This window comes from Triticum aestivum, chromosome 1B (assembly GCF_018294505.1).
Source record: "Triticum aestivum cultivar Chinese Spring chromosome 1B, IWGSC CS RefSeq v2.1, whole genome shotgun sequence".
In the NCBI taxonomy this organism is placed as follows: Eukaryota; Viridiplantae; Streptophyta; class Magnoliopsida; order Poales; family Poaceae; genus Triticum; species Triticum aestivum.
In genome coordinates, this window is record NC_057795.1 from 172,203,227 (window position 1) to 172,275,315 (window position 72,089).

Below are 72,089 nucleotides of genomic sequence, written 5' to 3' on the forward strand. Positions count from 1 at the left end.
CCACCGGCGCCACCTGCATCGGAGCCCGGGCGTAAGGGTGCCGAATCGCGTTCAGAAGTATCTCCCGTGTCGCATCAGGATGGATGAGGAGGTGCGCAGCAGCAAAGTAAGAAGACCAGACACTCACCTGCGGCGCCGGGTTCGACTCGCTGTACGGCGCCTTACTGAACCGCCAGTCCTCTCCAAGGTTGGCCCTGGAGATGCCATTCACGCCGCGCGACCCCATGCGGTTGGGGTCTTGAAGGCCGACCATTTCGCCGATGAGGCAGGAGCGCCCCTGAAGCGGAAGGACCCGGTGCATGATGAACGCGGCAAGGAGGTCGGTGCCGGTGAGCCCCTCCTGCATCCTCATCACCGTCACCCGCTCGCAGAGATTGACGATCTCCTACGACGGGTGCCTGGGCAAGTAGCCCCAGTTCGTCTTTGCCCACGGCGGCGCGATGGCGAAGTCCGGAAGGCTGATGTGATCCGCACCGAGGTTGGAAGTAGAAGAAGGAGTTCTACCACTTCTTGGCAGAATCCTCCAGCAGGATCTTGGGGAAATCCGCCCCCGACCGCTTCGAGATGACAGCGGCACCGCAATCAGTGAATTCCCCGACCGACGGGCCCTGCTGCTTCAAGGAGAAGAAGTGCGCCCAGAGGTCGATCAAGGGCTCGACCCCCAGGTACCCCTCGAAGAGCGTGACGAAGCCAGAGAGCTGAACGATGGCGCCGACGCCAAGACGATGCGGCTGGAGCCCGAAGAACTCCAGGAACGCGCGGAAGAAGGCGCTCGCCAGCAGCCCGAACCCGCGCTCGAAGTGCATGAGGAAGACCACGTGCTCTTGCCCCTCGGGCCGAGGCCTCTGCTTGCCGCGCAGTAGGCGGACGCCAACGTCCGTCTCCCGCGGCAGGCGCCGCGACGCCCGGAGTTGGGTGATGTCTCGGTGGTGACATTCGAACCCATCCAGGAGCCCGATGGCAGCGCCATGATCAGAAGAAGAAGGAAGATGGATGACGAAGGAGTTCCGCTCGGATCAGTGGGCGCTCCAGTGCGTCAGTTGCAAAGATCGAAGCGAGAGCAAAGGGACAGGAGGGCGCAAGCGAGAATAATGTCCGCCGCCCCCCTGCCCCCCGATTTATAACCCTTAGTTTGAAAGTGGGAAAGTGGGGAAGTGGGATCGTCTGCATGCGCCCGTTCCACTACCCCGCAATAAGTGCGCACGTACACGCGCAGTAACTGCGCGGGGAAGAGCAACCGGCCCTCGGACGCCGCTATAAATCCGCGCGCGTGGGCCAAGGGCGCGCGTCAGCGGGCCCCAGCCCGTCGCCCAGTCCCGTCACGTGCGTGGCCTGTCAGGCCCCTCCGACTTCCGGGCACCATGTGGCGCCCGCGCGAAGCCCGAGGGATTGCCCCAAGATCTAAGAAAACCGAAACATGGTGGGTGTTGCCGGACCCGGCACTCGCAGAATCCGCCTTGCCTAAGGGGGAAACTGCGAAGGCACACTCATCCGAAGACGGCGGACCTTCACAGCTTTGGGGAGTACTGTCGGGGGGATGAACCCCGGGCACGCAACGGAACCCGGATCCTCTTCAAAAACAATGGGGCTGGCACCGCCCCTCAATACCGGCACGCACTTGGCCGGGTCGCTCGACCCAGCCGAGCCCCGCAAGCCGGCCAGACTCGTCAACCCGGCAAGACACGGCGACTCGGCCCCAACAACCAGCGCAAGACAGCAGAACCCGGCACGACCAAGGCTTCCTCAACAAGCTAGCTCCACCCATGGCATGCTATGCAATCCGGCCACGGGTCAGCTCCCGTCCCATCCAGGCCGTACAATGGGACGAGTCTTCAATCAGCGATGACCAAGGCAACAGTGCCCCACCCATGCCTCTGGTCAGCCGGAGCATGGCAACAGTGCCCCTCACCTACCCGCTGACCAGCGCCGGCGTGGCTACAGTGCTCCCGCCCTCACTGCTGACGCCAGCAAGTGGCAGCCTGCGGAGAGCACTATACACGACCCGACTCGGCCACGCCCTGACGATCGACAAGACGGCGCATAGTCCCCCTAGGCACGCGGGGCCCACACCTAGGGGAACTTGGCGAACCACAAGCCCTCGGCGGGACCCAGCCCGGATTCCCGGACACCGACAATACGGACCCACCGACCTGTAACATTACCATTGTACCCCTGGGGGTTGGTCTATTAAACCCCCCAGGAGCCCACGATCATACAGCAAGCAAGAAAGTGAGAACGCATATGAGAGGAAAGCGAATAAGCATAGGACTAGCCACCAAACAGCAACACCGGAGAGAAGGAGCAGCCCAAGCCTTGGCCAGCTTCCTTCCTCCTCCATACAGCTCCAAGAGCGACATTATACTATCGATCATCCAACTAGACTAGGGGTATTATCTCTCCGGAGAGCCCCGAACCTGGGTATGTCTGGTGTCCCGCGCCCGCTCATGCCAACCTCGCCTCTGGAGTCCACCAGCGCCCTCGAGCCTCCTCCTCTCTTTAGCCATCCCTTGGCATCTGCCGTGCGCCCACCATGACAGAGGGGGTGGTAGTGGAGTTGCTTCTAACAAATGGTGGGATAGGCTTGCTAGACAAACGGAGGGCACGCCCGCAATATCAATAAGAGAGGAGATGGCTGCTTGTTGTCTGTGCACGTGCGTGTGAGATACGGGTCAGGAGCCATGCACGGACGATGAGAGGGGACGATGTGGCTGTGCAAAGCAGATGTAACTACATAGGAAGATCAATGGCCCTTTGTTAGAGAAAGGAGAGACATAACTTGTGAGGTACGTCGATCGATGGGGGGGTAGTTAAAGTCGATCTAGGTATATGATGGGAGATCGATCGGTATACATGCATGTGTGTGTTATAAGAAAATGAGGCACAAGGAGAAGGATAGAGAGAGAGGGATGCATCTAGGAGGTGGTACAAGAGGCATACTATATCGAGGGGGGGAAGAAGTGTGTGAGTACGAGAATGATGAAAAGAGTGGTGGGAGTGAGGCATGGACGGTGACAAGAGAAGAGGGGAAGTTTTTGTTTGTGCTAGGAATACCTGGCTAGAGAGGCATATCGATCGATGTGTGCCGTAAATAAGGAGCTGGGGGGCCTACACACACCGTGGGTGATGACCTAATGTGAAAAGATGAATTTGCGCGATGGAGCTAGAGAATGCTGAGGGAGGGTGAGAGGGATGCGTGCGTGTGCATGCACGAGAGGAAGTTAGCGCTAGCTACAAAGATAAGAAGGTTGTGTGGGTGTAAAAGACGAGTAGAGATCATATATACTTCATTATAAAAAGTGAATTCGGATATTTGAAGAATTTATCATAGTATTTTAAACCGACGCATGTGTGAATATATATAATGGTGATACACATGGTGTGGTTATGAACATGTTATACTACATATAATATATTTTATCTCTACTCTTATAAAAAACGGAATTGTTGATGATGGTGTGCCTGCCATCCTGCAATATAGGCCGTCTGATTTATATCTGCCGGATAGCAAGGAAACTATGATGGTTGAAGTTGGCCACAATCATGATTGTAGATTCTTATTGAAATAGAGAAACGAATTCAAATTTAGTTTGAATTGCAGCGGTAGTATAGACATTTGGAATGCACTAAAATGTTGGTATGAGTAGGTTACATGCATTATACAACAAGCGAAAAAATTTAATCGAACATAACATGGATTCATACTCCCTCCTTCCATCTATATAGGGCGTAATGAGATTTTTAAGACCGCCTTTGACTATTGACAAGATTAATAGTACATGACATGCACAATGTGAAAATTATATCATCGGAAGAACCTTTCACAGACGAATTTAACGGTGTGTGAGGGAGTCCTGGATTAGGGGGTGTCCGGATAGCCGAACTATCACCTTTGGCCGGACTCCTGGACTATGAAGATACAAGATTGAAGACTTTGTCCCGTGTCCGGCTGGGACTTTCCTTGGCGTGGAAGGCAAGCTTGGTGATACGGATATGTAGATATCCTACCATTGTAACCGACTCTGTGTAACCCTAACCCTCTTCGGTGCCTATATAAACCGGAGGGTTTTAGTCCGTAGGACGAACAACAATCATACCATGGGCTAGCTTCTAGGGTTTAGCCTCTCTGATCTCGTGGTAAATCTACTCTTGTACTACCCATATCATCAATATTAATCAAGCAGGAGTAGGGTTTTACCTCCATCGAGAGGGCCCGAACCTGGGTAAAAACATCATGTCCCTTGTCTCCTGTTACCATCCGCCTAGACGCACAGTTTGGGACCCCCTACCCGAGATCCACCGGTTTTGACACCGACATTGGTGATTTCATTGAGAGTTCCTCTGTGTCGTCATCTTTAGGCCCGATGGCTCCTCCGATCATCAACAGCGATGCGTTCTAGGGTGAGACTTTTCTCCCCGGACAGATCTTCGTATTCGGTGGCTTTGCACTGCGGGCCAATTCGCTTGGCCATCTGGAGCAGATTGAAAGCTACACCCTGGCCATCAGGGCAGATTTGGAAGTTTAAACTACACGACTGACGACCGCGAAGACTTGATCTTCGACGAGTTCGAGCCACAGCCAAGCGCGCTGCACTGTCACGATGGGCATGATCTAGCTCTGCCACCGAACAGTGCCCTAGGGGCCGCACCAGTGCCCGCTGCGACCCTTAGTCCGGAGCCGATTGCACTGATCGTGGACGGGTGGCTGGACTCTGCCTCGGGGGCTGCGATCTCTATGGCGATTGAGCCGAACACCAACCCTGTCCCTTGCGAAGCTCGTGACTCCAAGGTGCCGGTCTCCTCTCCGGACTCCGAACCTTCCGTGCCCCTGCCAATCGAATCCGATTGGGCGCCGATCATGGAGTTCACCACCGCGGACATCTTTCAGCACTCGCCCTTTGGCGACATCCTGAATTCACTAAAGTCTCTCTCTTTATCAGGAGAGCCTTGGCCGGACTATGGTCAGCAAGGTTGGCATGCGGACAACAAAGAAATTCGACTCCCACCCACCACCCACTTCGTAGCCACTGTCGAAAGTTTAAACGACGTCCTCGACTTCGACTCCGAAGACATCGACGGTATGGACGACGATGTAAGAGACAAACATGAACTAGCACCTATAGGGCACTGGACAGCCACCTCATCTCACGATGTATACATGGTGGACACACCTAAAGGAAGCGATGACAAGGAACAATGGGACGCCACGAGGGATCATTCCCTCGAAAAGCAGTCAAAACGCCTCAACAAAGACAGCAGCCATACAGACCCAGCCATAGAGCAGGGCGAACCGGTGGACGACGAACATGCTGTCGAGCGGACATCCGAACAGGACAACCTAGATAAACAATCCGTCCCCAGCAAAGATAACAGTCCGGACGATCTCACGCCGGACAAGTTGCTGGAGCAGAAGAACCTCCACAAAAGGCTCGTCGCCACTGTGCGAGCCTAAAAAAGCAGAAGCAGAAGCTCCAAACAGCGGAAGATGCGCTCAGAATCAGATGGAGCAAATTACTCAACACCGTAGACAAATACGGTGATAGTCGCCGAACAATGAGCTACCCGAAGCGAAAACTACTGCCCGAATTTGATGAGGAGGCCGTAGTGCCCCCGCAATCAAAGAACAAGGAGACCACCCGGTCGGATAGACGACCCCATGGCAAACATAGAGCGCAAACGGCGCCGCACACAAGCCGGCACGCGACCCACACACGGATTCGCATCAAAAAGATGGCCCAGTTAGATCTATCTATGGGCCAAGAAAGCAAGCTCTAGTAAGCAATGCAACACATCAAGTATCCGAATATTACAGTACACCTAAATATAGGGGTGTCGCACACCCCCTATGTTTCACCGATGAGGTTCTGGATTATGAATTTCCAGCGGGATTCAAGCCCGTAAACATAGAGGCATACGACGGAACAACAGACCCTGGAGTCTGGATTGAGGATTACATCCTCCACATACACATGGCTAGAGGAGATGACCTCCATGCCACAAAATACTTACCCCTCAAGCTCAAAGGGCCAGCACGGCATTGGCTCAAAAGCCTCCCCGAAAACACCATTGGAAGTTGGGAAGAGCTCGAGGATGCTTTTCGGGCAAATTTTCAAGGGACCTATGTCCGACTTCCGGATGTAGACGATTTAAGTCACATAACTCAACAACCCGGAGAGTCAGCCCGAAAATTCTGGAACAGATTCCCTACTAAAAAGAACCAAATAGTCGACCGTCCGGACGCCGAAGCCTTAGCAGCTTTCAAACACAATGTCCGAGACGAATGGCTCGCCAGACACCTCGGCCAAGAAAAGCCAAGAACAATGGCCGCATTAACAAGCCTCATGACCCGCTTTTGCACGGGAGAGGATAGCTGGCTGGCAAGATGCAGTACCAGTGACCCAAGTACATCCGAAGTCAGGGATGGAAACGGGAAACCGCGACGCAGCAAGGACCAGCGCCGGACCAAGGGAAACAGCCCAAAGAGCACGACAGTCAACGCTGGATTCAAAAGCTCTCGGCAGAATCATAAAAAACTGCCCCTTAAGGATAACAGGGACGAGCTATCTAACTTAAACAAAATCTTGGACAAGATATGCCAAATCCACAGTACTCCCGGGAAGCCTGCAAACCATACCCACAGAGATTGTTGGGTCTTCAAGCAGTCCGGCAAACTCAACACCGAACACAAGGGGCTCGACACACCAAGCAAGGACAATGACGAACCCCACAAGTAGAGCACCGGAAAACAAAAGAATTTCCCACAAGAAGTCAAAACAGTAAACTCACTTTACGTGACAAAAGGGAAAACAGAATGGCGCCCATAGAGATACGCGCCATACGGCCTATCCCAGAGGAGTCCCGCCACTGGTTGTTAAAACCAATCACCTTCGACCATCAGGATTACTCTAGAAGTATTCGATAATCGACGGACTCCAATTTACACAAGTCCTAATGGACAACGGCAGTGATCTAAACCTGCTATATCAGGACACAATCCGCAAAACGGGGATAGACCCAACCAAAATTCGCCATAGCAACACTTACTTTCAAGGGGTAATGCCAGGCCCATATGCCCATTGTACGGGCTCTCTACTGCTAAAACTTGTGTTCGGCTCACCCGACAACTTCCGCCGTGAAAAGTTAACCTTCCACCTCGCCCCATTCACAAGTAGCTACCAAGCACTACTGAGACATGAAGCTTTCGCCCGCTTTAACGCAATAGCGCATTATGCATCCCTTACAATTAAAATGCTCGATCCGTGAGGCATCATCTCCTTAAAGGGAAATATCGAGTGTTCCTCGAGCACGGAAGATTGTGTGACTGCCTTGACAGCCACACACTAAACCAGCTTCACCAATCAAAGCACCTAAATAGGCCGTTCAGACCCCAGACACGGCTAGACGAGTCCGGCGTAAACATACAAGGGCTTACTAGCCGCATACCCCTGTACAAGGGGCTCCGTGCGTGTACAACAAGAGACAATAACGATCAATTTTATTCATTTTTTGAATTGTACTTTGTTTCTTTAGTATAACGTACATTTTCACACGATCTTTTTCAACTAAGTTCCCCTCTTCTACAGATGAACACCGTGCTACACCCGTCCAGGATACGGCACAACGGAGACACAGGCGCAGATGTGTAGTAGGGACCCGTGACAAGGATTCTTTTTAGATTAAGACCCTGCGTAAACCTTTTTTACTGTCTCTTGTTGATACACATCCCCTGGTTTCTTGCCATAACCGAGGAGGAGGCTGGCGTTTTGGCATGGGCCACGTCAGAATTTTGCGACGTACCTGGACACCAGGGGCTTATTACCAAGGGCGTTGTTCGACCCGTTTTCATAAAGACCGAATATCTTAGGGAGTGTTCGGCGTCTCGAGTTAGGCCTTATATGCATCAGCTTCGAATCATGTCTTTGGTCAAATGTTGGGTTTGCCCGGCTCCTGTGTTTTGCTGCCTTATGTTCCGCTCTATCAGCTAAGGTGGCACCAGGAGAACTACTGTGATTGTGCCCCGGTTCGGCCAGGCGAGCACCTTAGTAGACAAAGCCGAAAACTGACTGTCATGATATAGCGTGAGACTGGTCAACCACTCGATGACCCGCCGGAATCTATAGGATTCCTCCGCATTGACGAAGGGCCGTTTCCCGGTCAGGCACATACGCGCCCCGAATTCGAGTAAGCACGGTGCCCCTAGGGGCTATATAGTAGCCCCACTGTCAAACTCCTATGGCTAAGTGAAAGTGATAAAGCATTATAGTATGGTTGCCTCGTTTGCTGCGCTACCACCTCCTTTATAGGACCAAGACATTGGATCAAGTGTGAAAATGCGCCTTTTGCAAACACCCCCACATTATATGCATGGGGGCTGAAGCCGAAGACTGCCATCTTTCAGGTTATATATACATATACACTAGCGGCCGCACAGGAGGTATTTTAATTCTTGAAAGGCACAAGTATAAAAAGCTTTAATATTCCATCGATACATTGTTTCACAATAATACATGTTATTCGAACATAATATCCTTCGAGCACTGTGTCTCTATTAAACGAGCGCCCTGCAAAACTTCTTGAAAATAGTGCTCGACAGGTACTTGGCTTCCGTCTGAATCTTGGGATGCAACTTCGGTGGCCTTCATCTCCTCCCAGTATGTCTTAACACGGGCAAGAGCCATCCGCGCACCCTCTATGCATGCCGACCTCCTCATCGCATTGATATGAGGCACCGCACCAAGGAACTGCTGCACCAAGCCAAAATAACTCTTTGGCTCGGGCCTTTTCGGCCACAAAAGACTCACGACATCCTTCATGGCAAGTCCGGATAACCTATTCAGCTCCGCCCATTCGGCCAAGCGATCGGTTAATGGAAGTGGGCGCTCTGGATTATGGAACTGCGACCAAAAAACCTTTTCCATTTCGTGATCCTTTTGATCTCGGAAGTGTTCGGCCGTGTCCGCGGCACTTGCCGCCAAGTCCAGATAAGCATCCTCCGCACTCCACAGCCGGTCCAACTGAGCATATTTGGGATCCACAAATTTCCTCCGCAACAGAAAGGGCTTTCCAGCCGCGATATCTCCGGCCTGACGCAGCTCCTCCTTCATAGCTCTCATCGCAGAGCGAGCATCCTTGGCCTTGGTAGTGGCCTTCTTCAGGTCCTCTTGCACCACCCAATCTTCTTTTTCAAGAAGCTTGCAGTGGTCGGCGGCATTCTTCAAGTTCACAGCCATCTCGGCCATTTCCTTCTTGTTTCGGCAGTGAGCAGCCTGTTCGGCTTTTAGCTCTTCCGCCGCCTTTAAGGCAGCCGCATCACTCTTTCTGGCCCGCTCCTTGGCTTGGGCGAGCTCTGCCCGAAGGTTCTCCATGGCAGCGACACCATCTGCATCAAGCATACATGTTGTAAGGCACGGTCATCCAGCTCCCTTACTAGGTGTCCGCGGAGAAATTGCATACCTTGTGACTCATCAAGTCGCTTATTGACAAGCGCGATGTCGGCATCCGACACGTCAAGTTGCCGCTTTAGTTCAGCAAATTCATCAGTCCGGCTAGCCACCGGACCCTTCGCCACCTACATAGGAAGGGCGACACATTATACTTAGGATTATGATCCTCGGCGCGCTGTCATTTTTGACAACACACCGAGCCTCAGGGGCTACTATCTACACAGGGCGCATTTTATATGCGGAACTGTCAGAAGGTACATCATTTTGCGTACCTCAAAACCTGTCAGTAAACTTCTGACGGCTTCGTGCAATCCGCTCTCAGCGGATGAAATCCTTTCAATCACCGTACCCATTAACGCACGGTGATCTTCTGAGATAGACCCTCGCGCGAGGAGACCCTTCAGCTCCTCCGACCGTACACCAGGTGGTGCCGGACTCGTCCGATGGCCTTTTTCGAAGGCCGGACGCGGAGGGCTTTGAGGGGACATACGACTGCCTTTCGGCCCCGCCGGACTCGGAGAAACCCTCCGCGACGACACCTCAGGGTCGCCCGCCTCGCAAGACGGTACGGCAGGGGGAGGCGTTTCGCTCTCATCTCCGGACGAAGATCCCCCAAAGATGACCTCTGGTGAGAAGGGCTGAGATCCGAACTACAAGGTAAAATTTCGGTTATCTTCATCAGAAATAGGGCGGGGATATCCTTATTTTAAAAAGAACTCCCCTTTTTACTTACGGCTCGGTGGAGGGCTGATCCCCTTGGGGGCACAATGCGGCCGAGGCATCTCTTGGCGCAGGACCCTCTAACGAAGATTTCTTCCCCTGCTTTGAGATCATGGTGTCCGGGTCTTCAGAGGCGGTCCTCTTCTTCCCTTGGATGGAGGGATTCTCGATCCCTCCTTTCCTGACAGCCTCCTTCGCAGAGGCAGTAGCTTCCTTGTTCCCCCCTTCACCTTCTTCCGAAGGCGCAACCTCCAGCATCCTGGTTAACACGGGATCTGGCGTGGTCTCAGGGAGGGGGGCCGGACACCTGATTAACTTTGCTTTCGCTATCCACTCCTGTTCAAGGGACAGCTCTTTTAAAGGGCAAGTTCGTGATAAATATGGGATGGCGTTTCCGGGTACAGGGCTACTTACTTGAGTATCCGGGCGATTGCAGCTCAGACCTACATCCTCGGTCAAGTCCGGACACATTTCTTGTGATCCAAAGAAAAGCTTGTACATCTCCATGGGCGTCGCGCCCATAAAATGTTGGAGAGCTCTTGGTCGCTTCGGGTTAAATTCCCACAGGCGGAGGGGGCGACGTCTGCAGGGCAGGGTGTAACGAATTGGCATGACCTGCGCTACTATGACTAGAGTGATCTCTCTCTCTAGGAGGTCTCGAATGCGGCCCTGCAACAAGGGCACGTCCTTGGACGGCCCCCAGTCAAGTCCTTTATTGACCCATGACGCCAGCCGCGGTGGAGGACCCAAGCGGAAGGCAGGTGGCGCCACCCATTTGGTGCCCCTGGGAGCTGTGATATAAAACCACTCTTGTTGCCATAGGCTGAGCTCCTCTTGAAAAGAGCCCTCGGGCCATGGAGCATCAGCATTCTTGCTTATAACAGCCCCTCTGCACTCTGCCTGCTGCCCCTTGATCATCTTCGGCTCCACTTTGAAGGTCTTGAGCCACAATCCGAAGTGAAGGGTAATGCGGAGGAAGGCTTCGCATACGACAATGAACGATGAGATGTGGAGGATGGACTCCGGATCCAAGTCATGAAATTCCAACCCATAGTAAAACATGAGCCCCCTCACGAAGGGGTCGGTCGGGAAGCCTAGCCCCCGAAGAAAGTGAGACGCAAACACCATGCTTTCGCCAGGCTTGGGAGTGGGAATAACCTGCCCCTGGGCAGGCAGCCTATGCGAAATTTCGCCAGTTAGATACCTGTCATCTCTTAGCTTTAGCATGTCTTCTTTCGTAACGGAGGAAGGCATCCACCGGCCTTGCAGGTCAGAGCCGGACATCATCGAAGGTCCAAAGCGCCTGAATCTGGAGCTTTGGGTGTTGGAACTCGAGGCGAGGGGCGGATTCGATTGAGATTGAAAGAAAGGAGTGGAGCCTTGGTCTCTTTATAAAGAGGTTGAATACCAAGAGCCTTCCCCGTGACCGTTCGGGACTCGCCTTCGATAGAGGAGACGTGCCAACGGGCACGACTGGGTTACCCGCGCCCGTATTAATGAGAATCCCGGAATAAGGGGACACGATCTCTGCTTTGACAAGACGTGCCAAGGAAACCGCCTTGCTAAACGCGCTGAGGTGGGATAGTAAAACGATTCGAATAAAGGCTTGTCCATGGTGTGATGTCATGCCACGGAATACGTCAGCAGATTGAATTTGTGTAAATATTATTCTCTCTACGGTGGTATGTGGAACTTATTTTGCAGAGCCGGACACTATCCTTGTGTTCAAAATCTTCTATGAAGTATTCGGAGGAGGAACCCGCCTCGCAATGCCGAAGACATATGCGCGCCGGACTCGTCGCCATTGAAGCCTGGTTCAAGGGCTACTGAGGGAGTCCTGGATTAGGGGGTGTCCGGATAGCCGAACTATCACCTTTGGCCGGACTCCTGGACTATGAAGATACAAGATTGAAGACTTTGTCCCGTGTCCGGATGGGACTTTCCTTGGCGTGGAAGGCAAGCTTGGAGATACGGATATGTGTATCTCCTACCATTGTAACCGACTCTGTGTAACCCTAACCCTCTTCGGTGCCTATATAAACCGGAGGGTTTTAGTCCGTAGGACGAACAACAATCATACCATAGGCTAGCTTCTAGGGTTTAGCCTCTCTGATCTCGTGGTAGATCTACTCTTGTACTACCCATATCATCAATATTAATCAAGTAGGAGTAGGGTTTTACCTCCATCGAGAGGGCCCGAACCTGGGTAAAAACATCGTGTCCCTTGTCTCCTGTTACCATCCGCCTAGACGCACAGTTCGGGACCCCCTACCCGAGATCCGCCGGTTTTGACACCGACAGTGTGCTTTGTGTAAGTTGCATGTCATATATTATTGCTCTAATATTTGGTCAAAGTTAGCATTGAAAAACGCATTAGGCCCTATATAGATGGTAGGAGGGAGTAGCTTTGAATAGCATTTGTAGAGTAAAACGGGGCAAGACTCTCTCTTTATGTGGTGTGAATAGTTTTATTTTTTTGGTTTTCTTGGTTGAGGGAAGTGAGAATTGATTTGGTACGTACAAGTACAATATTACTACACATTAGGCGTGTCCCAAAATTCAACCCGCGTCTTGTTATATCCCGAAAATTTAGATATCGTGCTCCCAAAACTGGCGCCTTCACAACCTGCGCCTTGCTATCTCGAAATTACAACGCGCGCGAAAACTCCCTCCAGCTGCCAAATCCCGACATGCGAAATCCCCCTTCTAACCCCGAGCCGAAAGGGCCGCTAGTTCAAATCGGTGGGGGGGGGGGGTACTTTTGTAACACACCCTACATTTTGGACAAGCGCGTCCCTAAGTCATGCTTCACCCCCTCCCATCGCCCCCTTTTCGTCATTTGAAATCCCAGGCCGCCATAACCTCTCCGCTCCAGCCGCGAAACCCCACCCTCCTCTCTTCGCCACGTCACCACTGCCCAGCCGGAGCCTCTTCCCCGATGATGTCGTCCACCGCAACAGCTCGACGTCCCTCGTCCACCTCCCCAGATGAGGATCCGTCGTCCATCTCGTCGTCCCGCCGGATCAGCCGCCCCGTCCTCCACCTCCAAGGAGCTGCTCCGATGATCGCCTCGTCTATCGCGGCTGCTCCATCCCCACAGCGCCGCCTTAACCTGCTCCACCAAAACCGCAACATCCTCATCGACTCCTCGGACGAAGCCGAGGCCTACTCGGCGCCACCAAAGAGGTTGTACACTCATCGCATCGCACCTTCTCCTTAATTCGACCTCCCGGCACCGACGGTACTCCATCCCGCACCCCCATGGAGTGGCTACCTTGAAGCCGGCGCCGCGGGCGACATCTCCATGGCGGCTCTCCCCCAGTGTGAGGCCCCTTCGGCAGCGGCGTCCATATCAGCCGGATCTGCTGCTGCTGCTCCGGCTCTCGCTCGCTCGCTCGCGCCGCTGCTGCTGCTCCTGCTCTCGCTCGATCGCTCACTCGCCCAGCTGCTGCTGCTGCTCTCCCCCTCGCTCGTGCTGCTGCTCTGCTCCGATTAAGCCACACTTCAAGTCGACTGAATCGACTTTTGGGTAAGTTAATTTTTAGGGGTTGGGGGGGCTCGCCGGAGTTAAGGAAGAACCACCCGCAGCAGGGACGGGGGCTCACCGGAGAGGTACCCCACTATCTATCTTAGGGTTAAGGGTGGGGGCAGGGGGGCTAGAGGGCTGGCCGGGGCGGCGATGGGGAGTTGTTTCGGGGCGGCGAGGCGGCGCTGGGGCCGGCGGTTCGACCAGTGGTGGCTGGCGGCTCAGTGGGGTGCAGGTTGAAGATGAACTGCAGGCCCTCCCTAAACTACATGCCAGGTGCCTCTCTGCTACCATTGCATTCAGTTTCGACAGTAGCATTCAGATTCCATAGTAAATTTCAGTTTTGACAGTTAAGTTCAGAGTCAACAGTTTTTACCTCATCTGTTGTAGTCAGGTGGTTTTTGGTGATGTAAATTTTACATCCATTTTACATCATCTATTGGAGATGCTATTAGAATCCCACTTGAGATTGACGATGTCTGTCTTGTGCTGCTTCAACCTTGACGTCTTACGGCTCACCAGAGCTGCTCCAACAACAGAACCATCCATCACAATAGAGCAGTGCCCTGGATGCCGTCTACAGATTCCTCAGATCTTCCTCCACACCTCTGACAGCCACCTCTGCCTCAACTGCTTCAGCGACCAACCCAATGATGCTGAGGTCGACACGGCTATGGCAAAGAGGTTGTACACTTGTTGCATCACTTATTACTATACATTCACGTCAATCCATTAGGGCTATTTTGGTTCAACGGAAAAACATAGCAATAGGGAATTTTCCAATGGCACTCTACTATTAAATTATTCGTGCATTTGTTGAAAGGAATGAAGCAAAACATCCACCTGGACCTACTTTTCAAAATCCTATGCATGAAAACAAGACCAAGTGCATTAGTGCCAGAATAACATTCTAACTGTACATGCTTTCATATGGTTTCACTTTATTTTGGCCATGTTTCTTTGCATTCCTCTGCTCTTCCAATTCCTGTAAACCAAACACCCAAGTTGACAGAAATCCTGTGTTTACAAATGCTCTGTTTACCATGTGCATTTTCCTATCCTATTCCGGTGTTTTTCCTATCCCTGCATTTTAAGAATCATGCAAGCCAAATGAGCCCTTATAGAATTACTTCAGTTACAGGTACGTGCCGAAGGGAACTTTGTGTGGTTTGTCCTGCTCCTGCCGCGATGTCGTCCACCTCACCTGAGCTGCTCCATCGACAGAAGCATCCACCAAACCAGACATCACGACTCCTGACCGTCTTTCGCCGCCTCAGATCTCCTTCCCAGCCACCGGCACCAACCGCAACGGCATCGCCATCATCGACTCAGCAGATGAACCTGAGCAGTACACGGGTCCACAAGAGAGGTCGCACTCTTTTGTTTCTGCTTATGTTATGTATTGCTTAAACTTACCTGCTACTTTATCGTCCTGTTCGGCTCTGGGACTCCCAAGTCAGGTCCAAATTAATGTTCAAACTTGAGTTCTAAATTAGTTGTGGGGCACATATCGAGGCAGCAATGAATAGTATGTCTGTCTAATATCTGGTTCACCTAGGGTATGCCTATGTTGTTCATCTTGCGTGGGAAACAAATAGTAAAGCAATCATCATCTGTGTTTTTATTAATTTAAAGCAATCATTAGCCTGCTATCATTATTTTTGGATCCATCCGCTGGTTGTTACCATCACTCTAAACTTTTGCATGCTCTCCTTACATAATCTCACCATATTTTTTCATATGCATGTCAGATATTGTACACAGTTATGTTGAACATGTAGAGAAAAAGAGAAGAGTTTTGCGCAGCAATACAATGTCATGCAGACATCGCTCCATGGTGGGTTCAATGGCAAACCCTCCCCACCCCTCTCCAGATTGTAATCAAGAGGAAGATATCTGTTCTGAGGCGGATTCAGACGCCGCTGACCACTCCTATTTACCCCCCAAGGTGTTTGCTCTACCTTGGCATGATGATGTTAGTCATATCATGCATATGTTGCCTTGCAGTGCCTACTTTTGACATCATATATGTCATCAACTTAGTTTAGACATGTTCTGTAATGCCACCTATTTAGTTTCTATATCATATATGGGAATTATGCAGTCTCATGTCTTTTAGCCAGCCATAATATATGTGAAATGTGCAATGCCATCCTGTTTAACCAGGCATCATATATTTGAATGATATCTTGCCCATCCTTTTCTTCATTACATTTCCATTTGTCGACAATGTTTGTACATTAAACTACTCTTCCTGTGAATCAGCCATTTAGGTGGGAGATGGAAAAATCTGGAGTGACAACAAGACCTTCAGAGCAGGCAGTGCTACCTGTCGAAGCAAATCTCTTGTTGGGTCCCGATAGCTCCTCGGAGATGGATTCAGATATAGATGACCAGTCCTATTCCCCCACCGAGGTGTATGCTCAAACTTGGCACGGTTATACTGCTCATATCATGCATATGCTGTCTTGCATTGCATAGTTTAAACATCATATACACAATATTCAACACCATGTTCTTAGTTCAGACATCATATCGGATGCCCTCTATTTAGCATATAAATCACATATGTGAATTAAATGATGCGATCCCGATTACTTGGATACCATGTAGGTGAATTATGTCATGTGATCATGTTTAGTTATTCATCATATCTTTGAATTATGTTATGCTATGCTATCCAGTTTAGATAGACATCATATATGTGAAATTATGTCATGTTATACGTTTTAATTAAACAATATACATGTCAACTATTTCATGCCTTTTTTCCACACTATCTATTGCATCTGTCTCTCATACAATGTATGTACATTCAACTATGTTTCCTGTTTATCAGCCATTTGAATTGGAGCGGGTGATGCCACTATCCAGCGGACTAAAAACACGGTCTTCAAATAAAATAGTGCTACCTCTTGGTAGAGATAGCACCCTGGTTGTACATGCACAAGAACCAGCCCTACCACACATAACCCAAACTCTCGCAGATTGTACCCCTACTGTGATGGACAGAGAACCAGCTTCACCCAATCTAACCCCAACCCCAGCAGATACTAACCCAGTTCTTGTTGACACAACACCATCTCCACCATAGAGCTCCCAAATAAGAGCAGTTACTAAGGCAGCTCCAGTGCCCAAAGGGCCAGTACTACCACGGTGAACCCCAACTCCGGTAGTTAGTACGCCTATTCCTATGGAGGAAGCACAACCATCTAGTCGTAGTTTAGCAGCTATCGCATTTGATGTTGTTAAATCGTATGTGCGTATCTTCCCATCTTCGAAATATTATACTGAAGATGAAGGAAAATGCTAGTTGCAGGTGTTTGTCCAGGAGTTATGTGTAAGTAATGTTATTCATGGCAATTACTTTGCTTTGTTCCATACATCCTACCTCCATGATGGTTATAATACAGCAAATTTTCCCATTTTTCTCTATAGAGAAGGACCGATTTGGAAACTCAGGAAGAGGTAACCTGTGCTAATACCTCTGCTATCTTCAAGAATGCTTGGTGGCAGTATCGGAATTACCTGAAGAAAACATACTTCACCGGCAAAGAAACTCATCAAATTCCCTTACGTTCTCCTGAGACACATTTACTGGATGATGACTAGGAACGCCTTGTTCTGTACTGGTCTCGAACCAAGAATGTGGTTAGGTCTATGAGCTCATTTTCTATTTTTAAGAATTATATTCTTGCGTCTTACTGTACTCTGTTCATGTAGAACAAGTGCCTAAACCTGAAGAACAACTATTCTAATTTAAGATTCCATTGTTATCATAGTTCAAAAAAGCGATAGGCGTTAATTGTGCGTTTTGCCACCGCCTTGCGCTTTACTGACCAAAGTGCATGCTTATGCGCAGTTATGCACAGATTAAGCATAGTTATGCGCAATGCATTTTGCCAACGCCTAGAGCCTAGGCGTGCTTAAGCACTCGCTTAGGCGCGCCTTTTTTTAACTATGATTGCTTTGCTCTTGTATCACTGTATTTACTCATACAAACTTATTTTTAAATTGAAGGATCCAATCGAAACTCCAATGGCACAGCAGGTATGTTCATGCATGTTTCTTTAACAGGTTTGCTCTTATCAATAGCTCTGTTGATTTCAATTTCAATTGTGTATACTGTTGACTTTCATATCATGCACATTACTAGCATCACAACAGAGCCAATAGTGTTGTTGTACATGTAGACCCGTGGTACCCATCTGAAATCTTGTTATGCCGTGTAGTTTCCCATGCTTTGTATTCTTTCACTGCTGCTTTGTCTTGAACTGATATGATTTGAACCGTGTCTCTATTTTCATTTGGCAAGACAATGAAGTGACCATAGGACATAGATATATGTTTGTTTGATGCTTTTATTATGTACTAGTACTTGGCAATAGAAGACTTGGTAGTTTAATCCGTTCCACCTTACTAATGAACTGGTTCACCGAAATGAGTTTCATATACTAGTACATGCTAAACTTGTTATGTGTCTGCTTGTTTCTTCTTTTAGAATGCTGACAGAATATTGGGGAAGAGTGCCTTATTAAGCAATGGTAAAGGAAGTAATGCAAATAAGGTTCAGGATAGTGACACAACCTTGTTGGTCTCCAACAAAGCTGATAAAACAGCTAAGGAAGACTATCTTGAAGATAGCGAGACAACCCCAAAGTCCTGTCTTGGTTTAGTGTTCGAGTTATTGGACACTACCGCTTGCACAAGCTATTCAAACTCACTGTCTGAAACAGTTCGGTTTCTTGAGTCTCAACTACAAGCTGAAAGACATCGATCAGTTGTGCTGCGACAAGAAGCGGAAGGACTGCGGAAGTCCTTGGAGCATTCATATGCATACTTTCTGGTGCAACAGCAAGCGTTTGAGGATTTTAGCGCCAAACAGGACAAAGGTAATAAGCTTGCTAAGCTTATTGCCAGCATTGTGGATACCCAGGATAACGTTTCTTGAGCTCTTCTGAAGTTGTTTCAGTTATGCTCTTGTTTTGCTGCCACGTTTATTTGCACTGGTGGCCAATTTTGACGGCCAGTGTATGTAATATGCTGCTTTGTTCCGTATATTTTCACTGGTGGCGAACTTTGATGCCTAGTGGATGTAATATGTGTAATAGTGGTATTAGGCTAGCGTTAATTGCTTGCTTATTTATTTCCTTATTGTCATGTTTAGTTGTTTGCTTGTAGTCACTGCAGTTCTTTTTATGTGTTTTTCTAGTGGCCACAATAGCCTATTTTTGGTAACTAGGCCAAAATAATCATGGCAACACACGGACTGTTGTAACCATGGACCTCCTGCAGGCCGTATGATCCATGGGCCTTCTTTCGGCCGTAGGTTCTATTGGCCTTCTATACGGGCCGTAGGATCCATTTGCCTTCTATACGGGCCTTAGGATTCATGGGCCTTCTACGGGCCGTAGGGTCCATGGTCCTTCTACGGGCCGTACGATCCATGGGCCTTCTACGGGCCATACTATCCATGGGCCACATACGGGCCGTAAGATCCATGGGCCTTCTACGGGGCGTATCATCATTTTTCCAATCATGGGTCGTACTATTCGTGGACCATAGCGGGCCGTTAATAGGCCGTATTTGATAACTCTATGAAAACAGCCCAACGGGTTTTTTTGACATGAAAACGGCCCAACGTATTAACGGTCCGCAAACAGGCCGACTGTAACGATGAGCTGAATGTGGCCCACAAGCAGAAAATGACAGTAACGGGTCATATGTAACCGAATGCTGCAAATGAGCCCAAGAATCAATGGGCCCTGAGAAGGCCGAAAGATAACTTGGGCTGGAAACGGCCCAATGGAATAACGGGCCGTTAATGGGTATAAAGTGATACACTGTTCATTACGGGCCAGTTTCACCATGGGCCGTTAATGGGCCAAGAGTTACAAAGGGCCTCATATAGGCTGAAAGAAGTCATGGGCCACACATGGGACGAAAGTTAAAATGGGATGGAATCATATTGGATGGCCCAGATGACTCTACTGGGCCTAATTCAGAGAGGTCATAACGGGCCTTGGGTTAGCGGGTTGTAAATGGGCTATATGCGAACAGGTCGTTAACAGGCTTTCTGTGGGTCGGCCCGCCACCTTTTGACCAAGTCAAACAGGTCGGCCTTTTCATAGGAATGGGCCTCTGTTGGGCCATGCCATGTGCCACCGTATCATAGGCGCCTTCAGTCCAATGAGTGGATGACATCTGCCCCAACGGTGAGCCGACACGTGTTTCCTCCAGCAAATGATGATTTTACACGTGGAAAATCCCCATTGGTCGGGGCTATTAACGGGTTATCGGATCCAAAACCGGACCCGATTGCTTAACGGTGTTCCGTTACGGTGGATGCCATGTGTCGGTCACCCTTGACAAAAGCACTTCTGTGACACGCGATTTATCGTCATGGAAGTGGACACTTCCGTGATGATAATTTTGGTAATGTCATGGAACACTTCTACGACAACGCATGTATGACTATCTTGATTCTGTCATAAAATCGTCATGGATGTACATGCATGACAAAAAATACAACCTACTGTGACAAACACGTATCATCACGGAAGTGTATTTTTTTTGTAGTCCAATTTGTGGTTTTGATACAAGATTGGATACAAGAGATGAACTAGGGTTTTGAGAGGAGATGGTGCTGATGAAGATGTTGATGGAGATTGACCCCCTCCGGATGAGAGGACAGTTGGTGATGACGATGGTGATGATTTCCCCCTCCCGGAGGGAAGTTTCCCTGGCAGAACAGCTCCGCCGGAGCCCTAGATTGGTTCCGCCAAGGTTCCGCCTCGTGGCGGCGGTGTTTCGTCCTGTAAGCTTGCTTATGATTTTTACCAGGGTAAAAGCCTTCATATAGCAGAAGATGGGCACCGGAGAGCCACCAGGGGGGCCACGAGACAGGGGGCGCGCCTAGTAGGAGGGCGCCCCCCACCCTCGTGGCCAGGGTGTGGGCCCCCTCTGGTACTTTCTTTGCTCAATAATTATTATTAATTCCAAAAATGACTTTCGTGGAGTTTCAGGACTTTTGGAGTTGTGCAGAATAGGTTTCCAATATTTGCTCCTTTTCCAGCCAGAATCCCAGCTGCCGGCATTCTCCCTCTTCATGATAAACCTTGCAAAATAAGAGAGAATAGCCATAAGTATTGTGACATAACGTGTAATAACAGCCCATAATGCAATAAATATCGATATAAAATGCAAAATGGACGTATCAACTCCCCCAAGGTTAGACCTCGCTTGTCCTCAAGCGGAATCTGAAATCAAAAAATATGTCTGCATGTTTAGAGATAGAGGTGTCGATAAAAATAAAATATGAACATGAGGGCATCATGATCATTCTTATAACAACAACATATATAGATTTTGTCATATGATTTCTTATGCTCAAGTAACAATCTATTCATAATATAACATATGGTTCAGAAACTTCATTGAGAACTAACAAACTATAATCTCAGTCATTGAAGCAATTGCAATTTATCATAACATCAGAAAGAGTCAAGAATAGAGCTTTGCAGCAAGTCCACATACTCAACTATCATTTAGTCTTCTACAATTGCTAACACTCACGCAATACTTATGGTTATGGAGTTTCAATCGGACACAGAGAAAGATAGGGGCTTATAGTGTTGCCTCCCAACGTATTCACCTTTGGGTGATGTCAACAATAATAGTTCATGCTAACTTACATCCAATTGGATATATATATCAGGATCTTCCCAACACGAGGTGCTTGCCAAAGGATAAAATGAAAAAGGGAAAGGTGAAGATCACCTTGACTGTTGCATAAAGTAAAAGACATAAAGTAAAAGATGGGCCCTTTGTAGAGGGAAGCAGAGGTTGTCATGTGCCTTTAGGGTTGGATGCACAAAATCTTAATGCAAAATAACGTCACTTTATATTGCCACTTGTGATATGAACCTTTATTATGGAGTCCGTCACTTTTATTACTTCCATATCACACGATCGTATAAAGCTTATTTTCTCTGCACTAATAAATCATACATATTTAGAGAGCAATTTTTATTGCTTGCAACATGACAACTTACTTGAAGGATCTTACTCAATCCATAGGTAGGTATGGTGGACTCTCATGGCAAAACTGGGTTTAAGGATATTTGGAAGAACAAGTAGTATCTCTACTTGGAGCAAGGAATTTTGGCTAGCATGAGGGGGAAAGGCAAGCTCAACATGTTTCAATGATCCATGAAAATATACTTTAACTGAGATGTGAGAAAACATAACCCATTACGTTGTCTTCCTTGTTCAACATCAACTCTTTAGCATGTCATACTTTAATGAGTGCTCACAATTATAAAAGATGTCCAAGATAGTATATTTATATGTGAAAACCTCTCTTCCTTTATTACTTCCTATTAATTGCAACGATGACCAAAACTATGTTTGTCAACTCTCAACAACTTTTATGCCTCATACTCTTTATATGTGAAGTCATTACTATCCATAAGATCAATATGAACTCTTTTATTCTTTCTATTTTCTCAAGATCATAGCAAGATAGCAAAGCCCTTGACTCAACACTAATCTTTATTATATAGCTCACGGACTCGATTACATAGAAGGATCACAAAGAAAAACTCGAAACTAATTCATACCAAAACTTCATTCTACTAGATCAAGATATTACTAAAAGGATCGAACTAAGAAAAACGTAAAGATAGGAGTGTGATGGTGATACGATAACGGGGCACCTCCCCCAAGCTTGGCAGTTGCTAAGGGAGTGCCCATACCCATGTGATTATGTCCTCGGAGGTGATGAAGGTGGTGATGATGATGGTGGATAATCGCACATCGAGCGTAAAAGCTCCTCCAACTTGCGGATAATGCCCTTGACTGCGATGATATGATCCTTCAACAAAATATTTTCCTGCGTGAGATACTTGTTTTGTATGCGAGCTAACTCAATCATCTTGAAATCTTCAATCTTAGTTGGGGTAAAGAGGTTAGGTAGAGGTTGAGGGATGTTTTCTTCTTCCACCGCCGGAGCTTGATCCTCCATGGCCTTCTTGATCCCTTCATCCTTGTTGATCTCCTCCGGTTCTTCTGTTTTCAGCTCTATCTTCAATAGCCAAGCATCCTTGTCTTCATTGTTGGAGGAGGGTGACGTCATGATGCTCTAGATCTGTCAGAAAAACAACTCGAGATGAAAACAGAAGATTTTTGCGTGATACGGTGGTCAAAACCTTTGAGAGATTATATAATGATTTTTTACCGACCGAAAGAAGTAACGTGCAAGAAAACGGAGTCCGGAGAGCACACGAGGTTCCCACGAGGCAGGTCGGCGCGCACTCCACCCTCGTGGAGAACTCGTGTCCTTCCCGGATTACTTCTTGCTTTCCTAAATTCTTAAATATTCCAAAACGGAGAAAAATTGCCATTAGAATTATTTTGGAGTCAGTTTACTTCCCGTACCACATACCTATTCATTTTCGGAGTCTGAAACGTTCTGGAAAGTGTCCCTTATGTATTCCTCTGGGGTTATAGTTTCAATAATATTAGTTTCAACATTTATAGGATTACCTAAGATATAATGTTTGATTCTTTGACCGTTCACCACCCTCGGACTTGTGCCTTCGAAGTTGTTGTTTTTTATGGCACCGGAACGATAGACTTCCTCAATAACGTAAGGACCTTCCCATTTAGAGAGAATTTTTCCTGCAAAAAATCTTGAACGAGAGTTGAATAGCAACACATAATCTCCTACATTAAACTCACGCTTTTGTATTCTTTTGTCATGCCATCTTTTAACTTTTTCTTTGAACAGCTTGGGTTCTCCATTCATCAAGTGAGCTAATGTCAAATAACCTCTTCCCACAGGCAAGTTTGAAATCATAGTTGAGCTCTTTAATAGCCCAATATGCCTTATGTTCAAGTTCGAGAGGTAAGTGACATGCTTTTCCATAAACCATCTTATACGGAGACATACCCATAGGATTTTTTATGCATTTCTATAGGCCCATAATGCATCATCAAGTTTCTTGGAGCAATTCTTTCTAGATCTATTAACAGTCTTCTGCAAAATTAATTTGAGCTCTCTATTACTCAATTCTACTTGACCACTAGACTGTGGGTGATAAGGAGATGCAATTCTATTATTAACATCATACTTAGCAAGCATTTTACGAAAAGCACCATGAATAAAATGTGAACCACCATCAGTCATGAGATATCTAGGGAGTCCAATCCTCAGAAAAATAACTTCTTTAAGCATCTTAATAGAGGTGTTATGATCAGCACTACTAGTTGGAATAGCTTCTACCCACTTAGTAACATAATCAACAACAACTAGAACATGTGTGTATCCATTAGAGGCAGGAAAAGGTCCCATATAATCAAAGCCCCAAACATCAAATGGTTCGGTAACAAGATAATAATTCATAGGCATTTCTTGACATCTACTAATATTACCAATTCTTTGACATTCATCACAAGACAAGACAAACTTACGGGTATCTTTGAAGAGAGTAGGCCAATAAAAACCGGATTGCAATACCTTATGTGCAGTTCTATCTCCAGCGTGGTGTCCTCCATATGGTTCGGAGTGACACTTGCATAGGATCTGTTCCTGTTCATGCTCAGGTACACAACGTCTAATAACACCATCTACTTTCTTTATAAAGGTGTGGGTCATCCCAAAAGTAATGTCTGAAATCATAAAACAACTTTTTCTTTTGCTGATATGTGAAACTAGGTGGTATAAATTTAGCAACAATGTAATTAGCATAATCAGCATACCATGGAGCAGTACGAGAAGCATTAATGACCACTAATTGTTCATCAGGAAAGCTATCATCAATAGGTAGTGGGTCATCAAGAACATTCTCTAACCTAGACAAGTTGTCTACAACGGGGTTCTCAGCTCCCTTTCTATCAATAATATGCAAATCAAATTCTTGGAGCAAGAGAACCCATCTAATAAGTCAAGGTTTAGCATCTTTATTTTCCATAAGATATTTAATAGCAGCATGATTAGTGTGAATAGTAACTTTAGAATCAACAATATAAGGTCTGAACTTATCACAAGCAAATACAACTGCTAAGAATTTCTTTTCAGTGGTAGCATAATTTCTCTGGGCAGTGTCAAGAGTTTTACTAGCATACTGGATAAAATTTAATTTCTTATCAACTCTTTTCCCTAGAACAGCACCCACAGCATAATCACTAGCATCACACATAATTTGAAAGGGTAAATTCCAATCAGGTGGCTGAACAATAGGTGCAGTGATCAAAGCTTTCTTAAGTATTTCAAATGCTTCTACACAATCATTTTCAAAGACAAAAGGAATATCTTTTTGCAATAAATTAGTCAGTGGCCTAGAGATTTTAGAAAAGTCCTTAATGAATCTCCTATAAAAACCGGCTTGACCAAGGAAACTTATACCTTTAATGTCCTTGGGACACGGCATCCTTTCGATAGCATCAAATTTAGCTTTATCAACTTCAATACCTCTTTCAGAAATTTTATGCCCCAAGTAAATGCCTTCATTAACCATAAAGTGACAATTTTCCCAATTCAAGATGAGACTAGTGTCTTCACATCTCTGCAAAACTCGATCAAGGTTGCTCAAGCACTCATCAAAAGAGGATCCATAAATGGAGAAATCATCCGTGAATACCTCACAAATCTTTTCACAAAAGTCAGAGAATATAGCCATCATGCATCTTTGAAAGGTAGCAGGTGCATTACATAAACCAAAAGGCATACGTCTATAAGCAAAAGTACCGAAAGGGCAAGTAAAAGTAGTTTGATCTTCCACTGACACAGGTATTTGAGAGAAACGAGAATAACCATCTAGAAAGCAGAAATGTGTATGTTTGGATAGTCTTTCTAGCATTTGATCAATAAAAGGTAAAGGGTAATGATCTTTCTTAGTAGCTTTATTTAATTTATGAAAATCAATTACCATCCTATAACCTGTAATAATGCTTTGCGCGATCAATTCATCTTTATCATTAGGAATGATAGTAATACCTCCCTTCTTAGGGACGCAATGGACAGGACTTACCCAATCACTATCAGCAACGGGATAAATTATACCTGCCTCAAGGAGCTTTAGTATCTCCTTTCTTACCACTTCTTTCATCTTAGGATTGAACCTTCGTTGATGATCTCTAACCGGTTTGGAGCCTTCGTCCAATTTAATTTTGTGTTGGCATAGAGTGGGACTAATGCCCTTAAGATCATCCAGAGTATATCCAATAGCAGCACAGTCCTTCTTCAGAGTTTTCAATAATATTTCCTTTTCCCGCTACGAAAGGTTAGCACTAATAATAACATGATACATCTTCTTTTCATCAAGATAAGCATATTTAAGATTATTAGGTAAAGATTTGAGCTCATACATGGGATCGCCCTTGGGTGGAGGGGGATCCCCTAGGATTTCAATAGGTAAGTTGTGTTTCAGAATAGACCCTGTTGAAGGAATACTTCATCTATTTCCCTACTTTCATTCATAAACATATCATTTTCATGGTCTAGCAAATATTGTTCTAATGGATCAGTATGAGGCACGGCAATAGAAGCAAGACCAATAATTTCATCCTTACTAGGTAATTCTTTATCATGGTGTTGTCTATGAAACTTAGCAAAATTAAACTCATGAGACATATCCCCTAAGCCAATTGTAACAACATCCTTTTTGCAATCAATCCTAGCTTTAACAGTATTCAAGAAGGGTCTACCAAATATAATGGGACAAAAGCTATCCTGTGGGGAACCAAGAACAAGAAAATCAGCAGGATATTTAACTTTCCCACACAAGACTTCAACATCTCTAACAATCCCAACTGGTGAAATAGTATCTGTATTGGCAAGCTTAATAGTAACATCAACATCCTCTATTTCAGCGGGTGTGATATCATGCATAATTTCTTCATATAAGGAATGAGGTATTGCACTAGCACTAGCACCCATATCACATAAGCCATGATAACAATGATCTCCTATTTTAACAGAAATAACAGGCATGCCTACAACAGGCCTATGTATCTTAGCATCTGGTCTAGCAATATTGGCAGCTTCATCACAGAAGTAAATAACATGCCCATCTATATTATTATCCAAGAGATCTTTAACCATAGCAATACTAGGTTCAACTTTAATTTGCTCAGGAGGTGTATATGTTCTAGTATTACTCTTACGAACCACAGTTGAAGCTTTAGCATGATCCTTTATCCTAATAGGGAAAGGTGGTTTCTCTACATAAGTAGTAGGAACAATAGGATCATTATAAGTGATAGTCTTTTCTTCAACTGTAATAGGTGAAACTACTTTTACTTCAGTGGGAGGATTATATTTAAACCACTTCTCCTTAGGGAGATCAACGTGAGTAGAAAAAGATTCACAGAAAGAAGCTACTATCTCAGAGTCAAGTCCATATTTAGCGCTAAATCCACGAGAAGCATCGGTATCCATAAAAGATTTAACACAATCAAACTTAGGTGTCATACCTGACTCCTTACCATCGTCGGAACCCCAATCTTCAGAGTTGCGTTTAATTATTTCCAATAAATCCCACTTGAATTCAATAGTCTTCGGCATATAAGAACCATCACAGGAAGTATTGAGCATGGTGCGATCATTGAGAGAAAGTCGAGCATAAAAAATTTGAATAACCATTTCTCTTGAGAGCTCATGATTGGGGCATGAATATAACTTTGATTTAAGCCTCCCCCAAGCTTGAGCGATGCTTTCTCCTTCGCGAGGCCAAAAATTATATATATATAATTACGATAACAATGAACAAGATGCATAGGATAGAACTTCTGGTGAAATTCCAATTTCAATCGTTTATAGTTCCAAGATCCCGTATCATCACATAGCCTATACCATGTCAATACGTCTCCCTTCAAAGATAAAAAGAAGACCTTCCTCTTAACAACATCATCGGGTATACCTGCAAGCCTAAATAATCCACAAACTTCATCCACATAGATAAGGTGTAAATCGGATGCAATGTTCCATCTCCTGCAAAGGGATTAGCTAGCAGTTTCTCTATCATACCCGAAGGAATCTCAAAGTAAACATTTTCAGTAGGTTCAGTAGGTTGAGGAGCAACTCTTTGCTCTACTGGTCGGGGCGAAGATGCCCCGAACAAGCCCCTCAAAGGATTAGTTTCCATAGTAACAAGTGACAGAAAATTTCAGCACACTATATAAATGTTTCCTTACCAAGTTCCACTCACCAAAGGCGCTTCACTCCCCGGCAATGGCACCAGAAAAGAGTATTGATTACCCACAAGTATAGGGGATCTATCGTAGTCCTTTCGATAAGTAAGAGTGTCGAACCCAACGAGGAGCAGAAGGAAATGATAAGCGGTTTTCAGTAAGGTATACTCTGCAAGCACTGAAATTGTAGGTAACAAATAGTTTTGTGATAAGATAATTTGTAACGGGTAACAAGCAATGAAAGTAATTAAAGTGTAGCAAGGTGGCCCAATCCTTTTTGTAGCAAAGGACAAGCCTGGACAATTTCTTATAATGAGAAAAGCGCTCCCGAGGACACATGGGAATTATCATCAAGCTAGTTTGATCACGCTCATATGATTCGTGTTCGTTACTTTGATAATTTGATATGTGGGTGGACCAGTGCTTGGGTACTGCCCTTTCTTGGACAAGCATCTCACTTATGATTAACCCCTATTGCAAGCATCCGCAACTACAAAAGAAGTATTAAGGTAAACCTAACCATAGCATGAAACTAGTGGATCCAAATCAGCCCCTTACGAAGCAGCGCATAAACTAGGGTTTAAGCTTCTGTCACTCTAGCAACCCATCATCTACTTATTACTTCCCAATGCCTTCCTCTAGGCCCAAATAATTGTGAAGTGTCATGTAGTCGACGTTCACATAACACCACTAGAGGAGAGACAACATACATCTTATGAAAATATCGAACGAATACCATGACTACTAATAGCAAGACATCACCCATGTCCTCAGGAACAAACGTAAATACTCACAAAGCATATTCATGTTCATGACCAGTGGAGTATTAATATGCATTAAGGATCTTAACATATGATCTTCCACCAAGTAAACCAATTAGCATCAACTATAAGGAGTAATCAACACTACTAGCAACCCACAGGTACCAATTTGTGGTTTTGATACAAGATTGGATACAAGAGATGAACTAGGGTTTTGAGAAGAGATGGTGCTGATGAAGACGTTGATTGAGATTGACCCCCTCCCGATGAGAGGATCGTTGGTGATGATGATGGTGATGATTTCCCCCTCCCGGAGGGAAGTTTGCCCAGCAGAACAGCTCCACCGAAGCCCTAGATTGGTTCCGGCAAGGTTCCGCCTCGTGGCGGCGGTGTTTCGTCCCGTAAGCTTACTTATGATTTTTTTTTCCAGGGTAAAAGCCTTCATATAGCAGAAGATGGGCACCGGAGGGCCACCAGGGGGCCCACGAGACAGGGGGCGCACCCAGTAGGAGGGGGCGCCCCCACCCTCGTGGCCAGGGTGTGGGCCCCCTCTGGTACTTTCTTTGCTCAATAATTCGTATTGATTCCAAAAATGACTTTCGTGGAGTTTCAGGACTTTTGGAGTTGTGCAGAATAGGTTTCCAATATTTGCTCCTTTTCCAGCCAAAATCCGAGCTGCCGGCATTCTCCCTCTTCATGATAAACCTTGTAAAATAAGAGAGAATAGCCATAAGTATTGTGCATAACATGTAATAACAGCCCATAATGCAATACATATCGATATAAAAGCATGATGCAAAATGGACGTATCAAGAACACAATTTCTTGAAATTAAGTGAAGGGATCATCTTATAATGCTACCGTCGTTCTTAGCAAAATAAGATGCATAAAAGGATAAACATCACATGCAATCAATATATGACATGATATGGACATTATCATCTCGTGCCTTTGATCTCCATCTCCAAAGCACCGACATGATCTCCTTCGTCATGGCATAACACCATGATCTCCATCATCGTGTCGTCACATGGTCGTCTCGCCAACTATTACTTCTACAACTATGGCTAACGCATAGCGATAAATTAAAGCAATTACATGACGAGTAATAAATTAAAGACAACCCTACGGCTCCTGCCAATTGCCATAATGATTGACATGCAAGTCGTGAACCTACTACAAAACATGATCATCTCATACATCAACATATATCACATCACGTTTTGGCCATACCACATCACAACAAGCCCTGCAAAAATAAGTTAGACATCCTCTACTTTGTTGTTGCAAATTTTACGTGGCTGCTATGGGCAACTACCAAGAAACATTCTTATCTACGCAAAGCCACAACGGTGATAATAAAGTTGCCTTTTAACCTTCTACAAGGATCGCCTTTGTCAAATTAGATTCAACTAAAGTAGGAGAGATAGACACCCGGGCCGCTTCATCTCGCAATACCTCCAAATCCAAATAATGTTTGAAATATGCCCTAGAGGCAATAAAAATGTGGTTATTATTATATTTCCTTAATCATGAAAAAAGTTTATTATTCATGTTATAGTTGTATTGATCAAAAACTTAAATACAAGTGTGGATACATAAACAAATACCAAGTCCCTAGCTAGTAAGCCTCAACTAGACTAGCTTGTTGATCAAAAGATGGTTAAGATTTCCTGACCATAGACATGAGTTGCCGTTTGATAGCGGGATCACATCATTAGGAGAATGATGTGATGGACAAGACCCAGCCGTTAGCTTAGTGATACGACTCCAATGCATCTATAATTTTTGATTGTTCCATGCTGTTATATTCTCATTCTTGGATGTTTTACAATAATTTTATAGCAACTTTATATCATTTTTTGGGACTAACCTATTGACATGGTTCCCAGTGCCAGTTGTTATTGTTTTCTTGTTTTTTACTTCGCAAAAAATCAATACCAATCGGAGTCCAAACGTAGCTAGTCTTTTTGGAGTTTTTCTCTGGACCAAAAGACACTTGTTGGGCCAAAGAAGTACTAGAGGGGGGATCCGAGGGGAGCACAACCCACCTGGGCGCGCCTGGGGGCCTAGGCGGGCCCTGGTGGGTTGTGCCCACCGCGGCCGCCTCCTACACCGCCTCTTTTTCTATAATACCACCCAAAAATCCAAAAACCCTAGAGGAGTCGATGAAACACAATTCCAGCCGCGCAAGTTCCAGAACCACCAGATCCAATCTAGACACCATCACGGAGGGGTTCATCATCCTCATTAGTGCCTCTCCTATGATGCGTGAGTAGTTCATTCTAGACCTACGAGTCCATAGTTAGTATCTAGATGGCTTCTGATACGTCCATTTTGCATCATGCTTTTATATCAATATTTATTGCATTATCGGTTGTTATTACACATTATATCTCAATACTCATGGCTATTCTCTCTTATTTTACAAGGTTTACCATGAAGAGGGGGAATGCTGGCAGCTGGAATTATGGCTGGAAAAGGAGCAAACATTGGAAACCTATTATGCGCTGCTCCAAAAATCCTGAAACTCCACGAAACCTGTTTTTGGAATTAATAAGAATTATTGAGCGAAAGAAATACATCAGGGGGCCCACACCTTGGCCAGGAGGGTGGGGGCGCCCCTCCCCCTACAGGGCGTGCCCCCTGTCTCCTGGGCCCCCTGGTGGGCCCCCGGTGTCCATCTTCTGCTATATGAGAGCCTTTACCCTGGAAAAAAATCGTGGGCAAGCTTATGGGACGAAACTCCGCCGCCACGAGGCGGAACCTTGGCAGAAGCAATCTAGGGCTCTGGCGGAGCTGTTCTGCCGTGGACACTTCCCTCCTGGAGGGGGAAATCATCACCAACGTCATCACCAACGATCCTCTCATCGGGAGGGGGTCAATCTCCATCAACATCTTCACCAGCACCATCTCCTCTCAAAACCCTAGTTCATCTCTTGTATCAAAACCATAAATTGGTACACGTGGGTTGCTAGTAGTGTTGATTACTCCTTGTAGTTGATGCTAATTGCTTTACTTGGTGGAAGATCATATGTTCAGATCCTTAATGCATATTATTACTCCTCTGATTATGAACATGAATATGCTTTGTGAGTAGTTACATTTGTTCCTGAGGACATGGGTGAAGTCTTGCTATTAGTAGTCATGTGAATTTGGTATTCGTTCGATATTTTGATTAGATGTATGTTGTCTTTTCCTCTAGTGGTGTTATGTGAATGTCGACTACATGACACTTCACCATTATTTGGGCCTAGAGGAAGGCATTGGGAAGTAATAAGTAGATGATGGGTTGCTAGAGTGACAGAAGCTTAAACCCTAGTTTATGTGTTGCTTCGTTAGGGGCTGATTTGGATCCATATGTTTAATGTTGTGGTTAGGTTTACCTTAATACTTCTTTTCTAGTTGTGGTTGCTTGCAATAGGGGTTAATCATAAGTGGGATGCTTGTCCAAGTAAGGGCATTACCCAAGCACCGGTCCACCCACATATCAAATTATCAAAGTACCGAACGCGAATCATATGAGCATGATGAAAACTAGCTTGACGATAATTCCCATGTGTCCTCGGGAGCTCCTTTCTCATTATTAGAAATTGTCCAGGCTTATCCTTTGCTACATAAAGGATTGGGCCACCTTGCTGCACTTTATTTACTTTATTTACTTGTTACTCATTACTATTTATCTTATCACAAAACTATCTATCACCTACAATTTCAGTGCTTGCAGAGAAAACCTTACTGAAAACCGCTTATCATTTCCTTCTGCTCCTCGTTGGGTTCGACACTCTTACTTATCGAAAGGACTACGATAGATCCCCTACACTTGTGGGTCATCAAGACTCTTTTCTGGCGCCATTGCCGGGGAGTGTACCGCTTTTGGTGAGTGGAACTTGGTACGGAAACATTTATATAGTGTGCTGAAATTTTCTGTTACTTGTCACTATGGAGACAAATCCTTTGAGGGGCTTGTTTAGGGTATCTTGACCCCGACCAGAATAGCAAAGAGTTGCTCCTCAACCTACTGAACTTTTTGAAAATATTTACTTTGAGATTCCTTCGGGTATGATAGAGAAACTGCTAGCTAATCCATTTGCAGGAGATGGAACATTGCATCCCGATTTACACCTTATCTTTGTGGATGAAGTTTGTGGATTATTTAAGCTTGCAGGTATTCCCGATGATGTTGTCAAAAGGAAGGTCTTCCCTTTATCTTTGAAGGGAGATGCATTGACATGGTATAGTCCATGTGATGATACGAGATCTTGGAATTATAAGCGATTGAAGTTGGAATTTCACCAGAAGTTCTATCCTATGCATCTTGTTCATCGTGATCGTAATTACATATATAATTTCTGGCCTCGCGAAGGAGAAAGCATCGCTCAAGCTTGGGGGAGGCTTAAATCAATGTTATATTCATGCCCCAATCATGAGCTCTCCCGGGAAATGATTATTCAAAAATTTTATGCTCGGCTTTCTCTTAATGATCGCAACCTGCTCGATACTTCCTGTGCTGGTTCTTATATGCTAAAGACTGTTGATTTCAAATGGGACTTATTGGAAAGTATTAAACGCAACTCTGAAGATTGGGGCTCTGACAATGGTAAGGAGTCAGGTATGACACCTAAGTTCGATTGTGTTAAATCTTTTATGGATACCGATGCTTTCCGTGGATTTAGCGCTAAGTATGGACTTGACTCTAAGATTGTAGCTTCTTTCTGTGAATCTTTTGCTACTCACATTGATCTCCCTAAAGAGAAGTGGTTTAAATATAATCCTCCTGTTGAAGTGAAAGTAGTCGCACCTATTACAGTTGAAGAAAAGACTATCACCTATAGTGATCCTATTGTTCCTACTACTTATGTTGAGAAACCCCCATTTCCTGTTAGGATAAAGGATTATGCTAAAACTTCGACTGTTGTTCGTAAGAGTAATACTAGGACTTATACACCTCCTGAGCAAATAAATGTTGAACCTAGTATTGCTATGGTTAAAGATCTCGTGGATGATGACTTAGATGGGCATGTTATTTATTTCTGTGATGAAACTGCTAATATTGCTAGACCAGATACTAAGATACATAGACCTGTCGTAGGCATGCCTGTTATTTCTGTTAAAATAGGAGATCATTGTTATCATGGTTTATGTCGTATGGGTGCTAGTGCAAGTGCAATACCATATGAATTATATAAAGAGATTATGCACGACATTGCACCCGTTGAATTAGAAGACATTGATGTTACTATTAAGCTTGCTAATAGGGACACCATTAAACCAATTGGGATAGTTAGAGATGTTGAAGTCTTGTGTGGGAAGGTTAAATATCCTCCTGATTTTCTTGTTCTTGGTTCCCTACAAGATGATTTTTGTCCCATTATTTTTGGTAGACCCTTCTTGAATACAGCTAGTGCTAAGATTGATTGTGAAAAAGATATTGTCACCATTGGCTTAGATGGTATGTCTCATTAGTTTAATTTTGCTAAGTTTCATAGACAACCTCGTGATAGGGAACCACCTAGTAATGATGAGATTATTGGTCTTGCTTCCATTGGTGTGCCTCCTACTGATCCGTTAGAACAATATTTGCTAGACCATGAAAATGATATGTTTATGAAGGAAAGAAGGGAAATGGATGAAGTGTTCCTTAAACAGGAACCTATGCTGAAACATAACCTTCCCGTTGAAATTCTAGGGGATCCCGCTCCACCCAAGGGTGATCCCGTGTTTGAACTCAAACCATTACCTGATAATCTTAAGTATGCTTATCTTGATGAAAAGAAAATATATCCTGTTATTATTAGTGCTAACCTTTCAGAGCAAGAAGAAGAAAGATTATTGAAAACTCTGAAGAAGCACCGAGATGCTATTGGATATACTCTGGATGATCTTAAGGGCATTAGTCCCATGTTATGTCAACACAAAATTAATTTGGAGGCTGATGCTAAACCAGTTAGAGATCCTCAACGATGATTGAATCCCAAGATGAAAGAAGTGGTAAGAAAGGTGATACTAAAGCTCCTTGAGAAAGGTATAATTTATCCCGTTGCTGATAGTGAATGGGTAAGCCATGTCCATTGTGTTCCTAAAAAGGGAGGTATTACCATTGTTCCTAATGATAAAGATGAATAGATCCCACAAAGAATTGTTACAGGTTATAGGATGGTAATTGATTTCCGTAAGTTAAATAAAGCTACTAAGAAAGATCTTATCCTTTACCTTTTATTGATCAAATGCTAGAAAGACTATCCAAACATACACATTTCTGCTTTCTAGATGGTTATTCTAATTTCTCTCAAATACCTGTGTCAGCGAAGGATCAATCTAAAACCACTTTTATTTGCCCTTTCGGTACTTTTTCTTATAGACATATGCCTTTTGGTTTACGTAATGCACCTGCTACCTTTCAAAGATGCATGATGGCTATATTCTCTGATTTTTGTGAAAAGATTTGTGAGGTATTCATGGATGACTTCTCCATTTATGGATCCTCTTTTGATGATTGTTTGAGCAACCTTGATCGAGTTTCGCAGAGATGCGAAGACACTAGTCTCGTCCTAAATTGGGAAAAGTGTCACTTTATGGTTAATGAAGGCACTGTCTTGCGGCATAAGATTTTCGAGAGAGGTATTGAAGTTGACAAAGCCAAAGTTGATGCTATTGAAAAGATGCCATGTCCCAAGGACATAAAAGGTATAAGAAGTTTCCCTGGTCATGCCGGTTTTTATAGGAGGTTCATTAAGGACTTTACTAAAATCTCTAGGCCTCTGACTAATTTATTGCAAAAAGATATTCCTTTTGCCTTTGATGAAGATTGTGTAGAAGCATTTGTAATACTTAAGAAAGCTTTGATCACTACACCTATTGTTCAGCCACCTGATTGGAATTTACCTTTTGAAATTATGTGTGATGCTAGTGATTATGCTGTAGGTGTTGTTGTAGGGAAAAGAGTTGATAAGAAATTGAATGTTATCCAGTATGCTAGTAAGACTCTTGATACTTCCCAGAGAAATTATGCTACTACTGAAAAAGAGTTCTTAGCAGTTTTGTTTGCATGTGATAAGTTTAGACCTTATATTGTTGATTCCAAAGTTACTATTCACACTGATCATGCTGCTATTAGATATCTTATGGAAAAGAAAGGTGCTAAGCCTAGACTCATTAGATGGGTTCTCTTGCTCCAAGAATTTGATTTGCATATTATTGATAGAAAGGGAGATGAGAACCCCGTTGCGGACAACTTGTCTAGGTTAGAGAATGTTGATGATAGCTTTCCTGATGAACAATTAGCGGTCATTAATGCTTCTTGCACTGCTCCTTGGTATGCTGATTATGCTAATTACATTGTTGCTAAATTTATATCGCCTAGTTTCACATACCAGTAAAAGAAAAAGTTATTTTATGATTTAAGACATTACTTCTGGGATGACCCACACCTTTATAAAGAAGGATTAGATGGTGTTATTAGACGTTGTGTGCCTGAGCATGAATAGGAACAGATCCTACGCAAGTGTCACTCTAAATCCTATGGAGGACACCACGCTGGAGATAGAACTGCACACAAGGTACTACAATCTGGTTTTTATTGGCCTACTCTCTTCAAAGATGCTCGTAAGTTTGTCTTATCTTGTGATGAATGTCAAATAATAGGTAACATTAGTAGACGTCAAGAAATGTCTATGAATTACTCTCTTGTTATTGAACCATTTGATTTTTGGGGATTTGATTATATGGGACCTTTTCCTGCCTCTAATGGTTATACACATATTTTAGTTGCTGTTGATTACGTTACTAAGTGGGTATAAGCTATTCCAACTAGTAGTGCTGATCATAACACTTCTATTAAAATGCTTAAGGAAGTTATATTTCCGAGGTTTGGAGTCCCTAGATATCTTATGGCTGATGGTGGTTCACATATTATTCATGGTGCTTTCCGTAAGATGCTTGCTAAGTATGATGTTAATCATAGAAACGCATCTCCTTATCATCCGCAGTCTAGTGGTCAAGTAGAGTTGAGCAATAGAGAGCTCAAATTAATTTTGCACAACACTATGAATAGATCTAGAAAGAACTGGTCCAAAAAACATGATGATGCATTATGGGCCTATAGAACTGCATACAAAAATCCTATGGGCATGTCTCCTCATAAGATGGTTTATGGAAAAGCTTGTCATTTACCTCTTGAACTTGAACATAAAGCCTATTGGGCTGTTAAAGAGCTCAACTATGACTTCAAACTTGCCGGTGAGAAGAGGTTGTTTGATATTAGCTCACTTGATGAATGGAGAACCCAAGCCTATGAGAACGCCAAGCTATTCAAAGAAAAAGTCAAACGTTGGCATGACAAAAGGATACAAAAGCGTGAGTTTAACGTAGGAGATTATGTGTTATTATTCAACTCCCGTTTAAGATTTTTTGTAGAAAAACTTCTCTCTAAATGGGAAGGTCCTTACGTTATCGAGGAGGTCTATCGTTCTGGTGCCATAAAAATCAACAACTTCTAAGGCACAAGTCCGAGGGTGGTGAACGGTCAAAGAATTAAACATTATATTTTAGGTAATCCTATCAATGTTGAAACTAATTTTATTGAAACCGTAACCCCGGAGGAATACATAAGGGACACTTTCCAGAATGTTCCAGACTTCGAAAAGGAATAGGTATGTGGTACGGTAAGTAAACCGACTCCAAAACAACTCCAATGGCAATTTTTATCAGTTTTGGAATATTTAAGAATGTTTGGAAGAAAGAAGTAGTCCGAAAGAGACACGAGGCCCCCATGAGAGTGGAGGGCGCGCCCTCCCTTACTGGGCACGCTCCGAAAGGGACACGAGGCCCCCATGAGAGTGGAGGGCGCGCCCTCCCTTACTGGGCACGCCCCCTATCTCGTGGGCACCTCGTGTGCCTCCCGGACTCTGTTTTCTTGCACGTTACGTATTTTGGTCAGTAAAAATTCATTATACATACTCCCGAAGGTTTTGACACCGTATCAAGCAAATATCCTTTGTTTTTGTTTTGAGCTATTCCTGTTGCAGATTAAAAGCAAGATGTCTTCTCAGGAGTCAGTTAGGGAGAGTCGGGTGTCTCACCCAACACCAGGTCCAGGAGCAAATAGCGATGCTTACCACTTTGGACCATCAACAGAGGATGAGATGGAGGCTGATTTGAAAAGGATAGATGCCATGGAGGAATATCAAGAAGTTACCTCTCGTCTCCAAGCAGAATTCATGATGGGAGAACTACCTAGCTTGGCTATCCCAACTTCGGTCATCCCTTCCAACTTGAGATTTCTTTCTTATGAAATTATGAAAAAGACCTTCACTTGTTCTCCAGAAGCTATGCAGCATTGTCGGTGTCAAAACCGGCGTATCTCGGGTAGGGGGTCCCGAACTGTGCGTCTAGGCGGATGGTAACAGGAGACAAGGGACACGATGTTTTACCCAGGTTCGGGCCCTCTTGATGGAGGTAAAACCCTACGTCCTGCTTGATTGATATTGATATTGTGGATGTTTACAAGAGTGGATCTACCACGAGATCAAGGAGGCTAAACCCTAAAAGCTAGCCTATGGTATGATTGTAATGGTTGTTGTTGTCCTACGGACTAGAGCCATCCGGTTTATATAGACACCGGAGAGGGCTAGGGTTACATAGAGTCGGTTACAATGGTAGGAGATCTACATATCTGTATCGCCAAGCTTGCCTTCCACGCCAAGGAAAGTCCCATCCGGACACGGGACGAAGTCTTCAATCTTGTATCTTCATAGTCTTGGAGTCCGGTCGATGATGATAGTCCAGCCGATGATAGTTCGGCCGATGATGGTAGTCCGGCTATCCGGACACCCCCTAATCCAGGACTCCCTCAGTAGCCCCCGAACCAGGCTTCAATGACGATAAGTCCAGCATGTGTGTAGTCTTCGGCGTTGCAAGGCGGGTTCTCCTTCAAGTTCTACGTACCTGCCGAACAGTGTCCGGCTTCCTCATCAATGTTGCATGTCTTGGCTTCCACGCCCAATAATGGCCTTCTTCAATGCGTCGCGCGAATGTGAAAAGCCAGGGTGTCTTTTATGTTTTACCCCCTAGTTGTGCGAATAATCTGCCTATAAGGGAGGCAAGAATCCAGATCCAAATCACCATCTTCCTCCCGCAAATACTCATCGGAGCGCTTTCGACCAAGAATCCATTCCATCATGGACCATCAACGCGGCTCCTCTTCTTGCGCTCCCAGCCCTTTGCCACGAGATTGGAGGAGATGCTCTGTTCCGCACAACGAGCTGGTGAAGCTCCAAGCGGGGGGATATCTCCCTCCGGCCTTTATGGTTCCGGTTCGAGCCGGGCTGGCCACCTACAAAGGTGGGAAGCAAGCGGAGGTTACCCCAAGTCCCAAAAAAGGGGAGCGGGTATGCTTCGTCCCCTATCTGATAAGGGGGCTCGGATTTCCTGTACATCCATTCCTCCGCGGGCTCCTGGAGTTCTACGGACTCCAGCTTCATCACCTCACGCCCGCCTCAATCCTGCATATTGTGGGTTACATAGCTCTTTGCGAGCTATTCCTGGGCGTCGAGCCCCATTTCGCGCTGTGGAAGAGGTTGTTCTGCCTTGTACCCCGCTCTCACGAGGGGTCCATATATCAAGTGGGCGGCGCCGAAATATGGCGCATTGCCGGGACCGGATATCCAACCGGAACCCCTAAGAAGGCGTCCGAAGACTGGCCTTCGGGATGGTTTTATATAGAAGACGCTCCACTGCCGGACCCTGTTCGGATCGGCCTCCTGGAGTTCAGCAATGCTCCTCTGAAGAAACGCCTTAGTTGGCGTCCGCGGAGCCCCCAACTGGAGGAAGACAAGAGCGTCCATTATTTGATGGGCCGAATAAGGTTACTGGCCCATTCCGGGTTGACCATGATTGGAGTCATGGCAACATGCATTATGCGGGGGGTGCAGCCACTACAATACAGGGGCCACCCCATGTGGGACTTCAACGGGGAGGACGATGCCACCCGTCATGGCCGCAAAGGGCCGGATTCGGCCGAAGACCTGGTGACGATCCTGTCCGGCCTGTATAAGGGGGAGAAGGAGGATTTCCTTCGGACGAACCCGTTAAATGGGTTCTCCATGAATAATCCCCGGCCTTGGGTAAACGAACACTCTGCATGCCCGACCCATGCTTTTTGAAACTTAAGTTTGTTATATTGTATTCTTCTTTCGACGCAGGAACTACGCCGGATCGTGGAGGACATGCTAAGTCCAGCTCCGCAACCCGAGGATCCAGAGAGATCCCGGGATCCGGCCTCCAAAGAGGATCCGGACATAAAGGTGGAGCTAATCGACGGGGTATTCCACCAGCTCAGCATGGACAATGCTTTAGTCGCCATCACGGCCGACTATCCCGGACTATATCCGGCTTCCCAGGTGATTGCGACCGAAGCCTTGACACCGTCATTCCTTCCTTGCTTATTTCTGACCACCGTATATGATGGTGCTGTGCAGGAGGCGCCCCTAGGGCGAGAAGCCGAGCCCGTGGTGGCTGGCCAACAAAGGCCAGTCCGGACCAGTAGGCGGAAGAGGAGCGCGGCGTGGACTGAAACGTCGCTGCAAAGGTGTAGCTCACAATTCATTATTTAGAGCAACGTTCCTAGGAAGCGTTTGAGTGCTCATGACTTTTGTAGGGAAAAAGGCGCCCGCTGGGCTACGGGCGTGGAGGTTGCCAATCCAACCTCTACCAGCCAGGCTCCAGCACCTGGTCTGGAGGGGGAGGCGAGCGCAAGGCGCGAGCCGGACGTTCATCCGATGGAGGATGCTGACAGACTGTCCGCCACCAAGTCTGAGGTGGAGAGTGCCATGAATCACAGGCGCCGCCGGACAGTATTTCATGACGCGTGCTTCTCCCCCGAGGCGTTGAATGCCTTTAACGCGGGGGACGCGCACCTTCGTGCTGCTCAAGATGGTTTTACCAGAGCCACGGAGCAGTATGTAAAAGACATACGGGTAAGAGAATTTAATAGTTGTATATGCCAGTAGCCCCCGAGACCTAAAGTAGTTATATTAACTGATTTAAGGATCATATAAAATGTAGGATCTTACCGAGAAGAATACCCAACTATCTCAGGAGCTGCAAGAGTGCAAGGCCCAACTTGATGCCGCACTCTCTGGCGTAGGAGTAAACACAGGGACCTCTCCTGGTAACGCATTATTTTAGAAAGATAAGTAGCGTTTGGCCTTTGCGCAAGTCTAAAAAATGACATTGCAGGTGCTGCCGGACAAGATCCGGACAGGCAAGAACTTCTGTGCCAACTAAAGGCCGGCGAGAGGGTGCTGCATAAGGTGCAGCATCAAAGGAACAAGCTCCAGGATGCCCATGCCCAGCTTGGAGAAGAGCTGAAAGGCGTTCGGGCCGAGCTGTCGGGCTCCGTTAAGGAGAATCAGCGGCTTCGTCGCGGCATCTATAGTAAGTGCTTGAGCGAACTCCTTTGAAAAGAAGAGTTCGACGAGGAAGGCAATTTGACAGAATATGTCTGCAGGTATGCTCACAGGTCGCCCTGCGGAGGAGATGCCCGTATCAACGGGTGATCAACTTCCCGAATTGTTGCAACTGATCGAACGAGTTCGGCAGGCAATGAGCGGCGTCATCCAGGCTTTATGGCCAGCCTTCTCCTTACCCGAGGGTCTTGGGGAGCTTGCGGAGAAGCTGCAGGGAGTGCGGCAGCGCTTCCATTTATGGAAGATTTCGGCCTTCCGCCAAGGCGCCAGGGAGGCCTGGGCCATGGTAAAGACGCGGTACAAGAAGGCGGATCCCAACCACATGGCCGAAGTCGGACCTGTGGGGCCCGATGGGAAGGAGATCCCTGTGAGTTTGGTATACGGCCAAGTAGAGTTGGCCGCTAAATTTTCCCAACAGGACTGTAAATTAGACAACCTGTTAGACGGGATTGAGGAAGAATACAATCAGTCGATTTGACAATGTATTATAAAATGACATATAAAATGCCTTCTAGCCGGATTGTAGATCGTTTGTCTTTGCCAACCTTTTTGCTTCGACCTCGGGACCCTAGAGTCCGGAGTGTGTCTGAATACCTTCGTGGTTATGAAACAACCGGGGTATGCGTGGAGACCAGGCATAGGGGTCATTAGTACTTTATCAGACAAGTGCCCAACTAGTTATGTTATATTACATGGGTAGTAAGAAACATCTTCTAGGGAGAATAGTTCCGTTAAGGGTTCCTTTCCTCTGGGGGTGGCATGCCCTAAAGTGCATGTTCGGACTGCGAAAAAAGTAGAAAAACATCTGGGGGCAGATAAATAAGTGGATAAAAAATCATCTTTTAAGTCACCGACCGAATATTCCCTTAAGAACGCTAGCTTTCGGCTTCACCTAGTCTGAGGTACACATCCGGCTGACCCGGCAGTAACAATCGCAGAGGTGCTCCCTTTACCTCCTAGCCAAACAATCGGGAACATAGGGGTAAGCACAGGAGCCAGGCAACCCATCTTGGCCAAAACTTAAGTCATATCGATGCATATAATGGTGAATAAAGGTACATGTGGAGGCTTGACACATGTGTTGGGCATGAAGCCCTTATAATTAAGCTTCTGGTAAAGAAGCCCCCAGGTATAATGAGTGCGGATAGCACATCAATTGCACGCGAATGATGCGCAAGTAGGCCTTTTAAGGCTGTGATGAATAGGGTTGAGAAGAAAAAGATAAACAAAAGGCAGCTGAAGTAAAAAAAATTGGACGGGGGGAAAGGGACGAACTCTTAGTCCGGCGCTAGGCATAGAATCTTCGGAGGCGGGCTGCGTTCCATGGGTTCGGCTCGAGTCGGTTATCCGACGCATTTCGTAGACGGTACGCTCCGCCGGTCAAGACTTTATCGATGATGAAGGGGCCTTCCCATTTGGGCTTGAGCTTGTCCTTTTTCTTGTCCGGCAGGCGTAGAACCAGTTCGCCAACATTGTAAGTCTTGGCCCGTACTTCTTTGCTTTGGTATCTTCGAGCCTGCTGCTGATAGAATGCGGAACGAGCCTTGACGACGTCGCGTTCTTCCTCCAATGCGTCCAAGCTGTCCTGCCGATCCAACTCGGCTTCTCTTTCTTCGTACATGCGCACTCGAGGTGAGTCATGAATTATGTCGCAGGGCAAAACTGCTTCTGCACCGTATACCATAAAAAATGGTGTGAATCCGGTAGTACGGTTGGGCGTTGTCCGCAGCCCCCAGAGTACGGAGTCGAGCTCCTCTACCCAGTGCGTGTCAGATTTCGTAAGGGACCGCACTAGTCTAGGTTTGATGCCGCTCATTATTAGACCATTTGCTTGTTCCACTTGACCGTTGGTTTGAGGATGATAGACTGAAGCGTAATCGAGCTTGATGCCCATATTTTTGCACCATGATTTAACCTCATCGGCCGTGAAGTTCGTGCCGTTATCGGTGATGATGCTGTGGGGGACACCATAACGGTGTACTACCCCGGATATAAAGTCTATCACTGGTCCGGACTCTGCCGTTTTAACTGGCTTGGCCTCTATCCATTTGGTGAATTTATCCACCATGACCAATAGGTACCTTTGCTTGTGGGTTCCCCCTTTAAGTGGTCCAACCATGTCAAGCCCCCAGACCGCGAACGGCCAGGTAATGGATATAGTTTTGAGGGCAGTGGGTGGCATGTGGCTTTGATTAGCAAAGAGCTGACAACCGACGCATCTTTGGACTAAGTCCTGAGCATCTGCCCGGGCCGTCGGCCAATAAAATCATGTACGGAATGCCTTTCCTACAAGGGACCGGGCTGCGGCGTGGTGTCCGCCTAGTCCGGCGTGAATTTCAGCCAGAAGGTCTCGCCCTTCCTCTTCGGAGATACACCTTTGAAGGACTCCGGTTGTGCTTTTCTTATAGAGTTCTCCCTCATGGACCTTGTAGGCTTTAGATCGCCGGACTACGCAGCGGGCCTCATTATGGTCTTCGGGGAGTTCCTGCCTAAGCAAGTAGGCTAGGAACGGCTCTGTCCATGGGGTGATTACTCCCATTATGTCGTGAGCTGAGGTGTTGTTTCGTCGGCTGGATCGCCGGTTGTGTCAGATTGCTCTGCGGCTGCCTCCGGTTTGTTATTTCCGGACTCCTCTTCCCATAGTACGGATGGCTTGAACAGCCGTTCCAGGAAGATATTTGGAGGGACAGCGTCGCCTTTTGCGCCAATGCATGCCAATACGTCGGCCACTTGGTTATTATCTCTGGCTACGTGGTGGAATTCAAGTCCTTCGAACCGAGCTGACATTTTAAGGACGGCGTTGCGATAGGCTGCCATTTTTGGATCCTTGGCGTCAAAGTCTCCATTTACTTGGGATATTGCGAGGTTTGAGTCCCCGCGCACCTCTAGGCGTTGGATGCCCATGGAGATTGCCATCCGGAGGCCGTGTAAGAGGGCCTCATATTCGGCTGCGTTGTTGGAGTCCGTGTACATTATCTAAAGTACGTATTGGACTCTGTCCCTGGTTGGGGACGTTAGTACGATGCTAGCCCCCAATCCGGCCAACATTTTGGAGCCGTCGAAATGCATAATCCAATTGGAGTATGCGCCGTACTCTTTAGGGAGTTCGGCTTCAGTCCACTCAGCGACAAAGTCAGCCAAAACTTGCGACTTTATAGCTCGCCAGGGTTTGTAAGTTATGTCGAATGGTAAGAGCTCAATGGCCCATTTTGCAATCCTGCCCATTGCGTTGCGGTTATTTATAATGTCATTTAGGGGTACTTCGGAGGCCACTGTTATCGAACACTCTTGAAAGTAGTGTTGGAGCTTCTGGGATGCCATGAACACCGCATACGCTATCTTTTGATAGTGCGGGTAACGGGACTTGCAGGGGGTTAAAACAGTGGATACGTAGTACACTGGTTTTTGAAGAGGGAATTTATGCCCTTCTGTCTCTCGTTCTACGACGAGCACCGCGCTTACTACTTGATGTGTTGCCGCGATGTATAACAACATAGGTTCGCCCAGGTTGGGCGCAGCCAGGACCGGATTCATTGCCAATATGGCCTTTATTTCCTCCAGTCCGGCAGTGGTAGCATCCGTCCACTCGAAGTGTTCGGTGTGCCTGAGGAGGCGATAGAGGGGCAATGCCTTTTCTCCTAGGCGGGAGATAAAGCGGCTGAGAGCCGCCACGCATCCAGTCAATTTCTGGATCTGTTTGAGGTTTTTGGAATATCCAACTGTGATAGGGCTCGGATTTTGGCTGGATTTGCTTCAATTCCTCTACCGGATACAATGAAGCCAAGAGCTTTCCGGCTGGTACGCCAAAAACGCATTTTTCCGCATTCAGCTTGATGTCATATGCTCGGAGGTTGTCGAATGTGACCCTCAAGTCATCTACTAGAGTTTCGACGTGTTTGGTTTTGACGACTACGTCGTCTACGTATGCCTCTACTGTTTTGCCGATCTGGGTAGCCAGACATGTCCGAATCATGCGCTGATATGTTGCGTCGGCGTTTTTAAGTCCGAAGGGAATCGTGTTGAAGCAGAATGGTCCATATGGAGTAATGAACGCCGTTGCGGCTTGATCCGCTTCTGCCATCTTGATTTGATGATAGCCGAGGCATGCGTCCAGGAAGCACAATGAATCGTGCCCTGCAGTGGCATCGATGATTTGGTCGATGCGGGGGAGGGGGAAGGGATCCTTTGGGCAGGCTTTATTTAGGTCTTTGAAATCGACACATAGGCGCCAGGATCTGTCCTTCTTTGGTACCATTACCAGGTTTGCTAGCCAATCCGGATGTTTGATGTCTCTGATGAATCCGGCTTCCAATAGTTTGGCTAGTTCTTCTCCCATTGCCTGTCTTTTGGGTTCGGAAAATCGTTGAAGAGCCTGTTTGACTGGCTTGAACCCTTTTAGGATGTTTAGGCTATGCTCTGCCAGCCTGCGAGGGATTCCTGGCATATCTGAAGGATGCCAGGCAAAAATGTCCCAATTTTCCCGAAGGAATTCTTGCAGCGCGGTGTCTACATCAGGGTTCAACTGTGCCCCAATGGAGGCCGTCTTTGTCGGGTCCGTTGGGTGGACCTGGAATTTTATAATTTCGTCCACTGGTTTAAAGGAGGTGGACTTGGATCTCTTATCGAGTATCACGTTGTCTCTGTGCACCATAGCGCGCAGCGCGGTGAGTTCCTCTGCCGCTAGGGCTTCGGATAGTGCCTCCAGGGCTAATGCAGCTGTTTTGTTTTCGGCGCAGAGTGCTATGTCCGGATCACTAACGAGAGTGATTATCCCGCCGGGCCCAGGCATTTTGAGCTTCATGTACCCGTAATGGGGTACGGCTTGAAAAATTGTGAATGCCTCTCGTCCTAATATAGCATGGTATTCGCTGCTGAGCAGGGCCACTTGGAACGTGATTTCTTCGGACCTGTAATTGTCCGGCGAGCCGAACACCACATCGAGTGTGATTTTTCCGGTGCAGCGTGCTTCCCGGCTAGGGATTATTCCTCTGAAGGTTGTGTTGCTTCGCTCAATGCGGCTCCAGTCTATTTCCATTTTTTTGAAGAGTTTCCTCGTAAATGAGGTTCAATCCGCTGCCGCCATCCATGAGTACCTTGGTAAGTCGAAAGCCCTTCACTACTGGACTGAGGACCAATGCGGCTGGTGCTCGGGCTGTTCGGAATTTAGGTTCGTCGCTAGCGTTGAAGGTGATGGCCGCATCGCTCCAAGGATTTGTCGTTGCTACTTGGTAGACTTCGGCAAGGTTGTGGATCGTTCGTTTCCGCATATTGTTTGATGCGAAAGTCTCGAAGACTGTTGATACCGTACCGGTATTGTTGGTGTGGTTTCGTGGGGCTAGAAGCTCCTCGCCACTTTTGGCCACCTGCCGTAATATCCAACATGCACGAAGGCTATGTGTTGGGGTGGCGCCCTTGGTACTGTGAATTGTACAGGGTTTGCTGAGCCATCCCTCCAGTACGGTTCCGTTCCCTTTAAGGGGCTTCTGTTTTTTGGTTCTTGTACTTGGTGCCTGAGTGTAATGCACCCTTTTGTTGTGGACTGGGGCTATGTTCGGGGCCGGATTATCCCAAAATCTATCTTCGGTTTTCCGGAAACTTTCTATGGCACAGTACTTTAGCACTATGGATGCCAAGTCGGCGAAACGTGTGATTTCACGATGGCTGACGGCGTTCAAGATTCCCCTGTCCGTGCAATTGTTGCAAAAGATCGAGATTGCGTTTTCCTCTCGGCAGTCCTTTATCCGGTCCATGACCAGGAGGAATCTGGCCCAGTAATGATGTACTGTTTCGGCTGGCTCTTGCCGGATTAGAGATAGATCGCATATATCTGGACGGGCGGGCCTGATTGAGTCCGGGACCCTGCCCATCTCGAGGCTCAAGGGCCGAGAAGTTTCCGAATTTGGAATCTTGGAAAGTGGAACGTTGTCCAACGAGTCCGGTCCGATGCCTGACTTTATGTTCAGTGCTTGATCGGAATCCGCTCCTCCACAGGAATCCGGCATGGAGGGTTCGGTAGCCCGGACACGACTAGTTTTCAATATGGGAGAAGGATCGTCGCGATGTTCCTCTACCACCGTGACGTGGTGGGTAACCTGGAGAGAGTTAATCTCTCTCAGATCGGTTTTAAGCCCGATCTGATTGTAGTCTGTAGCGACTCCTAGGCGGCGATCCGATCCAAGAGTTCGTTTACAGACGAGAGCTCTGCTGGATCTAACTGCTCGGCGAATTCCGAGTTGACGTGAAGATTGCTCTTGATGACACGAGAGGTCATCGTTGAAGCGGTGGCCGCACAGGCGGTCATAAGAAAACCTCCTAGCCGGATAGTTTGGCCGGTGGCCAAGGCTCCATCGGCGAAGATGCCTTCCTTGAAGACGGGAAGAGGCATCCTTCCTATCGGTGACGGCACAGAGGAACTCTCAATGAAAGCACCAATGTCGGTGTCAAAACCGGCGTATCTCGGGTAGGGGGTCCCGAACTGTGCGTCTAGGCGGATGGTAACAGGAGACAAGGGACACGATGTTTTACCCAGGTTTGGGCCCTCTTGATGGAGGTAAAACCCTACGTCCTGCTTGATTGATATTGATATTGTGGATGTTTACAAGAGTGGATCTACCACGAGATCAAGGAGGCTAAACCTAAAAGCTAGCCTATGGTATGATTGTAATGGTTCTTGTTGTCCTACGGACTAGAGCCGTCCGGTTTATATAGACACCGGAGAGGGCTAGGGTTACATAGAGTCGGTTACAATGGTAGGAGATCTACATATCCGTATCGCCAAGCTTGCCTTCCACGCCAAGGAAAGTCCCATCCGAACACGGGACGAAGTCTTCAATCTTGTATCTTCATAGTCTTGGAGTCCGGTCGATGATGATAGTCCGGCCGATGATAGTTCGGCCGATGATGGTAGTCCGGCTATCCGGACACCCCCTAATCCGGGACTCCCTCAAGCATCCTTGGGTAAAAGGAGCTTTGGCCGTTACGGGCAAGCTCCGTAAAGAAATTATGGACCTCAAACAACAAGTCAATAAGCTCGAGGAGGAGAACCGTATCCTGAAGGGCATCATCGTCAAGAAGATCATAAAACAAACCGTGAAAAAGGAGAAATAATCACATGGGTATGGGCACTCCCCTTGGCAACTGCCAAGCTTGGGGGAGGTGCCCCGGTATCGTATCACCATCACACTCCTATCTTTACCGTTTTATTTAGTTTGATCCTTTCAGTAGTATCTTGATCTACTAGATTGAAGTTTTTATATCAAGTAGTTTTGAGTTTTGCTTTGTGATCTCTCTTTTTGTAATCGAGTCCATGAGCTATCTATAATAAATATAGTGTTGAGTCAAGGGCTTTGCTATGTTGTTATGATCTTGAGAAAGTAGAAAGAATAAAAGAGTTCATATTGATCTTATGGTTAGTGATGACTTCACACATAGAAGGTATGAGGCATAAAAGTTGTTGAGAGTTGATAAACGTAGTCTTGGTCATCGTTGCAATTAATAGGAAGTGATAAGGAAAGAGGGGTTCGCATACAAATATATTATCTTGGACACCTTTTATAATTGGGAGCACTCATTAAGTATGACATGCTAAAAGAGTTGACGTTGGACAAGGAAGACAATGTAATGGTTTATGTTTTCGCACATCTCAGTTAAAATATATTGTCATTGACCTTCCAAACATGTTGAGCTTGCCTTTCCCCCTCATGCTAGCCAAATTCCTTGCACCAAGTAGAGATACTACTTGTTCTTCCAAATTCCCTTGAACCCAGTTTTGCCATGAGAGTCCACCATACCTACCTATGGATTGAGTAAGATACTTCAAGTAAGTTGTCATGTTGCAGGCAATAAAAATTGCTCTCTAAATATGTATGACTTATTAGTGCAGAGAAAATAAGCTTTGTATGATCTTGTTGTGGAAGTAATAAAAGCGACGGACTACATAATAAAGGTCCACATACAAGGGGTAATATAAAGTGACGTTCTTTTGCATTAAGATTTTGTGCATCCAACCCTAAACGCACATGACAACCTCTTCTTCCCTCTGCGAAGGGCCTATCTTTTACTTTATGTTTTTACTTTATGCTTGAGTCAAGGTGATCCTCACCTTTCCCTTTTTCATTTTATCCTTTTGGCAAGCTCCTCGTGTTTGAAAGATCATGATATATATATATATACACATACATACATATATATATATATATATATATATATATCCAATTGGATGTAAGTTAGCATGGGCTATTATTGTTGACATCACCTAAAGGTGAATATGTTGGGCGGCAACACAATAAGCCCCTATCTTTCTTTGTGTCCAGCTGAAACTCCATAACCACAAGTATTGTGTGGGTGTTAGCAATTATAGAAGACTACATGATAGTTGAGTATGTGGACTTGCTGAAAAGCTCTATTGTTATCTCTTTTTGATGTTATGATAAATTGCAATTGCTTCAATGACTGAGATTATAGTTTGTTAGTTCCCAATGGAGTTTTTGAACCATACTTGACATTGTGAATTGATTGTTCCTTGAGCATAAGAAATCATATGATAAAATCTATATATGTTGTTGTTATAAGAATGATCATGGTGCCCTCATGTCCGTATTTTATTTTTATCGGCACCTCTATCTCTAAACATGTGGACATATTTTTCAATTTCGGCTTCCGCTTGAGGACAAGCAAGGTCTAAGCTTGGGGGAGTTGATACGTCCATTTTGCATCATGCTTTTATATCAATATTTATTGCATTATGGGCTGTTATTACACATTATATCTCAATACTTATGGCTATTCTCTCTTATTTTACAAGGTTTACCATGAAGAGGGGGAATGCCGGCAGTTGGAATTCTGGCTGGAAAAGGAGAAAACATTGGAAACTTATTCTGCACTACTCCAAAAATCCTGAAACTCCACGAAACATGTTTTTGGAATTAATAAGAATTATTGAGCGAAAGAAATACATCAGGGGGGGCACACCTTGGCCAGGAGGGTGGGGGCGCGCCCCCCTACTGGGCGCCCCCCTGTCTCCTGGGCCCCCTGTTGGGCCCCCGGTGTCCATCTTCTGCTATATGAGAGCTTTTACCCTGGAAAAAAATCATGGGCAATCTTACGTGACGAAACTCCGCCGCCACGAGGCGGAACCTTGGCGGAACCAATCTAGGGCTCTGGCGGAGCTGTTCTGCCGGGGACACTTCCCTCTGAGGGGGGGAAATTATCACCAACATCATCACCAACGATCCTCTCATCAGAAGGGAGTCAATCTCCATCAACATCTTCACCAGCACCATCTCCTCTCAAAACCCTAGTTCATCTCTTGTATCCAATCTTGTATCAAAACCACAAATTGGTACCTGTGGGTTGCTAGTAGTGTTGATTACTCCTTGTAGTTGATGCTAATTGGTTTACTTGGTGGAAGATCATATGTTCAGATCCTTAATGCATGTTATTACTCCTCTAATTATGAACATGAATATGCTTTGTGAGTAGTTACATTTGTTCCTGAGGACATGGGTGAAGTCTTGCTATTAGTAGTCATGTGAATTTGGTATTCGTTCGATATTTTGATGAGATGTATGTTGTCTTTTCCTCAGTGGTGTTATGTGAACGTCGACTACATGACGCTTCACCATTATTTGGGCCTAGAGGAAGGCATTGGGAAGTAATAAGTAGATGATGGGTTGCTATAGTGACAGAAGCTTAAACCCTAGTTTATGCGTTGCTTCATTAGGGGCTGATTTGGATCCATATGTTTAATGCCGGGGTTAGGTTTACCTTAATACTTCTTTTGTAGCTGCGTATGCTTGCAATAGGGGTTAATCATAAGTGGGATTCTTGTCCAAGTAAGGGCAGTACCCAAGCACCGGTCCACCCACATATCAAATTATCAAAGTACCGAACGCGAATCATATGAGCGTGATGAAAACTAGCTTGACGATAATTCCCATGTGTCCTCGGGAGCTCCTTTCTCATTATTAGAAATTGTCCAAGCTTGTCCTTTGCTACATAAAGGATTGGGCCACATTGCTGCACTTTATTTACTTTATTTACTTGTTACTCATTACTATTTATCTTATCACAAAACTATCTATCACCTACAATTTCAGTGCTTGTAGAGAAAACCTTACTGAAAATCACTTATCATTTCCTTCTGCTCCTCGTTGGGTTCGACACTCTTACTTATCGAAAGGACTACGATAGGTCCCCTACACTTGTGGGTCATCAGCTTCCTCTCTCTATTTCGATTCTCAATACAATGGTCTCTTGGAGATCTACTTCATGTAACTCTTTTTTTGGTGTGTTTGTTGATATCCGATGAACTTTGGGTTTATGATCGGATCTATTTTATCCATGAAAGTTATTTGAGTCTTATTTCGATCTCTTATATGCATGATTACTTGTAGCCTCGTATTTCTTCTTCGAATATTTGGTTTAGTTAGGCCGACTAGATATATTTTTCTTGCCATGGGAAGAGGTGCTTTGTGATTGGTTCGGTCATGAAGTGTTCTTTCCCAGTGACAGAAGGGGAAGCAAGACACGAATTGATCGTTGTCATTAAGGATAATAAGATGGGGTCTATTCCTACATAAATAGATCTTTTCTACATCATGTCATCATTCTTATTGCATTACTCCGTTTCTCCGTGAACTCAATACACTAGATGCATGCTGGATAGCGGTTGATGTGTGGAGTAATAGTAGTAGATGCAGGCAGGAGTCGGTCTACTAATCTTAGGCGTGATGCCTATATAATGATCATTGCCTGGATATCGTCATAATTATTTGAAGTTTTATCAATTGCCCAACAGTAATTTGTTCACCCACCGTATGCTATTTTTCTTGAGAGAAGCCACTAGTGATGTCTACAGCCCACAGGTCTATTCTTCATCATATTTTCTTTCCGATCTATTATTTGCCACTTTTATTCTCACATCTATGCATCCAAAAACCCAAAATACCTTGCTGCACTTTTTTTACTTATTTTAATTCGCATTTTATCGAGGTCTATTTTTACATTCTATCACAATTTTTATCCCGTCAACGTAACAATTTCTGGCATTGTTACCCGAAAGGGATTGACAACCCCTTTAACATGCTGGGTTGCAAGTATTTGTTCTTTGTGTGCAGGTACCGTTTACATAGTGTTGCTTACTGGTTCGATAACCTTGGTTTCATCACTGAGGGAAATACCTACTGTAGTTATGCTGCATCATCCCTTCCTCTTTGGGGAAATACCAACGTAGTTCAAGCGACATCAAAAGGAATTTATGGTGCCGTTGCCGGGGAGACATCATCAACATCTATCAGGTTCCTAATCAAAAATCTCACCTCCTTGAAATTTGCATTATTTGCCATTTGCCTCTCATTTTCATCTCCCCCACTTCACAAAAATTTGTTGTTTTATTCGCCCTCTTTTTCATTTGTCATTTTCTCGTCAGATCTCTTATTGCTTGAACTTGTCATCATGAGTGACTTTGGTATGGCAGAAATAGATGATGGCCTGACTCCTAAAATTGGACGATCTGGCAATCTGGATGCTAAAAATTTTGTTTTTGGGCAAGGGCATATTATGGGAAAAGGACATATCCAAGAATTTTTCAATTGTCTCAGAAATTTAACTCTTGATGATGCTCCTATACTTAAAAGAACTAAATCTTATGTGGAAGCTATTTTAGCACTAGTTCTAAAACTTGAAAAAAAATTATCTGTACCCATCCTACCTTGCAAAGATTGTTTTATGAGCTACGTATTATAAAGAATCCCAAAGCTAAAAATTTGGCTACCCTTGTTCTTATGAATGAATTTGATTACATAATATGAGAAGCTAGGGAAATCATTGATTTTTATGGTATGAACCGTGAAAAGCGGGTGATATATGAGATCCTTTATAATAGCAATTATATGTTGAGACACTTGCTTGGAAATAATAAAATTTTCGATGAGGATCTTAAAAAGGAAATTCCCACTTTAGATATAATCCAACAAGTTTTCAATGATGTTAATCAACACTATTCTTGGATTGTTGCCGGAAATCAAAGGGGATATGATGATAAGCAACTTGATAGTGCTAAGTTAATATGGATATTGTATTTCAGGTTATTTTTGCAAAACCTCCTAACAAAAACACATCTAAGCGAAATAAGGATAAAGTTGACAATACTTGAATTTATGCTTTATGCCTAGCTAGGGGCGTAAAACGATAGCGCTTGTTGGGAGGCAACCCAATGAATAAAATTTATTATTAACTTGTTATTTCTGTTCTTGAGTGTTTGCACAATTATGCCTCTGTTATGAGGGTGTTTTTATGTTTTAATTAGTATTTGGGCCAAGCAAAGCCTTTGGGATCATGTTGGGTGATAGTTGATTCGATCTTGTTGAAAAACAGAAACTTTAGCGCTCAGTAAAATAATTTTAATAAATCACAGAAACGTGATTTTGCTCTGAATGTTTTACACAAGATTGATATACAAATTATCCACGTTGTCCCAATTTTTCATTATTTGTGGAGTTACAGAAGTATACAAAGTTTTTAGATTTCTACAGTTTGTTCTGTTTTTGAAAGATTATGTTTTCTTTGCATTGTGTGCTTATTTTGATGAATCTATGGACTTTATCGGGGGGTATGAGCCATAGCAAAGTTGGAATATAGTAGATATAATCCAAAAATAAAATATGAATGGGTTTGCAATAATACTTATAGTAGTGATTTGCTTTGTTATACTAACGGGTCTCACGAAGGTTTTGTTAAGTTTTGTGTGATTGAAGTTTTCAAGTTTTGGGTGAGATCACGATGGATGAAGGAATAAGGAGTAGGAAGAGCCTAAGCTTGGGGATTCCCACGGCACCCCAAGTTAATATTCAAGGATGAACAAGCAACTAAGCTTGGGGATGCCCCGAGTGGCATCCCCCCTTTCTTCTAACGACCATCGGTATTTTACTTGGAGCTATATTTTTATTCGTCACATATCATGAGTTTTGCTTGGAGCGTCTTGTACTATATGAGTCCTTGCTTGTTTTTTTAGGTAGGTATCCTTGCTGAACACACCTATTTGAGAAAGCCAAAATTATGTTATAATTTGTTAGAATTGCTCTACGTGGTCACTTAAATCTTTTGAGCTATGGAATTGCTCTAGTGCTTCACTTATATCTTTTTGAGCATGGTGTGCTTTAATATTTTTGAAGAAATGCTCTCATGCTTCACTTAGATTTATTTGAGAGTTAGTAATTATTGAAGAAATTCTCTCATGCTTCACTTATATTATTTTGAGAGACGATTTTTTTATGCTCATGTTCTTCACTTAGATTTGTTTGAGCTATCAAAAGCAACATATGAAACTAGTCCCAAAGTGATAGATATTCAAGAGGGATATAATAAAAACTTTCATGAAGATCATTGGACAAAACAAACTTGATTCTTTGTAATAGTTATGAGATATGGTGATAGTGATATGTGAGCCTTGTTGATGGATAATTGTGCTTTAGTAAGAATATTGGTGTTAAGGTTTGTGATTCCTATGCAAGCACGAAAGTCAATAGTTATGCAATGAAATTACATCCTACTTGTGGTGCACTATTCGGTGTTAGTTACGCTTAATGCTCGCTTATGATATTTTTCGTTTCTTGGTTGGATGCTTCTCAATCTTTTTGCTAGCCTTCACTTGTACTAAGTAGGAATACTACTTGTGCATCCAAAATCCTTGAACCTAATTTTGCCATATAAGTCCACTATACCTACTTATATGCAGTATTTCCGTGTCGTTCTAAGCAAATTTGCATGTGCCATCTCAAATTTTCAAATAAATTTCCTTTTTGTGTGCTCGTACCACTCATGAAACGATAGGGGGTGGCTGATATTTTCCATGCTAGATGTGTTATTCTCAAAATTAGTGTTTATTCACTTGTCATTGCATGAGAGTACGACAAGGTATTAGGGATGCCCAACCCCGAGATGAAAAATGAATGTACTTTAGGTTGTCAAATAATAAATTCCTTGGAAAGTGTTGGCATGGATGGCACCCGTGGATACGGCTAGCCGTGGAATGTGAAAGTATGGTGGAAAAAGGAATAAACTTTATTTTCTATTTGGGAACCGCCTATGATATATCTAGCATGGAAAGTATTGGGAACTACTCGATCATTTTCGTACAGGAAAATCATGCCACCCAAAATTTTTATCTCTCAATTTAAGCTTTGAGCTCTGTCACCTCTACAAATCCCTACTTCCCTCTACGAAGGGCCATTCTATTTACTTTATGAAATTTTTATTTTTTTGAGTCTCCATCTTCTCTTACAAAGCACGAACTAAGGGGCACTATGATCGCAGTTGAGCATTGGGTGTAGCTAATATGCGATTGTGTTTCATGAATGGACCAATGCTTCTCAATCTTTTTGCTAGCCTCCCCTTGTACTAAGTAGAAACACTACTTGTGCATCCAAAATGCTTAAACCCAGTTTTGCCATATGAGTCCACCATACCTACCTATATGTGGTATTTCCGTGTCGTTCTAAGCAGATTTGTATGTGCCAACTCTAATTTTCAAAATAAATTTCCTTTTTGTGTGCCCGTACCGCTCATGAAGTGGCAGGGGTGGCCAATATTGTCCATGCTAGATGTGTTATTCTCAAGATGAATGTTTATTCACTTGTCATTGCACGAGAGTACGGCGGTAATAGGGATGCCAGTCCCGAAATGAAATATGAATTTACATTATCTTGTCAAATAATAAATTCCTTGGAAAGTGCTGGTATGCACGGCACCCATGGATACGGCTAGCCATGGAGTGTGAAAGATTGTTGGAAAAAGAATAAACTTTATTTTAAGTTTGGAACCGCCTATGATATATCTAGCATGGAAAGTGTTGGGAATTACTCGGTCATTTTCGTTGACGGGAAAAGCATGCCTCTCAAAATATTTTATCTCTCAATTTAAGCTTTGAGCTCTGGAACCTCTACAAATTCCTACCTCCCTCTGCGAAGGGCCTATCTATTTACTTTATGCAATTTTTATTTTTATTTGAATCTCCATCTTCTCTTATAAGCACCAACTAAGGGGCACTATGATCGTACTTGAGCATTGGATGTAGCTAATATTCGAGCGAGTTTCATGAATGGATCCATGACTGAGCATGATGGGCTAGGAATAACTTGCTTTAGTGTTGATATTTTGAAAGAAATGGTTGCTTGTTGATATGCTTGAGTATTGAAATCTTCATGTCAAAACTAGACTATTGCTTTGAACCATATTAAAGTCCCAATGTCCATGCTACAAAGAAAAGAATGTGATGAACATGATAGGCAGAGTTCCACATCAAAAAATCTGTTTTTATCATTTACCTACTCGAGGACGAGTAGGAATAAAGCTTGGGGATGCTGATACGTCTCCAACATATCTATAATTTCTGATTGTCCATGCTGTTATATTATCATTCTTGGATGTTTTACAATCATTTTATGCAACTTTAAATCATTTTTTGGGACTAACCTATTGACATAGTGCCCAGTGCCAGTTATAGTTTTTTGCTTGTTTTTTCATACGCATAAAATCAATAACAAACGGAGTCCAAACGCAGTGAAACTTTTTGGAGATTTTTTTGGACCAGAATACACCTCTTGGGCCAAAAAAGTACCAGAGGGGGGCTCCGAGGGGAGCAAAACCCAGGCACGCCCTAGTGGGTGATGTCTGCTAGAACTACATCGGTATTTCCCCAAAGAGGAAGGGATGATGCAGTATAGCGATGGTAGGTATTCCCTAAGTGATGAGACCAAGGTTATCGAACCAGTAGGAGAACCTCCTCACACCACGTAAACAACACCTCCATACTAATAACAAATACTCGCAACCCGATGTGTTAAAGGGGTTGCCAATACCTTTCGGGTACGACGCCTCAAGATAGGCAAATAATGTGAGGTAAAAGTGGTAGATAGGATAAATAGATCGCGGAACAAATAAATTGCAGCAAGGTATTCTTGTATTTTTGGTTTAATAGATTTGAAAATAAATGCAAAGGAAAATAGATCGCAAAGGCAAATATGATGAAAAGAGACCCGGGGGCCGTAGGTTTCACTAGTGGCTTCTCTCGAGAAAAATAGCAAACAGTGGGAAAACAATTACTGTTGGGAAATTGATAGAACTTGAAATAACCATGACGATATCCAGGCATTGATCATTATATAGGCATCACGTCAAGATTAGTAGACCGACTCTTGCGTGCATCTACTACTATTACTCCACACATCGACCGCTATCCAGCATGCATCTAGTGTATTAAGTTCATGGAGAAACGGAGTAATACAATAAGAACGATGACATGATTTAGACTAGATCTATTTATGTAGAAATAGACCCCATCTTGTCATCCTTAATAGCAACGATACATACGTGTCGTTTCCCTTTCTGTCACTAGGATCAAGCACCGTAAGATCAAACCCATCACAAAGCACATCTTCCCATTGCAAGATAAATATATCAAGTTGGCCAAACAAAACCCAAATATCATAGAAGAAATACGAGGCTATAAGGAATCATGCATATAAAAGATCAACGAAGACTCAAATAACTTTCATGGATAAAAACATAGATCTGATCATAAACTCAAAGTTCATCGGATCCCAACAAACACACCGCAAAGAGACATACATCATATGGATCTCCAAGAGACCATTGTATTGATAATCAAGAGAGAGAGAGGAAGCCATCTAGCTACTAACTACGGATCCGTAGGTCTATAAAGAACTACTCACGCATCATCGGAGAGGCACTAATGGACATGATGCACCCCTCCGAGATGGTGTCTAGATTGGATCTTGTGTTTCTGGACTCTGCGGTGGCTAGAATTGATTTTCGTCGACTCCCCTAGGATTTATGGGATATTGGGGTATTTATAGAGCAAAGAGGCGGTTCAGGGGGCACCCAAGGTTGGCACAACCCACCGGGGCGCGCCTGGGCGCACCCTGGTGGGTTGTGCTCCCCTCGGAGCACTCCCGCGGGTGCTTTCCTGGCCCACTAGATGTCTTCTGGCCCAAAAAATATCCTCAAAATGTTTTGCTGCATTTGTACTCCGTTTGGTATTGATTTCCTGTGATGTAAAAACATGCAAAAAAAACAGCAAGTGGCACTAGGCACTATGTCAATAGGTTAGTACCAAAAAATGATATAAAATGGTTGTAAAACATCCAGAATGATAATATAACAACATGGAACAATAAAAAATTATACATATGTTGGTACGTTGGAGATGTATCAGCATCCCCAAGCTTAATTCATGCTCGTCCTCGAGTAGGTAAATGATAAAAACATAATTTTTGATGTGGAATGATGCCTAACATATTCATCACATTTCTTTTCTTTATAACATGGGCATTTGGACTTTTATATGATTCAAAGCAATAGTCTAGTTTTGACATGAAGACTTTAATACTCAAGCATACCAACAAGCAACCATGTCTTTCAAAATATCAACACTAAAGCAAGTTATCCCTAGCCCATTATGCTCAATCATTGATCCATTCATGAAACACACTCGAATATTAGCTACACACAATGCTCAAATACGATCATAGTGCCCCTTAGTTGGTCCTTTATAAGAGAAGATGGAGACTCAAATTCAAAATTAAAATTGCATAAGTAAAAGACAGGCCCTTCCCGGAGGGATGTAGGGATTTGTAGAGCTGACAGAGCTCAAAGCTTAAATTGAGAGGTAAAAACATTTTTGAGAGGCATAATTTTCCCACCAACGAAAACTACTTAGAGCTCCCAACACTTTTCATGCTAGATACATCATAGGTGGTTCCCAAACAGAAAATAGAGTTTATTCCTTTTTCCACCATTACTTTCACTTTTCATGGCTAGCCGAATCCATGGTTGCCCTCCATACCAACACTTTCCAAGGAATTTATTTTTTGACAACATAAAGTAAATTCATTTTTCATTTCAGGACTGGGCATCCCTAATACATTTGTCGTACTGTCATGCAATGACAAGTGAGTAAACACTCATCGTGAGAATAACACATCCAGCATGAAAAATATTGGCCACCCTTCACCGCCTCGCGAGCGGTAGAGCACACAAAAGAGAAATTTATTTTGAAAATTAGAGATGGCACATGCAAATTTGCTTAGAACCGCATGGCTATACCGCATATAGGTAGGTATAGTGGACTCATAAGGAAAAACTGGTTTAAAGTGTTCTGGATGCACAAGTAGTGATCATACTTAGTGCAAAATGAAGGCTAGCAAAAAGATTGAGAAGCGACCAACCAAAAAGCGAAAAATCTTGTACCCAAGCATTAAGCATAAGTAACACTGAATAATGCACCATAAGTAGGATATAAAAATCATTGCATAACTATTGACTTTCGTGCTAGCATAGGGAATCACAAACCTTAACATCAATATTCTTAATAAAGCACAATTACTCATCAACATGACTCACATATCATATCGTCATATCTCAAAACCATTACTAAGAATCAAGTTTATTTTACCCAATGATCTTCATGAAAGTTTATATTATATCCTCCTTGGATATCTATCACTTCGGGACTATTTTCATCTGTTGCTTTTGATAAGCTCAAACAAATTTAAGTGAAGAACATGAGCATAATATGTCTTTCTCTCAAAATAATATTAGTGAAGCAAGAGAGAATTTCTGAAAATTTTACTAACTAACAAATAAATCTAAGTGAAGCATGAGAGCATTTCTTCAAAAATAACAAAGCACACCGTGCTCAAAAAGATATAAGTGAATCACTAGAGCAAATCCATGGCTCTAAAAATTTAAGTGAAGCATAGGAGCAAGCATAGCATGATTTTTGGCTCTCTCAAAAAGGTGTGTTCAGCAAGGATTCAATACTTAAAACACAAAGCAAAACAAGCAAAGACTCATATCATACAAGACGCTTCAAGCAAAACTCATAATATGTGACAAATAAAAATATAGCTTCAAGTAAAATATTGATGGTTGTTAGAAGAAAGCGGGGATGCCACTCAGGGGCATCGCCAAGCTTAGTTGCTTGCTACTTCTTGAATATTATCTTGGGGTGCCTCAGGCATCCCTGAGGGAGTTCCGGATTATGGGGTCCTCGGGGAGCCGGTCTATGTGACATGGGCCGGGCTGATGGGCCGTGAAGATACAAGACAGAGGGCTTTCCCCTGTGTCCGGATGGGATTCTCCTTTGCATGCATGACAAGCTTGGCGTCCGAATGTGTAGTTTCCTTCCTCTATAAACCGACTTTGTACAACCCTAGTCCCCTCCTATGTCTATATAAACCAGAGGGTTTAGTCCACAGAGGCCATCATAACCATACAGGCTAGACATCTAGGGTTTAGCCATTATGATCTCGAGGTAGATCAACTCCTGTAACCCCTATACTCATCAAAGTCAATCAAGAAGGAAGTAGGGAACTATGTCCATTAAGAGGGCCCGAACCTGGGTAAACATCGTGTCCGTTGCCTCCTATTACCTTCGATCCTTAGATGCACAGTTCGGGAACCCCTACCCGAGATCTGCCGGTTTTGACACCGACATTGGTGCTTTCATTGAGAGTTCCTCTGTGTCATTGATAGAAGGGTTGATGGCTCGCCTTGTCATCAAGAACAGTATCACCTCCGGAGGAGCCCTAGCTTTAGGTCAAACCCTCCATCTTGGCAGCTTCAGCATGGGCGCTCGTTCGGACATTAAGGCAAAGGCAGCCCAGCCTGTCACCAAAAATCGTCTCCACGTCGGCCCTGAATACTCCGACAAGATGGATCCGGCAGATGTATCGGCTTAAACCGAACTACTAGATTGCATCGCCGCCCTGGGGTCACAACCGACTATGATTGGATCGGGCTTAAACCCGATCAGAGAGAAATCAGATCCCCGCCGATCACCCAGCAGGTGGCCATTGTGGAGGAACAAGCCGACAATAACTCTTCTCCTACATTGAGAACAAAGTATGTTTGGATTTCCAAGCTCGGAGAGCCGGACACCCATCTTTGGGATGACACTTCTTGTCCTACGAACATAGAATCGGACATTGAGCCTAAAAGCTCACCGGACGCTCCGAAGCCTGGGCTTGTAACCTCAGAATTTTTTCAGAATTCGGACTTCACAGTGTGTCAAAGTTCATATTCATTCCCACCCACCCACCACAAGCAATATTCCCCAAGCAATTCCGATCCTCCGGGCATATGCGACTTAATGTACGTGCGGCAGCAGCCTCAGGAAACAGTCCACCACTTTTGGGCCAGATTCCTCCTTGTTAAAAACAAGATCATAGATTGCTGCGACAAGGATGCGATCTTGGTATTTTGCAACAATTGTATGGACGAGGGAATCCTTAATGCCCTCAACCGCCATCACATACTACACTTTGCAGATTTAGCACAGATAGTACAGAAGTACTGCGCAATGGAAAGCACCTGGAAAACTCAAATAGCCCGCTGGGAACCACAGGCCTTTGGGCCACCTCCCGGATGGGAAAAAAGGATGCACCCTCACGGAGCACCTAATCATCATCCCATGGAAAAGAAAATCAAACCCTTTACGGGGCATATAACGGTCCTCGAGGAATGGCTCAACAAGCCCTGTCAAATTCACATGACGCCGGACACAGAACCAACACATAGCCTCCGAGCATGTTGGATACTCCGGCAAGTGGCCAAGAGCGGCGAGGGTATCCTCACCAACAACACCCCAGAGAATTACTCTTCGGAGGACAACAATCTCAAAGTATTCATGGTCTTCGAGACCTTTTCATCAAATAATCGACACAAAAGGGTGCTTCGCGACCTCGCCGAAGTCTGCCGGGTGGAAGCAGTAAATCCTTGGAACGATACGGCGACCACTTTCAACGCCGATGATGAACCAAGATCCCGCTTAGTCCGGGCACCAGCCACTTTGGTAGTCAACCCAATCGTGGACGGCTTTTGGCTCACTAAATTGCTAATGGACGGCGGCAGCAGGCTGAACCTCATCTATGAAGACACGCTCAATAAAATGCAATTGGACAGGAGTTGCATTGATCAAAGTAACACAGCCTTTCGAGGTTCCAAGCCGGGAAGCAAGATGCTTGGGGAAAATCAAACTCGACATGGTATTCGGCACGCTGGAGAACTATAGGTTCGAAGAGTTACTCTTCCATGTGGCACCTTTCAACAGCGGGTATCCCGCCCTGCTGGGGCGAGATGTATTCACACGCTTCCAAGTCGTACCCCACTATGGGTATATGAAGCTCAAACTCCCCGGGCCCAACGGAGTTATCACTATCACCGGTGATCCGGACATAGCACTCTGCGCCAAAAATAAAACCTCCTCTCTGGCCCTCGATGCTTTATCCGAGGCCCTCGCGGCCGAAGAACTAACCACCCTCCGTTCCACAGTAGATAAGGACGATGTAATCCTTGATAAGAGACCAAAATCCACTTCCTTCAAGCCAGCACACAAAATAGTCAAATTTCAAGTCCACCCGACGGACCCCAAGAAGACAACTTCCATTGGGGCACAACTGGAGTCTGGATCCGACGATTACGCAGCATTACGCGCATTCCTGCGTGAAAACTGGGACATTTTTCCCTGGCACCCTTCGGATATGCCAGGTATCCCACGAAGACTGGCCGAACATAGTCTCAATATACTGAAAGGATACAAACCAGTCAAGCAAACTCTGTGCTGATTTTCCAAACCCAAACGATAGGCTATGGGGGAGGAGCTAGCCAAGCTACTCGAAGCTGGGTTTATCAGATAGATCAAACATCCAGACTGGTTGGCAACCCTGGTCATGGTACCGAAGAAGGATAAATCATGGCGCATGTGTGTCGATTTCAAAGACCTTAATAAGGCTTGCCCAAAGGACCCCTTCCCACTACCTCGCATTGACGAAATTATTGACGCGACCGCAAGACACGATTCCCTGTGCTTCCTCAACGCATACTCCGGATACCATCAAATTAAGATGAAAGAATCCGACCAAGCCGCAATGGCATTCATCACTCTGTATGGGCCCTTCTGATTCAACACTATGCCTTTCGGGCTCAAGAATGCCAGCGCAACCTACCAACGCATGATTCACACATGCCTGGAAAAGCAAATCGGCAAAACTATGGAGGCATATGCAGATGAAGTAGTCATCAAAACCAAGCACATCGAATCATTGGTGGATGATTTATGCCTTACATTCAACAACCTCCCAGCATATGACATACTGCTCAATCCGAAAAAATGCGTTCTCGGCGTCCCAGCCGGAAAACTACTTGGGTTCATTGTCTCCAATAGAGGAATCGAAGCAAACCCAGCCAAAATCCGAGCCCTATCACAGTTGGCAACACCAATAGACCTCAAGCAGGTCCAAAAACTAGCTTGGTGCGTGGCAGCTTTGAGCCGTTTTATCTCCAAACTAGGGGAAAAGGCGTTGCCATTATATCACCTGCTCCGCCGCACTGACCACTTCGTGTGGAGGGATGCTGCCACAGCCGGACAGGAAGAAATAAAAGCTCGGTTACCAAGTAACCCAATCCTGGCCACACCAAACGTCGGTGAACCGATGTTGATCTACATATCTACAACTCACTAGGTGGTGATTGCGGTGCTCATCGTCGAATGAGATCAAGAGGGACATAAATTCCCACTTCAAAAACCAGTATATTATGTATCGACAGTCCTTACACCATGCAAATCCCGATACCTGCATTATCAAAAGATAGCATATGCAGTCTTTATGGCATCCCGCAAGCTGCGTCACTACTTTCAAGAGTGCTTGATCATGGTGGCCTCCGAAGTACCACTTAATGACATCATAAACAATCGGGATGCCACCGGCCGGATTGCCAAATGAGCCATAGAGCTCTTACCATTTGAAATAATTTACAAGCCATGCTGAGCCATTAAATCTCAGGTGTTGGCTGACTTCATCGCCGAATGGACAGAGGCCGAACTCCCTAAAGAGTACAACACATATTCCAACTAGGTGATGCACTTCGACGGCTCTAAAATGCTAGCCGGACTAGGGGCTGGTGTCGTCTTGACATCCCCCACAGGAGACACAGTCTGCTATGTGCTCCAAATACTATATACAGACTCTAACAATACAGCCGAATACGAGGCCCTATTGCACGGTCTCCGGATGGTCGTCTCCATGGGCATACAACGCCTCGAGGTGCGCGGGGATTTAAACCTTGCAGTGTCCCAAATAAACAGAGAATTCAATGCAAAAGATCCGAAGATGGCGGCTTACCATAACGCCGTACTCAAAATATCAGCTCGGTTTGAGGGGCTCGAGTTTCATCACGTGGCTCGAGAGAGTAATCAAGCTACGGACATTCTTGACCACATGGGCGCTAAACGCGACCCCGTCCCACCTAACACCTTTGTGGAGAGGCTCTGCAAGCCATCTGTAGTGTGGCAGGACGAAAGCGGCAACACTATTCCGGCAGCGGTCATACCCTCAAATTCTGAACACAGTTCCGATATCATTGGGGGTTCGGGCACCGAACTGACACCTTTGGCCCACAAAATCATGGTTGTAACTGCCTCGTGGACTGAGCCTTTCCTCGCCTACCTTATTAGAAATGAGCTCCCTGATGATCAGACTAAGGCCCGTCGTATTGTTTGATGCTCGAAGGCCTACAAAGTTCATGAGGGGGAACTGTATTAGAAAAGTACTACCGGAGTACTTCAAAGATGTATCTCTGAAGAAGAGGGACGATAACTTTTGGATGAAATACATGTCGGTCTTGGTGGCCATCACGGTGCAGCTCGGGCCCTTGTAAGTAAGGCCTTCCGTACGGGTTTCTCTTGGCCCACGGCCCAAGCAGATGCATAGGACCTCGTACAGCGCTGCGTTGGATGCCAGCTTTCCGACAATCAAAGCCACATGCCGCCCACTGCCCTACGAACAATGCCCATTATTTGGCCTTTTGCGGTCTAGGGGCTAGACATGGTCGGACCCCTTAAAGGGGGAAGCCATAAGAAGAAATATTTACTGGTTATGGTCGACAAGTTCACTAAGTGGATAGAAGCCAAACCAGTCAAGACGGCCAAAGCCAGACCGGTTATAGACTTTATATCCAGTGTCATACACCATTATGGTGTCCCTCACAGTATTATTATTGACAACGGCTCTAAATTTACGGCTGACGAGGTGAAAACTTGGTGCGCTAATTTGGGCATCAAGCTTGATTATGCCTCTATGTATCCCCCTCAGACAAACGGTCAGGTCGAACGGGATAATGGCGTGATAATGAGTGGCATCAAACCCAGACTAGTACAATCTCTGTAAGAATCAGACAAGCACTGGGTCGAGGAACTCGATTCCGTACTCTGGGGCCTGCGGACCACGCCCAATCACATGACCAGATATACACCTTTCTTCATATTGTACGGCGTGGAGGCAGTTTTGCCTTGCGACATTATTCATGACTCACCTCGAGTGCGTATGTACGAAGAGAAAGAAGCCGAGCTCGATTGGAAGAACGATTTGGACGACCTGGAGGAGGAGTGCGATATCGCAAAGGCCCGTTCCGCATTCTACCAATAGCAAGCTCGGTGATATCAAAGCAGGGAAGTACGGGCAAAGACTTATAATGTCGGTGAACTTGTTCTACGCCTACCAGAGAAGAAAGGGGACAATCTCAAGCCCAAATGGGAGTGTCCCTTCATTATATATGAAGTTCTCACTGGAGGAGCCTATCGCCTTCGCAACGCTTTGGATAATCGTTTGGAGCCAAACCCATGGAACGTTGCCCGGCTCCGAAGATTCTATGCCTAAGTTCACACTTATACCTTTTTTCGTCCCTTCTTTTCTTCATCTCACCTTTTTTTCCTTTCATTTTTATACGACTTCTCGCCAGTGTTCCGGTAAACCGCATACTTGATGGGCATACATCATTAAATGTACAAAGCCCACAATACATGGGGCCTCCTTTTCACAGAAGCTTATTATCATTATTATTTTTCGAGCATTAAGCTCACCGTATGTATGTGTTGTCTACTCATAGGTGTCTTATCTTCACCATTATATGCACCTTTATGACTTAAGTTTTGGCCAAGCTGGGTTGCCTGGCTCCTGTGCTTATGCCCTACATTCCAGCTTGTTCGGCTAGGGCATAAACGAAGCACCTTTGTGATTGTTACAGCCGGTTCATCCGGACGTGTACCTCAGATGGGTGAAGCCGAAAGCTAGCGTTCTTAAGGGAATAATTGGTCGGCGGATAAAAGACGAACTGCCCTTACAGCAATATGAGCCCCCAAATTATAGTGAGTGATGTGATTCTTAGCATTACAGCTTATGCATGTACATAAACACATGCTGGCCCAGGGAGAGGAACCCTTAACAGAACTATTCTCTCTGGAAGATGTGTCTTATGATCAAATGTAATATAACATAACTCCCCGAATACAACTTGTCTGTTCAAGCAACTATGACCGGACTGTCCGGTTTCCAAACATACTTTGGTGTTTACCAATGGTATCATATCCGGAAACACTCCAAACCTCGGGTTTCGGAGGTCGAAGCAGAAAGTCTGCCATGACAATCATTTTACAATTTGGCTGGAGGTAAGTTTGTTGGTAAAAGTACATTGCTACTTGGACTCAAAAACTTCTTCCTCCTCTAGACCCTCTAACAAGTTGTCTAGTTTGCAATCCTATTGAGAAAACTTAGCGGCTATTTTTACTTGTTCATACACTAAGCTAACAGGAATTTCTTGTCCATCTGGTCCCCACGGTCCGACCCGGGCCATATGATTCGGATCAAGTCTGGTGTATCGTGTTTTCACCATGGCCCATGCCTCTCGTGCACCTTCCTGAAGCGATGACGAGCTCCCTTGAATAAATTCACGAGCTCCTCCATACTTCCTGGAGGTGGATCAGATGGCCATAACGCCTTAGCCATGTTCCTCAAGGCTTTTCGAGCTCGCTCGTGCACTTTGGATAGCTGTTGTAGCAGATCGCCTTGGAATCCAGACACTTCTCCCTCGGGGCGTCCGGTTAGCACACCTACAGAAACAAACTTATAAAATTTTCAAATAGGATACCGTGTGAAAGTCAGGCTAAAAAGCATACCGAATATGCCGCCTTTGAGCTTCCTGTTCTCCTTCAAAGCATCCGATAGTTGGGCTATTAAATCCTTCAGTTCTTTAGCTTGCTTGATATTTGCATCCTGTAGTTTGTTCTTCTCATTAATGGTCTGTGCTAATACATGTTGACCAGCGGCTTCTTGCCCTTCGACACATTGTTTTTCCACTTGAGCAGCCCTTAGCCTCTCCTCTGGCTGATCTGTCGAACCTACCAACGACATGATGCATAGTTAAGCAACATCATTGTAGGCACAGAATCATATTTCTAGGCTGCTGTTGTACTTACCAGCAGGTGCCTTCTTGGATTTCTTTAAATTTTCCAGTTCGGCGGTGGCAACAGTTAGCTTAGTTCGGCATTCTTCTAGCTCCTTGGAGAATGTGTTATTTCTCTCTGTGAGTACCTGGGAATGTAACAACCCGTAAATCAGTTGGGCCACCTCAAGACTCGGGGGCTACTGGTATATGCTTATTGAATCTGCACAAAAAGTACTTACCCGCATATTCTTTGAAAGCTAGTGAGTGGATCCGGCAAGACCATCCCGGGCAGCTCGGATGTAAGCATCCGTTGAGCTGAAAGCATTGAATGCCTCTTTGGTGAGATTCGGGTCACACATAGCCGCTCTCCGCCGCTGATGATTCATCGCACTCTCCACTTCGGAGTTCATGACGGATACATTATCCAAATCCTCTGGGAGATGACAATCCGGCATTGCCCCCGCATCCCCTCCAGTCCTTGTGGCAGGGTCTAGGGCTGGATTAGTCTGCGCATGGCCGGCTAGGTCTCCGAAGTCTAGCTTATGCTCCTCCTGCGATATGGCATAGCAGGGAACATCACCGTCCGATCTATCCACTGAGTGCATGTTAAATAATTATACCTCTTTCGCAAAGAAGAGGGCCTAGTGGTATCGTCATTTGCCTTTCTTTTCAAAGACGTGCCCTCTTTGAGTGTCGTCTTCCTAGAAGGCGCCTTTGCCGCAGTATGATGGGATGAGCGTCGCCCCTTGGGAGCACGATACTGTGCGGTAGGTGAGTCATAAGGGGAAAACTCTCTTTGAAAGGGTGTCTCCTGGGTACTTACATGGGAGGAGGGGAGAAGGCTGGGGTAATCGGCTATAATGGCCACTTATGTGCTGTCGTAGCTCGTCTGATGAAAGACTCCTTCCTTCAATTCTATAAGTATATCCGGATCTTCTTCAAATCCGGGATCTAGGTCTCGATTATGGTTCTCCGGTTGTGGAGCGGGGCTGTAGATCCCTGCGATGACCTTTCTCCATTCTTGTTAAGAGTAGCCGTATTACAATTCTGCTAAGCTTAATTAGAGAAAAAGATTGAGTGAGGCCAATGATTGAAAACTTACCCAATCGATGGGGTTATACATGGAGAAGCCTTCTCGGCATTTAAGGCGAGTGAAGTCTTCCTTATCCCCTTTGTAAAGATCAGCCAACATGGCGCCCAAAGCGGCAAAATTGACCAGACCCTCGCGCCCCCAGCGCGATGCGTCATCCTCCCTGTTGTAATGCCACATGGGAAGCCTTCTGAATTGAAGTGGCTGGACGCATCATGTTATTGAAATCGCCATTGCCTCAACTATGGACAGTCCAAAGTGAGCGAGTATTCTAATCTTGCTCGCTAGCTTCTTAATCTCTGCACTGTCTTCTTCTTCATAGCTTCCGGGATGCCAGTTGACATGCTTCTTTAAAGGAGTTGTGGTAAATTTGGGAAGACCTTGCCGGATTGGGTCCAGGAGAACAACGTCTTTGATGTAGAACCACTCTAAGGGTCAGTCTTCAGATGTCTTCTTCGGAGTGCCGGACAGGTATCCCGTTCTGGCTATGCGCCATACTTCGGTGCCGCCCACCTTGAATATGGATCCCTCTTGGGAGTGGGGGACGAGGCAGAAATATTTCCTCCATAACTCAAAATGGGCCTCGCAGCCTAGGAAGACCTCGCAAAGAGCAACGAAGCCTGCGATGTGCAAGATGGAGCCCGGCGTGAGATTGTGCAGTTGAAGGCCATAATACTCCAGAGGACCTCTAAGGAAAGGGTGATCGGAAATCCCATGCCTCTCAGCAGGAAAGAAACAAAGCACACATGTTCCTCTTTAGTGGGATTGGGGAAGTTCTCCGTTAGGGTTTCACTGTTGATGGAAGTTAATCCTGCCCGGACAGGGACTAGATCCGAGGGAGGGAGATATCCCTGCGTCTGAAGCTTAGTCAACTGGGCGTGGGATATGGGGCAGCTCTCCCAATCACCTTTTTGAGGACCGAGGGGGCACAAGAAAGAGCTCGGAGCGCCAGCCATGTTTGGATGAATTCCTATGGCAAGCTCTAAGGATTTTCGCCTGGTGAGGAATGGTATCTGAGATTCAATCTCTTTAAATAGACGCCTTCCTCATATGGACCAGGGGTTATTTGCAAAAAACGCTTAGACCCTTCATATTCATTCGACACGTGGAGGCCGAGGTGATGGCGGCGCAGAAGTTGAAGGGTATGATATTTAAAGTAAAAAGCCAAGCTATACGAAGTACAGTGGAGAACCTGCATTGCAAAGCCGAAGACATGAAGCCGGATACAATGTCGTCATTGAAGGCAAGTTTGGGGGCTACTGAGGGAGTCCTGGATTATGGGGTCCTCGGGGAGCCGGCCTATGTGACATGGGTCGGGTCAGGGGGTCTTGGATTATGGGGTCCTCGGTGAGCCGACCTATGTGACATGGGCTGGACTGATGGACCGTGAAGATACAAAACTGAAGGCCTTCTCCCATGTTCGGATGGGGCACTCCTTTGCATGGATGGCAAGCTTGGCGTACGGATGAGTAGTTTCCTTCCTCTATAAACCGGCTTTGTACAACCCTAGTCCCCTCCGGTGCATATATAAACTGGAGGTTTAGTCCTTAGGGGCAATCACAACCATACAGGCTAGACATCTAGGGTTTAGCCATTACGATCTCGAGGTATATCAACTCTTGTAACCCCTATACTCATCAAAGTCAATCAAGCAGGAAGTAGGGTACTACGTCCATTAAGAGGGCCTGAACCTGGGTAAAGATCTTGTCCCTTGCCTCCTGTTACCTTTGATCCTTAGACGCACAGTTCGGGAACCCCTACCCGAGATCTGCCGGTTTTGACACTGACATTGGTGCTTTCATTGATAGTTCCTATGTGTCGTCAATAGAAGGATTAATGGCTCGCCTTGTCATCAAGGACAGCATCACTTCTATAGAAGCCCTAGCTTTAGGGAAAACCCTCCGGCTCGGCAGCTTCATCATGGGCGCTCGCCCGGCCGTTAAGCCAGAAGCAGCCCAACTCATCGCCAAAAATTGCCTCCGCGTCGGCCCTGAATACTACGACAAGATGGATCTGGTAGATATATCGGCCTTAAATGAACTGCTAAATCGCATCACCACCTTGGGGGTCGCAACCGACTCTGATCGGATTGGGCTTAAATCCGATCAAAGAGAAATCGGATCTCCACCGATCACTCGTCATGTGGCATTCGTGGAGGAACAAGTCGACAACGACTATTCTCCTACGTTGAGAACAATGTATGTTCGGGTTTCCGAGCTTGGAGAACCGGACTCCCATCTCCTGGAAGACACTTCTTGTCCTCCGTACATGGAATCGGTCATTGATCCTAAAAAGGCACCAGATGCTCCAGAGCCTAGGCCCGTAACCTCGAAGATTCCTCAGAATCCGAACTTCTCAGTGGGTCAGGGTTCGAATTTGAACCCACCCACCCACCACAAGCAATATTCCCCAAGTAACTCCGGTCCTCCGGGCATATGCGACTTAATGTATGTGCAGCAGTAGCCTTAGGAAACAGTCCACCACTTTTGGGCTAGATTCCTACTTGTTAAAAACAAGGTCAAGGATTGTTGTGACGACAACGCAATCTCGGTATTTCGCAACAATTGCACAAATGAGGGAATCCTTAATGCCCTCAACCGCCTTCGCGTAATGCACTTTGCTGATTTGGCACACATAGTACAGAAGTACTGCACAATGGAAAGCGCCTGGAAAACCCAGACAGCCCGCTGGGAACCGTAGGCCTTTAGGCCATCCCCCGGACGGGCAAAGAGGATGCACCCCCATGGAGCACCCAATCATCATCCCGTGGACAAGAAAATTAAACTTGTTATGGGGCATAGAATTGTCCTCGAGGAATGGCTCAACAAGCTCTGTAAGATTCACATGACGCCGAACAACGAACCAACGCATAGCCTTCGTGCATGTTGGATAATCCGGCAGGTGGCCAAGAGCGGCAAGGGTATCCTCACTGACCACACCCCAGAGAACTACTCCTCGGAGGAAAATGATCCCAAAGTATTCACGGTCTTCGAGACATTTTTCTTCAAATAATCGGCACAAAAGGGCGCTCCGCGACCTCGCCGAAGTCTGTCACGTGGCAGCAGTAAATACTTAGAACGACACGGCGATTACTTTCAACGCCGATGACGAACCAAGAGCCCGCTCAGTCCGAGCACTAGCCTCTTTGGTCCTAAACCCAATCGTAGAAGGCTTTCGGCTCACTAAAGTGCTCATGGACGGCGGTACCATACTGAAACTCATCTACGAGGACACGCTCAATAAAATGCAAATGGATAGAAGTCGCATTGAGCAAAGTAACACAACCTTTCGCGGTATTATCCCAAGTCAAGAAGCCCGATACTCGAGAAAGATCAAACTCGGCGTCGTGTTTGGCACGCCGGAGAATTCCAGGTCTGAAGAGTTACTCTTCCATGTGGCACCATTCAACAGCGGGTATCATGCTTTGCTGGGGCGAGACGCATTCACGCGCTTCCAAGCCATACCCCATTACGGGTATATGAAACTCAAAATGCCCGGGCCCAATGGCTATCACCAGTGATCCGGACATAGCACTCCACGTGAAAATAAAACCACCTCTCTGGTCCTTGAGGCATTATCAAAGGCCCTTGCGGC